This window comes from Pezoporus flaviventris, unplaced genomic scaffold (assembly GCF_033815535.1).
Source record: "Pezoporus flaviventris isolate CSIRO_AGI_PZ_B2104156 unplaced genomic scaffold, CSIRO_AGI_Pfla_v1 ptg000015l, whole genome shotgun sequence".
Lineage (NCBI taxonomy): Eukaryota > Metazoa > Chordata > Aves > Psittaciformes > Psittacidae > Pezoporus > Pezoporus flaviventris.
Window position 1 is genome coordinate 24,868,827 of NW_026892563.1, and position 59,631 is coordinate 24,928,457.

Below are 59,631 nucleotides of genomic sequence, written 5' to 3' on the forward strand. Positions count from 1 at the left end.
ACGGACATCGTTCCTCTCCTTTATTCCCAGTGACACAGCTGCACCTTCACCTCTCCTTCTGGGCAGTAGCCAGGACAGAAAGTAAACTAGAGGAACAGTATTAATGTTGATTTCCTTTTCTACTGGGTTTCTAACAAGGAACCGTTCATTGCAAAATGTTTCTTTCTTAAACTCAGCTAACCCTTTCCAGCCAGGCCCAGAGCACACCATATTGCTGCGAGGAGACATTTTGGGGAGATGAAAAGAGGGCAGATGATGTCTTTGAGGCTATACCTTGTCTTTTAGCACCTATTCATCCTCATCTGTCTTACAGCATGAGGGAATGCAGAGATCTCTGAACAGGCTACCTAGAAAATTCACTGTTGTGCACTGGAAACTGGAGAAAAGAATGCCTGATTCATCACTGTGCTGCTGCTGGGCTGAGGGCAATATAACACCATGGAAATCAGCTGGGATGAAGCTGGGATGAAGCTACAATAGATCAACACAGAGAACAAGCATTCACACCATTGTATTTACACTCGATGCCCTTGTGCATTGAAAGCATTCCTTGCACTGCAAAGCCACAGCATCCCACTTGTAAATACTGATAAAACACACCTCTTTGCACAGCATGACCTGCTTAGAACAAAAAAAATGCATCAATCCAATTTTGTGTAAACAGCCTGGTTTTACTTTCCAGAGCTGCGTGCATGTAACGTGTCGCTGCTGACTGCCTTTATTCAACAAGAATAATGTCAAATGCTCTTCTGGCACTAAAAAATGAAGACTTTGACCACACATTAACCCCATTAGTATGGTGTTAACTTTTGACTTTAATTCTGGCACAGTGTTAGGGGTATTTAAAAGCAGAACAAAGTGAAAGGAAATGTTAAACACATTCCTCTTTCTCTTGAAAACTGGGACGATAATTTAATGCTAATGTCATGAGATGGGTAAAAGGGTTTCATGTCTCTATGTCTTGTACAGAGTGTTACTGGAGGTAAACTGGGCAACTGAAAAAAAGAAACATGTAACAGCTTTCGAAAGGAGTTTCCTGTGTACTTTACCCTTTGAAGTCATTTTAGGCGCATACCTTAGGAGGTTTAAAGTTACTTCAGTAACACTTTCATTATTGGTGAAAATACAGTGGTGATCAAAAGAATATAATAAAAAAAAATCATTAATTATTAACTTTCCTATATTTTAATTTATGCCAGCACTTTACATACAAAGAAATGTTTCTAAATAAACATTTGTTAGGTGAGTAAGCCTCCTAAAGAGGTATAATGTAGGTCCTTGAAAGGCTACATATACTGCCTCCAGAGGTTTAATATTTGGCAGAATGTAATTTGCTGCTTCAGCTGGCCATATCTGGCCATAAATTACTAATTACATGAAGCTTAGAATAACCAAATGATGGTTGCTTCCGAGATTACTATAACAAAAACCAGTACTCTGATTTCCAAAGATTGCAAGGCTGTAGATGGATAAACATAAGGCATAGAAAGAGAGATGTGTTCAGCACTCTCTTAAGGTAAACCTGAATTTTATTTTAAAATGGATGCATATATTTACTGAAGGAGAAATGTGGAGTCAGCTGCAATTGCATGGAGAAAACATTATATCCTATGGCTAGTAAACTCCAAATACACCCCAGGGGACTGATTGGAAGTTACCTACAGTTCTCTCATTATCACAGCACTTTGCGTCTCTGGTGACTTTTGTCACAGTAAGCAGATTGGGAAGGAGTGAGTGCAGGATGAAAAAATAAATGTACAGGAGCATATTTTATGAGAAACCCACGCTTCATCTACATCAACGAAACACAGGAACAATCTTAACTCTTCTGTAGTTCTAGTTATTTGTTCTTCCTGCATTGGCGATACCTAGTTTTGACAGGATTACTCCATTGTGTCTATTTGTAAGTAGTATAAAAATGCAAAAGATGATCCACACACACGATTTTCTTATTTCCTTTTGTAATTGAATGGGCTGAAGGTGAGCTTGAGTTCTTCAAATAATGTCCACATGGCCAACACACACAGTAGAGGGATAGATAAGGCAGTCCAGCTCTCTGAGACCTTTGCTGAGATGTGAGAATGTTTCCATTGACTGCTGAGCTAATCACCTTGGTCATACCTTCTAGTCTGTGCTGAGAGCTGTCCGGAGGGCATCTCCGTGTTGCAGTGTACTGAGACACTGATGGCTTGTCTCTTTGCATGTTGCTGAAGGCTAAGCAAAACTGCTTCTATAGGAAGGGCAAGTGGTCAGCATGGCCACGCTAAGACTGAAGTCTTTTAGGATTGTAGGCCCTCCTTCATGTTAAAGAAGGTCTAGCCACCTTTTTTTCTTTCTTTTTTTTTTTTTTTAATTTTTTATTGTATCAACAGGAGCATTTGTTTGAGCTTTATATGCACTAGGAGCAGATTATGTTATTTGGGTGTTAAAATTAATGCAGTTCTTCTCTTTGCTGTCAGCCAACATAAAATGTATTGCTTGGGATTTCTCTGAAGTTTCACATCACATTTCTTGTAGATTGTTTTAAATAACAATGATGAGAAATGTGCTATAATGCAGCACAAGAATTTTAGCTGAGATAACATAGAAATAATGGATGTTTATAGTCACAATATTTGTTACAGTAGTATAATTTATACTTTAGTAAATGAAATATTAGGCTGTATTCAGAATATCATTGTATTAAGCATTGTAGAGATATACTGTAACTGATTGTCTGTGTCTCAGAGCTATGATCAAAGAGCCTTAACAGAAAAAAAGCAGCAGAAGGGAGAAAAAGATGACAAAAATATCTCAACAACTAAAGAGTGGTTCATAGCCAAGCATTAAAACCAAGTGTCTCACCATTTCTGATGTTGTCCTTTCTTCATGGGCATCAGATCGAGCAATGTGATGAGTTAGAATTCCCTCTGCTTCCCTTCTCTGGCCAGAACTGCACCAGGTGCTCCTAGCCTGACAAAGGCCATGGCCAGACCCCACCTGCAGTACTGTGTCCTCAGTACAGGAAAGACATGGACTTGTTGGAGAGGGTCCGGAGGAGGGCCACAAAAATGATCAGAGGGATGGAGCACCTCTCCTATGAGGAACGGCTGAGACAGTTGGTGTTGTTTAGCCTGGAGAAGACTCCAGGGAGACCTTATTGTGGCCTTTCAGTTCTTAAAAGGGGCCTATACAAAAGATGGGGAGAAACTTTTTAGCAGGGCCTGTTGTGATAGGACAAGAGGTAATAGTTTTGAACTTAAAGAGGGGAGATTCAGGCTGGATTTGAGGAAAAAAATCTTTACAATGAGGGTGGTGCAATACTGGCACAGGCTGCCCAGAGAGGTGGTGGGTGCACCACCCCTGGAGACATTCAGGGCCAGGCTGGATGTGGTTCTGAGCAACCTGATCTAGTTGGAGATGTCCCTGCTCATTGTAGGGGGGTTGGACTAGATGACCTTTGAAGGTCCCTTCCAACCCAGACTATTCTAAGATTCTATGAAACATACCTGGATGAAAGTGAGTGTGCTTACTACATGCAAAATGGCAGACGTTATTATAGAGGGTTTTTTTTCTGTCAATGACTTCTGCTGCAGTTACTTTCAAAGACCAAACAACAAAATCTATCAATATCCAAAACATCACAGAAGAAATTTAGAAACTCAACCAATGTGTATAAATCTTTTCATTGGAAACTAGTCCAGATTCTCAGTTCTTTGAAAATCCCTAGATAACGAATGTTGACTTACAGAAGAAACACTGGGCAAGCAGTTAATCCCTTAACATGGGCAAGAAAGTGGCTGTGATAACTGAAAACAGTAAACATAGTGTAAGTCGCAGCTACATTTCCTTAAGTGATGTGTTTTCTGTTTATTTTTCTTAGCTTTCTGTTACGTCCTTGCATTTAGAAAAGGAACAAGTAAATATTATTTAGGATTTATATAGCAAACCGAAAGCATTGCAGTTAGAACCTCTAGATGAATACGTGTTCTAGAAATAAGCTTCCACATAAAAACAGGCAGTTTATACATATTTTTCTTTTGATTGCTCAACCCTAATATTTTTTCTCTATAAGACTATTATTTTATCTTCCACAAATTCCTAAGGAGCACACCATTAAATAGTGACAAGGGATATCTAATTTCCTACTAGGAAGTCAGAGAAGTCATTGCAGGTCCGTTGAGTTAGCTCCCAAGCACGATTTTCTAATAATACTTGGAAGGATATCTTCATTCTCTCTAGTAGCATGAGTAATTCATGATGAATAGGAATATGGAGCCTCAAAGAAGGCAGTGCAGAGGACTAGGCTTTCTAGCCTGTATCACCCTGAGTGCAAACAGAAATACTGATTAATGCAGTCTCCTTTCTGATTCTTCTCTGCCCTCTTTTCCACAAGTGCTTTTCATCCAAACAGGCTCTGAATCTAGAGCTTCAGTGGCTAGTCACAACCACGAACATTCTGCAGTAAAAAGTTTCTCACATTCAATGTACATCAATCCCCTTGCAATAAATATGTCACAACCTGCTGCTGGTAACCCCATGTACTCTGTCACAGAGCCACTCCTCTCTCAACCCCATGTACCCTGGTCCCAGGAGCATTCGGGGAGCCCCAGGCTGTGGTATGGTACAATGCATTGTCATCATCGTGTTTATGCCTTCACAACAGGATGCTGCTTAGTGGGGATTCTTTAGCTCAATGTGCTCTTAATCACAACACATAGATCCATTCTCCTTCAAAATAACAGTGTAAGAACATAAACTTTAAATAAATGCAATGCAATAAGCAGAAAGCAGCATTTATTTGCTCTTGGTTTTCTTGCTTTCTTATTACTTCTCACCAGCTACTCCCTATTCCATCCCTACTCCCATATTCTTTCATCTCTTTCCTCTACCTTGTCTCTTTCAAAGATACCCATTTTGTATGAAATACTATTGTAAAAAATGTTAGCCCATAAAAAGAACTCAGAGCTTGCTACTAGACTGTGGATCAGTTTCCAGGGAGCTATGTCTCTATATGACAAAAGTGATCAGGAGTCAACCTACCAATACGAAAAAGAGGCAGGCAGCCATCAGAGAAAGTCTAAGAAGCCATTTTAGAGAGCTGAAACAAATAACAAGTTAGTTTCCCGAACAAGAGATTCCACAGACTGGAGGAGAGACATATGCAAGAGGGAGAGAAGAAAAGAATCTGGAAAATCTGGGCCTAAACCTAAATTGTTCTCCAGAAAGTGAGGAAATGGAGGCATGGGAATACGCTGAGGACCTGCATTATTTTATCTAGTTATTGTTACGTAAAGAGGAGTACTTTATTTTTCTCGTAGTAAAAGAAAGAAGAATCAATGTAGAATCCCTTTTGTAAGGCCTTTGTGTTACAAGCTTTAAGTGCTATGTAGCCACAGAAAGACTAGAGCAAACTCAAATTACTCCTGTGGCTGAAGATTTAGGAAAAGGACGCCGTAGGTTTAGAACTACTTCATGAGACTGTACTCATGCAGGATACCTGTACCAAGAAGCTGCACATTGGAGAAGTCAAGGAAAGAGTGGGCTGGACTTCACCCAAATCAAAGACAGCTGTGAAATGCATCAGTCCAACATGTGAAACTACAACACAGACATAGAATCATAGAATCACAGAATCATAGAATCGTTAGGGTTGGAAAGGACCTGAAGATCATCTAGTTCCAACCCCCTGCCTTGGCCAGGGACACCTTACGCTAAATCATATCACCCAAGGCCTCGTCCAACCTGGCCTTGAACACTGCCAGGGATGGAGCATTCACAGCCTCCCTGGGCAACCTATTCCAGTGCCTCACCACCCTAACAGGAAAGAATTTCCTTCTTATATCCAACCTAAACTTCCCCTGTTTAAGTTTTAACCCATTACCCCTTCTCCTGTCACTACAGTCCCCAATGAAGAGTCCCTCTCCAGCATCCCTATAGGCCCCCTTCAGATACTGGAAGGCTGCTATGAGGTCTCCACGCAGCCTTCTCTTCTCCAGCCTGAACAGCCCCAACTTCCTCAGCCTGTCTTCATACGGGAGGTGCTCCAGTCCCCTGATCATCCTCGTGGCTCTCCTCTGGACTTGTTCCAACAGTTCCATGTCCTTTTGACGTTGAGGACACCAGAACTGCACACAACACTCCAAGTGAGGTCTCACAAGAGCAGAGTAGAGGGGCAGGATCAACTCCTTCGACCTGCTGGTCACGCGCCTTTTAATGCAGCCCAGGATACGGTTGGCTTTCTGGGCTGCGAGTGCACACTGCTGGCTCATGTTCATTTTCTCATCAACCAACACCCCCAAGTCCTTTTCCGCAGGGCTGCTCTGAATCTCTTCTCTGCCCAACTTGTAGCTGTGCCTGGGATTGCTCCGACCCAGGTGTAGGACCTTGCACTTGTCATGGTTAAAGCAACATATCTTCTTTCTTGCCTTCTGTAACTGGCCTTGTCCAAACTGAGTGAGAATTATTTGGTTATTCACCATTAATAGCCTTTTCTTTGGGTGGACCTTATATGTCTGGGTTCACAGGCTGCATGTGGACAACACTACCGCTAAGCTGCTTTACCCTCTGCCTACTAATTGGAGTCCATAATGAAACTAAATGGATGATCAGAGTGGCTCAGATACAATCAGATCCACTCACATGCAAGTGGTTGCTGGCCCTAATACACTCAGAAGCAAAAAAAAAAAAAAAGGCCAGGACCTATAGGCCAGTCAGTGTTGTAAAAGTGGTACTCAAAAACTGGAACTTGCTATGGGCCCATTTAGAATTTTGAGTAAGTTTCTAATTAGCAACTTTTTAAACCCTTAAGCTTATTGAAGACATACTGAAAAATAAGCTTGTCCCACATCGTTCTTTCCAGTTCTCTCTGAGAAGATTGCTTTCTGAGAGTCTTCAATCACATGCATCTGTTTTCCTGCTGATATTTTATAGATGTGCATTTCCAACTTTTCAAATCCAGTGCTGACCAAGGGCCATTTGCTTACCAGAGTGAACCAGAGGGTTCACTTTACAAAGCAGCTTCACACAGGCCCAGATGATGCCAGACCACCTCAGATGTGCCTGCGTGCAGGATGGAAAGCCAAACCTCAAGAGTGGTCTTGCAAGAATTAGAGGGTTGTGCTTCTGACCTCTTCATTACTAGTAGGCCTAGTTGATCTAGCTGATCAAAACTGGTAACCTCTTTGCTCAGAATCTTAGTGACTACAGTTATTTACCACTTAATTTTCCTTCTGCCAGATTTTTCTGCGTATGATCACACTTCATGCCAACATGAGATACTTTTTTTGGAATTCTTAATTACTCCAGCAAATATATTCCCAATACAGCCACACTACTTCTATAATTCTTGTCTAGTTAATATCTAGTGTTATGTTTCATGTCATATCTAAGATCTCTCTTGCCATTAATGTTATCTTGATAGTCATTAGTTTATTAACATGCTGTGACCATTGCTTAGCATGATTTTCCTTGAGAGCATGATTTCTCTCTTGCTTCTATACATAATCTGTTGTCATATACTTGCCATAAGCTGTTTACATCGTAGAGTAAAATTTGGCATACTTTTATTTTTTTTGGCATGTAAACCTAGGAGAATCCTTTTTCATACCCACAGAAATATCAAATTTAGTTACAACATCAGCACCAGTTCTATTTTTTAGTTACAAAAAAGTAGCTGAGACCAACTTATATGGTTAATATTAAACTCTCTTGGTGCCTTTTGGAAACTCAAGTGAAGAGGTTCAAATGCTAAGTAACACTTGATATCAGTTATGGAACACTAAAAATTTTTCTCTTTGGACTAACAAGCAGATTTACCCAGCATTGTTGCATATCATCTTTCATAACAAAGCCATCCTTATTACATTGCACTTGGCCAACAATTTCTGAGACATCCTGGTCTTTTTTATTCATTGGTCATCACTTTATTTTCACTCTGACAGTATAGTTTTTCATTGCTGGAACATTGCTCAAAATTTAATACACAAACTAGTTCCCATCTTCAATTCTTAAATATTTGGGTGTCTTAATATTCTGCAAAGTACACAACAAACCTGATTCTCAAGTATGCTAAGGCTTTTTTTTTTTTTTTTCCCAACCACTCTTCTATCTAAAAGGGTCTTAAACTGTATGGAAACAGCCTCTTGAGAATAAATCCTGCATGAAAAGTCCTGGAAGCAGCACAAGAGCTCTAACTCCTTGGCCCTGTTGTGAGGGGGGAGATAAAAAGACAGGAATTTGTTGTGCTGTACAAGTTCTTTGCTTTGCATGACTGTTAGAAGGTCACGGGAATCAAAGCCTTTGGGTGCCTCAAATTCATGGCACAAGTGTATCCAGTTGAGTGCAGAAAGTACAAGTAATTCACACTGAGAAACATGCACATGTTGCTGTCAGGTCCCAAGTTAACAGCTTCAGACATTCCTCATTGTCACTGTTTTTTTGAAAAGCTGTCATTTGTGGGTTCATTTTCATATGCCTGAAACTGTCAACACAGGGGTACCTGTTTTCTCTATTCTGAAAAATCCTTGCCATGCTCCTGAAAGGTTTCTCACATTGACTTGGTGGGTGTAAGCACCCAAGCCATTCAGAACACATTCAGTATACTGTTATTTTCTAATGAGCAATCATAGTCCTTAATGTTTAATGAGAAATGAAAGACAGATTTAAGGTATGCCCAGGTTTGTTTCTGCAACTGCAGCTGGTTTAAGGATATGAATGTGATCTACATTTATTTTCTGTTGATTTCAAATTCTTTTATTTGGAAGCATTTTTTCCAGGCTTTAGAATTTGTATGGCTATCATACATTTTGCCAGCAAGCCTGGCTTAGGAGACCATCACCCTAATAAAAAATCTACAAACGTAACAAATTTAAAAGACACAAATTTGTCTTGGCTGCTCCATCATATTCCCTTTAGTTGTATTTGGATTCCTTTCTAGCTGAGAATAGTACTGTCATAAATCCAAATACCATGATGGTAGATGCGCACAAATCTTTTAAGTGAAAATAACCAATACATGTTGTCAGTGGTAGGAAAATATTGAATAAAGATGATATGCTTTGGCCACTGATCACAGGAAAATTTCTGATGAAGTGGTTTCTAAGATAGGTGGGAAACAGAGCTAGGGGGTTAGAATTTGGGTTTGGGGATGTTAAAATTTTGCCTAAAGGATGGGTATGCAGCTGTCAAGACAGAGTTTACAGTCTGCGGGTAAACAAGTCAATATGGCTGAGATTGGAACCTGTTGGTCCATAACACTGGCATGTTTGAAAGCAATATTATTCTCTCCCCCAGCAGAGTAATTAATATGTGTAAAACAAGCCTAAATTCAAAGCCTACTTCTCTTAATGTGTGATGTTCCCCAACTCCCTGTCCTACAGAGCCAGACTTAAAGATTGTGAGATGATAGAATCACTATTTCCCAAGCAAATTCTATTTTGATCTGTGAGCTACCCGGTGCAGGGGACCCTTCTGTCAGAAGAAAGATCAACAATTTTAAATATTTTTTATCTCAAATAGAACCAGAATGCAAATGCACTTGAGACAAACTATGATTGCACATCCAACCTTGATTGTGTCATTTTCCAATTTTTGAATATCTCACTTTGCAGCTTCAATTTTAATTATAATGAAATTATATAATTTGAATGTGTTATTTCTTAGGAATATTTTAAAGTAAGGTTAAAATTAATTATAATTTGTATATGTGATGTACATGTGCAGGAAAAGAAAATGGGTTAGATTTTTAAATAGTTTTTGCTCAGCTGTAGCAGAGGAGAGTTTTAGAGAAAAAAAAACACAACACTTCTGAATCTTAAGGGTGTTTCTTTTGTGGTATGTCAAAACCTTACAGCAAACAGTGAAGTTGTGAGAGGTTTGTAACGGAAGAATCACAGGACTCTTTTATCATGGAAAGCATTAACTAGCCAACTACTAGGGAGGATACCAGTTTATCTATAATATTAGTGTGAAAGATACTTGTGTTACTTGAAGAAATAGTATCAGCCTAGTCCATATTTTGCAGTAATGGTAAAAAAGACTGAAAGCTTCTAAAAGTCTGGGTGTCAGTTCTGTTCGGAGGAGAAACACCCAGAAGCTCTCACAGCATCACTTACCACCCATGGTTCTATGATATGGGTATCAGTCTTAGCCTGCTGGATCACCAGGAAAAGCAGATATAAGCCAGTTTAGAAATCAGTGTGAGGTATAGCCAAATTAGCAAAAAGCATGCAGTGGTGATTTTCTGCCAGCACGTGTCACTGGTATCCTAGACGGCTCCCTGCTTGTCTGCCCTGTGCATATCAGGGCACTAGCCCTACTGCAAAGCAAGAATATTTTGGAGCAGTTCACTTAGACAGGAACAGCTTTCCATTTCCAAGGTCAACTGGTGACCCAGGAAATAGCTTCATATAAAGTACCATGCCACTGGCAGGCCAAAATGCCCCAGGAATCTTGGCATTACAAGTACCATGTGCTATTTTTGCCTCTCCCTTGAGCAACAGAAATAGCAACAGTGTGTATCCATGCCTGTAGGACCGGGCAAATGATGCGGCTGCATCAAGGGTTGGCATCAGCTTTCTGTTCACCGGGGCCACGTAGAGGAGACAGGAGGCAAGAGGCAGAAAATTGGGAAGCGCGGAATAGCAGCATACCCAGGTGTGTTCCGCAGGAACTTCTCCAAGGCACAGAAGGGAAATGTTAAGCTTTTCCCAGTAAGGCTGATATGTATGGGTGTCCAATACAGCTGGTTTTGGTCTGGGGCTTGGTTTTGGCTAGACTGCAGTGGCATCTGCAGTAATTACTGCATGTAGACATAATGGCCAAGGTCTGATGCGAGTGTCCAAAAAGAAAGAGATGCTGGCTCTGGAAGGTAGGCAAGAACTTTGGGTGAAAACTGTATAAGGATAGAGGAGCAGAAAAGCTTGTAACCTTCTTGTGGCTGTGCTGATAAAGGTAACATGCCAGTGTCTTTTCAGCACACCAAACCTGCGAGGATGAGTTTGTACTAGATAAATCCTTTTTTCTATAGTATTTTTGATACAGTAGCAGAAAACCTAAAAACAGATGAGAACCTTACGGGAACCATAGGTGCCACTGAGCTGCCAATGCTTGCCTTCTTTATGCTGGGCTGTGAGCTGGTGCCAGTGGAGAACTTGTAAATATTTGCTTTTGCATCCTTTGCTATAAGTGGTAAGTTGTTTGCAGTCTGGGGGTACAGCTGGGCTGCTCTTGTCTCAGACCACTGCGGTTAGACCTGATAGAGGTCACTTGTATGACTTCTGATCAAGCAATACAATTTTTTAAGGAATGTCTTATATGGATTTGTTCCCGTAAGTAACAAAACCTAGAAAAAAAGAGAAATAAGAACTGCTTCAAATCAACTGCTCTCACTGAAGAGTAATCAACTCACCAATACTGACAATAGGATCGAAGATACACATGTAGACTACTAAAAGGGGTATAAGTATATTAATATTGATGAAAACAAGCAGAAACTATTTCTCCCAGATTTACAAAGCAGAGCAGCTTAGTTATCAACTTTCTGAAGCCTAAACGCCTGGAAATTCCAAAATAAAAGATGTAAAAGCAGTGTGCAAAAAAATTAGAAGTCTTGTATGAATATTGACATTTGTATGTGTTATTTCTGATCTAAATGATATTTAACCTACTTGTCAACACCAAGTAAGACTAGCAAGAAGGTCATCTTGGGGTCATGATAGATTTTGTCCTTGTAATACTGGCAGTAAGGAGATGATGTGAAACACTAACCTCTGCTTTATATGTTTATATGCCTTGTAGAAAGCCTGAGATGTTATGAAAGAGTTAGTGACCTGACAAAGCTTTCAGGAAAGAGTTAAGAGCTATTTTTGTATGTCACATAGCCAGAAGGGGACTGAAAAAAGGGAGTAATTTTTTCTCAAGTGTTAAGAAAATCAAAGGAGTTAAGAAAATCCCTGGCAAGGTGGATAGGTGAATTTCTTTTTTGTGCTTGTGCTCAGAACTGCTTGCATCATTGATAGGTTTTCGTTGCTTCATGGTCCTTTCCTTTTAAGTATTTGTAGGTCTAAAATTATTCATTTACAGTCAAATTGTACCTTTTTTTTAAAACTCAAGTGAAAATACTGTTTTTTTTTTGCCAAGTTACTCATTATTTATCTTGGTTTTAATGTTCCTCAAGTGGGATCACACACTGAAGTTTTAGCCCACCATGACTGAACCTCCTCCGCAAACACCAGTTGTTCATATCTGGGACCTGACCTGAACAATCTGAGCCCCTCTGTAGCCTGTGCACCTTCTGGAGTTTCTTTCCTATGGGCATCAGGCCATGGGGGCAGAGATGAGAAGCAAACACTTAATGTTTCACACAATACTAGCAATATATGATCCATGCCTGGAGCTGGGAAGTATTTCTGAGTCTCACCAGCCACTCCAAGCCCATTCCTGCACTTAATCTGAGTCCTGAACCCTGCAGACAGGTGGAGCTGATTGATAGCACTATTTCAAAGGCAGACACTACCTGACCTAAACAGGAGAGCTACACTCAATCGTGGCTTCTCCTGCAAAACCAGTCTTGCCTCCCTATGGGACCCATGTCAGGACCACAGGGACTGGGCAGCAGGCCTCAGAGCACTGGCAGGCAGCATGCATGAAGTCGAGCAGGGGAGAGAAGGCGCAGGGGGGAGAGAGGGAGGTCACATCCCCCTCGACTGTCCTGCTAAATCCACACCTGAGTTTCATCACATTATTGCCTTACAGCTGACACCTAATTATGTAAGCTCACAGAAGGCCTGGACTTTTGAACTGAAGAGCAAAGGTCAATTTTTGCTACTAAATCAAGGTAGCAGAAGAAACATATGGTCCATGGCTGATCCCTCCTCCCTGTCCTGTTTTATTAGAAACCAAGAATTGATTTTTGGGAACAACTCTCTTCGCATTTATTGTCTCTGTGTTAGGTATTTGGGATCAGTTAGATCTCTTAAAAATCCAAACCAAAACCAAAAGCAATTACAAAACCCCAAACATTAAAACTTTATATGCAGGATTCTATTTAGGTAGGTGATATTCTGCTCTTTTTTCACTTGAGAAAGCATTTTAAGCCATAGTCTCTGACACTGACACTGCCTTCTGTTGAACTCTGCTACTGTCCTCCCTTGCAGTCCCTCTAGGATTTAGTAAGTTTTCATCCTCTAGCCATATTCCATTGTGACTGCTTTTGGCTCAGATCCTGCACTAATATGGTCAAGAAATGCAAACATGATAGGGCAAAAACCTCCATAGGTGAGCTAAAAGACCTTTTCTGGGTAATTTGTATGCTCTTTCCAGCTAGCTGTAATAGCATCAAAGCTAAGTGATAAGGATACTGCTAAACTTGCTTTAATTAATGTCAGCTTTACAGTCATAAATCATTATTAATTCCCACACGAATTTTAGAAATGGCCTAGATTTTATGGCCATTGCTACAGTTTGTCTGGAAATTCTCCTACTTGTGGACCTTAGCTTGTTTTTGCTTCAGTCCTGATGTTTTCTCCATTAAATTCAGCTTGCATCTGGTTTGCATGACACACAAAGTTACTCTTACTTCTTTAACAATGACCTAACTCCGCTTCTGCCTGTGCCTGTCCTTTTTCTCTTTCCAAAGGTAGATGAGATGTTGAAAGTCATTGCAGCACTGTCTTTCAAGACACATTGATTGTCAATTGTCTTCCCATACTAGTGCATTAATTCAACAATACTACTGATGTCTAAGGAGAAAGGCTGAGCTTAAATTATTAAATTATTACACAGCTTAAATTATTCCTTTTAACTGAAATATAGCCACTAACTTCACTGGGACTTCATGCTTCCAGAAGTATTAATGAAGGTGAATAAAATACTTAAATTACTTAACAACTCATATATTTTACTAGGTGTTAACTTTCCAGTGACTATTTATCAGGCCTTTCTTTGGTACCATTTGGGAGCTTGGACTAGTTTGTCTGTGCTGTTTTATATGTATTGACAAAATTCACTTCTGCTGAAGGGAATTCATTATTTAGGAAAGCTCTGATTCTCTTATGGTTTCAATTTTGATTCCTATTTATGCACTTTCCTTAGTTAACATTATTCAGCTGCCCTGTTTGCTGTGTCATTTGTATGCAGACGATATTCGAATATCCTCTTAGTCCCTGCAGAGCCTACAAAGAAGTTTGATGTTTTTCGTAATTGCCTCTGTGATATTTAATCACGGGTAACTTCAAATTTTGTTAAACTTAACACAGACAAAACTGAGTTGCTATTGATTAGTTCACTGGCGCAGAGGTCTCAGGTGTCATCTGTGGTAGTTTCCATTTGTGGTAGTTCTTTTATCCTTCAGATAATGCTTGTGACCTTGGGGTCATTGTGGATTCAGTGTTTTCTTTTGAAGCCCACATCAATCATGTAATTAAAGTGTCTTACTACTGTCTTTGGAATCTAGCTGGGCTGAGACCTGTGCTCTTTCTAGCCCACTTGCTAAAACTTTAATCCATATTTTGTTTATCTGACTTGACTACTGCAGCTCTTCCATATGTCCTCTGTTGTTTGCATTAGGGACACAATGTAGCTGTTTAGGAATATGCAGTGAATTAACAATGCTCATTGACTTCCATTCAAAGTAGAGGATGTATTTTTAAAATGCGGCTAGACGCTGGGTGTCTTTTAGCTTCTTCTTAGCTGGGAGCTTTTAATGATGTTTCATTTAACAGGATATTCTTTCCAGACAGACCAGTAGAATTTTACATGAATCCTATCAATTCACAGTGTTATTTTTTAACTTTTTTCTGAATGTGGGTGGCCTTAAATCATTAGAATTTCAAGATTGCTGTCACCTCAGATTAATAAACGCTATATACTTGGCAAGTTGCAGGAGCATTGGTTATGTTTCCATTACAATCCTATCTTTACTTACTTGTCATTTTGGGAGTTAATGTTTTCCAGACCAGTGTCTACTAAAGAGTGACTTGCTTCAGTTTCAGCAGAATTTATTTCAAACAATCCTTTTCTCAAATAGACATTTTCACCAATACAATGTCATAGGCCACATTCTGCTCTCACTTATCTCTACAGAGTCCAGTGGGATTGTACAGGATTAACAAAAGCCTAGACCATGATGGGGAATTGTAAGACTTTTAAACAATCCAGATAATAAACCAATACAAGTATGTATGTAAGCAGTTATTTAAGTTTAAAATTTGTTTAACTTTTTTTATTTTGTGCTGATTCCTGGTGGTCTTGAGGCACACTGAAACAAATGAAAATAAAAAATGATGCAAACTATTGGCTTGGTACAAAAATCACACTATATATTTGCATTTTTGAAAGTTTGGTGGGTAAACAGAGCTAAACAGCAGGCTACTGCCACATACACCTAATTATTGTTCATACTACTTTTGAAAAGTGAAGCACTTGAGGTGAAGTATGCTCTGACATATAGCGAGTAGAGGTAAAAGCTGAAAAAAGAAAAGGTAGTCCATGGAGAAATAGAACTACTGTTGTCTGTATCTGAAATGATTCCTCATGAAATCTCTTTAAAGGAAAAGTAACTTGGAATACCAAGTGGATTCTCAACCATGTGCATACCAGAGTGTTGAAGCAATGCATCTCTACTTCTATTACTTGACTAAGAGTCATCCTGAGACTACAGGAGACAGGAAGCAGTTTAGCATTAAAATACAACAAAACAACAATGGTGCAAACTTTTTATTTTTTTGGTTAGGTTCTGTAAATAAGTACTTGAAACTATTCATTACCATTGTTACATGCAGTCTCAGTGTTTATAGGACAGCCAAATGGGTGAATTTCACTGCAGCAAACTGCTACAGGAAAGATGCATTTGCACTGAATTAAGTGTCGTAGTCTTTTGCTATGAGGTTTTTTTGTCTACATACCCAACTGTAACCCAAGGCTGTATAGGGTATACTTAGATGTGAAAATCAGATGTATGAGAAAAACTTAATATTTTATTTATAGCAAGAATATTGATATACAGCACACTATGCACTATGTGCAAGGATCATCTAATGGTGTTCTGGAGCAGCTTGTTCCTAGCTGAAATGTGAACTTTCATCTGTGACAACGAAGTACTGGAACACTACAGCTTTCTCTGAAGTTGGATGCTCTTCCTGAGTCATTACAAAATTGTCTGGCAGTCACTGCAAGTGTCAATTGCTGCAATGAGAAGATAACTTAACCTACCTCTCTAATCAGAGAAAGCACACTGGCCCAAGCAAGAGAAATGTCTGAAGTTTTGCCTAGTCGTCTAAAATGGATCCCAAAAGTGAATAGATTAAATTTTCAGTACCTGAACAGCACTGCCTGCTTTTCTTATGTCCATTTGCAGCTTCTGTCTGGAGACTGCTGAATTTGGAGAAAAGGATAGGTGTCCTTAAACTGCGAGGAATAAAAGAAATCTGAAATTGAGTAAGAAACTTTCCAGACAAGAACTTTCATGTGAAGATTATTCCAAAGTCTCTAGAGAAGTGCAGTTTTTGTATCAAAGACTCGGAGCCTCATTTAAAGATGATAGTGTATGCAACAGAAGTTTTTAAATTCACCCATGAATGCAGCTAATTGATTTTAATTGAACACGCCTTTGCTCAAGCATATATAATAGAAGAGGAAGACTTGTTCCAAAACAGTATGCTAAAGGTATTACTCACTTCAGGAAGTGTTGCAAACTCAGATTCTTGCCTTTCCACCTGGACTCAAAATGTTTGCAGAAGCCATCCCAAAAACAAGATAAGAAGTTGCAGACTTTTCCCCACCACATAACAAAAGGGTCAGATACAAAAATAAAGAGGATATAACATGAAGAAGTATTTGTTCCTTCATTATGATGTGCTGCTTTTCTGGCAGCAGTGGAAGTTCAAAGAGAATTACTTTATCTCTGATATGGACATGAGTAATAGATGGCAGAATGTACTGAGACTTATATAGGCAGATTTATGAGGCATGCCAGAAAAGAGTGGCCCTACGAGTTTATTTAAAGCCATAGATTTCTGAGCAAGTCTGCAGCAAGGACTAAAGCATTCATTGCCCTCCTTGCAGTAAAATTGTCTCAAGCTTACAAAGGTGAGTGTAGCACCACTGCTTTCTATCCAGAAGAAATTGGAGCTATTCAGTAGTCTCGAAGGCTCCAACATCTATATGAAAGCTCTTTAGTCACTAGGCAGCCTTTCGTTTTCAAAGCAAAAGTCTTTCTGTTGTAAGTCTGCTTGACTTGGTTGACAGTAGTGAAACAGAGCTCTATATAACTACAAACTTCATTACAATAGATTTTTAAGATGGTTTGCTCACTTTGGTCAAATTTAGATACTTGCCATTTAGTCTGTAAAGGATATTAACTTTGATGTTTATATCCTCTAGTTAGTTAGTAAAAAAGTTTGTGTGACTCCAGAAAAACATGCCCTAGGAAAATATGAGAAAAATTTTGCATCCCTGAGGAGGAATATAATGTTCAGATGCTGTATAATGAAGAGAGGTGAAACTGGTAGTGGAGTTACTGTGCACTAAATATTCAGAACTCATAATGTTTCATGGGGCCAATGCCCCTGGGAAGAGAAATAAACTCTTTTCTATGGCAGAGCAATAAATATTTATACATCATATTGCCCAAAGACCTCCATCAGAGGGACAGAGAGAGGCAGCTGAGTTTGCAGAAAAGAAGGTGCAATCCTTCTCTTGCACTTACAACCTGAAGATAGAGACAGGCAAAGAAGAAAAACTTGTTCCTATCCCATTTAGAGAAATGAGCACTTTGGAGGATTTGCAAAGAGTCTGGTAACTGGAAGTATTACAGGAATATTGCTTTTTCTCTTTCTTTGTCTTAACACTGTGTAGGAGTAAAGCATATATGATCTTTGAATAAACACAGCTGACAAATTAGCAAATTTTACTATTTGATGGAGGGAAAATTGATTGTAATTCAGTTTTTTCCCTGCAGAATCTGAGTGATCTGAGAAACTACTTAACCCTTAAGGACGGAAGAGAAGGAATCACATCCCTCTTCAGCACAGAACATTAACTTTCCCAGCTTTCCCAAATGCCCGTTGACACAGTCCTATCTTAGAACATAACTGGCTGAGAAAAAGAAGAGAATCAAAGACTACAAGGAAATCATTCACACCCACACAGACTGTGTTAAAGGTATTTTTCAAAGTACAAGCCTTGTATACTTAAATGCAACACCCATAGCACCTATTCATAAGACACCACATGAAAGAAATAAGTTTCAACTTGATTTTCTACTCTGGGGATTTTAAGATATCTCCCAAAGACATCAGAACAGCCCAACTACAGTCTTAAGTCAGACCAGTGAGGTTTGGAGATTCACAGAGCATCACAAAAAATGCATCTCCTATCCCAGACATTAGAAGAGACAGTCTTTGTAGATCTAGTGACTCTCAAGTGCTCCTCAGATATTAATGAGATTGAGAGATGCAATGTTCATCTAAGAAAATTTACTCACAATTTACATATAGGTAAATTGAGGCATTATTATCATGAGCAAGTTTTCAAAAATTCATCTCTGATTTTGCAGTCATTGGTAGTTGTTTTCCATCCTGAGCCAGGAAATGTATAAAGATATCTGTGAGTCTCAAAACAAAATTGGGTTTGGTTTCTTTTTCTGTTAAGCATGTGAAACTGTCAATAGCAGAATGTTTTGTAGAAATATGTGAATTTAGATGAACCTCTGCTAAAAAAGGTGGACACTGGAAACCACTTTGTTTTCTGCCTAAGTAATCCAGTTTTCTAGGCTCAAGATTTCTTGGGTGGTCCCTCTGTACCACAGACTTATCAGGTCACAACATTTTAAGGTTCCTGCAGCATGGCTGGGAGCACAGAAACTCAGGCTGTAGCAGAAGTCTTTCAATATTTCAATTCTCCACTTTTCCACAAGCTTGAAGAGGTATACCTAATATCTAGACGAATAAAAAGACTCAGCTTAAACTTGAAAGGCTTTTGGTCTTTTAGGAGCAGCTCAGTAAGATGCAATGAAAACAGGTGTTAGGAAATAATTGGTTATCCAGTTAGGAAACATGCAGTTTATTTTTTCTTAATTACATGCAGGGGATGGAAATACATTTTCTGCAGGGGAGTTCAGTATGTGTGGGGATTTTTACCAGGCATGGACAAAGAATATTGAAATATCAGAATTGCTTTGCAGAACAGAAATGTTCCATTTCAGTATTCTATTCCCTGTTGCTACTCAGCTTTTGTGGAGATCTTGGCTCCCTGCTTTCTTTCTCTATGCAGTGACAGACTTTTGAAAATAAAGGACAGTGAAAATTCTGGACACAAAAAATAGCAAGTGAAATCACTAAGAGGTCCTATTTCACCTCTCAGAGATGGGCACTGGAATGAAAGACAAGGCTGGGATGTCAGAGAGAACCCAGGGTTGCACTGGGACTACAAGTGCTGAGACTGGGAGAATTGAAGAGAACAGCAGCGAAGCCCTGTTAACCTCCCCAGCAGCCATCAGCCTTCCCAGTTTCTAGAAGAGAGACTCATGGAGTAATCCTCAGATTTAGGCAGGAAAAAATGGGGACATGCTGAAACCAAGGACTCTTTTTGAAAATGCTCGAAGTTTACAAGTGCCAAAAGAAACAGCCAGATAGATGCTGGTTCCAGGGTGGTGAGGGTTGCAGGGCCTGGTAGGACTATAGAAGGAGGGGCTGACCATCACCTTGGGTGGCCTGGGGTTGCTTCAGGCACTACAAAAGAGAGGCCATCTCTGGCATTTGGAGCTTTATTATAATATATGTGAGTATTTATTACCCTGAGCAAAACATCCACATTTCTTCCTGGCAAGATGCTATCCTTTTCTGAGATGTGAGAGCCTTTCAGCTGGGTGGGGTTAATGTTAAGCAAGTGCAATTCAAAGGAGAATTCTAAATTAAAGTCTACTCCAAAACACTTCTTAAAACCCTGAGTCATTAGAGGCTGAATCACATTATTCCTATCAGCAAGATCTCTTCTCTAACATCATCCTCTATTTACTGTACATTACCTCATGATCCTGGTCAAACTGCATCTTTTTCACGAACATGAAGAATCCTAGTCATTAGGATGAGTTTAATATGTTGTGAGCTTTATTTTCTGACGCTAGTTAGGAAACAACAATCCAAATTCATGTATTTACTTGTCTGCACACAAAAGGAGCTTTTCCTAACAAGCAGGTCAAATAATAAGCCTCGTTTTCTGATTTTCACATTTCACTTGCTTGCTGAAGCTCAAGGCTGGCTGTTACAAGGGCAATTCTAAAAGTCAAAAGGTTACAGAATAAAGCATCACCCTTAAAAATTCATCATTTATCTGTGGAACAGTGACCTCTTGGTGACTCTCTCTTAGCTACAAAGCCACTGATTGCATGGCCCTTCATCCTCCTTCTGTGAATCCCATAAACAAGTCCCTGTGAAATGCCAGAAGAACATTTAACATGCAACTTTCATCACATATTAAAATAATGATGTAATATTAGATTAGTTATTAGACTAATTACCACATAATTAGCTCTTTCCAACAGTTCATCATATAAGATTCGGGGACAAATTATTGGGAAAATACATTATTCGATTAAGTTTCAAATGTTTGAAAATTTGTCTATATAATGTATACTTATCTAAGTATATATAACTTTATGCTTATTAATATGACAGGTAGTTTGTTAAGGAGATAAGCTCCTCCAGTCCAGATAAGTCTATGAATTGTATTTCCTTCAGGCATAGAGCAATGTTGGAATAGCTCTATGTCGTAGAAAGTTTAAGCAAATTGAAAGATAAGGATCAAAATTAAAGTGCAAATCACTTCAATTTGTTTGTTTCAGTGATTAGAGAGACCATACTATTAAAATAGTCAATAGTTTAGTGCTTCTTATGACAAAACTGCTCAAAGGGCAGAATTAATGATGAAAAGTTTAGGAATTAGAACTGAACTTTCTGGTCAGAGAAAATACTCAAATTTTCAACCAAAAAATTCTACTTACAATCTGGATGATGAAAACTCCACTGACAAGTTATATCTCTGCTGCAGTACTCCTAAGGGACCTGAAAGTCAAGCTAGGCTCTTAGACATCACCTTCTGCAGAGGAAGTTCTTGAATCAAAACAGATATCTACATTACAGAGGTGTGGCCTAATTATCATTACTGCATCCCCTCTTTTTAACACCTGTTAATTCTGGGGATGATGAATAAGAGGAAGTTTGGGACTGAATTCCAAACTCGAATATAAATTCATAAGGTATTTGCTAATAATAGCCCACAGTTCATAGCATCACTGAGACAAACCCTACATCCCAAGCTAGTTTACAACCACATTGCACAGAGACCCTTGATCTAGCCAGCCTCTTAACTGAGAAAGTTATTATTAGAATTGAACTTTTCCCTGATCACAGTTAAAGCACTCCTGGGGCATGCGGGAGATAAAACTGCAAAGAGTAGTCTTGCTGGATCTTTAGTGTGGAAATTACAGTGTTGGAGCTACTCTATCAATTCAGACAGCACCTGGCCTCCGGCAATACTTTTTTCCTTCGGATTAATTAATGTTTCTCCTCAGCCTCCTGGTTACAGGTACAATCGTAAAATCTGTGCATGTTAGCAGAAGTTGCATCAGATACTGTTCACCCAGCCAGCTGTGTAGGAATGATTTTCTACCTCTGCACAATCTTTTCTGATGTCTCTGAGAGGCAGGAGACTTTGGTGCTGAACATGAGAATGGTCAGATCTCAAATGACTGAGCTGAAAGCCTGTCAAATCTTTCCATTCACATAAGAATTTATCCCTTCTGGGCATTATGGTTTCATAAGAAGCAAAGCTGTTATTCTGTAGAGTCAAGTTTTCATTTTCAGAAGTCAGAAACAATCTCCTATCAACACCACCAGGTGAGGATTTCACACATTGCTTCAGGGAAAGCTCACCTTCTGTTTCTTCATCTCATTGACAATATGCATTTCAGCTTCTTAGGCTGATAGAATATTTCCTTTAAGAAATCTCCTTGCTTCAGTAAGGCCTTGTTGGGCTATGGTCTCACTATTCTTCAAGATTACCTTTTTTTTTATAAAAAAAACCCAACTTTTATTCCTATATTACTGAAAAATACTCTTTCAACAAAGTGTCATATCATGAGGCAAATGTATAAGCTAGGGTGAAATTTTGTGCATACCTTTTAACTATCAGCTTGATATTACTGAATAGTTCCAACAGTAATCCTCATGGATGTGAAAAAAATGGCTGTGACTAAGATTTGTAAATAACAAAACCGCTTCAAAAAACAGTCTTACCTTCCAAATTTCTTTGGAATTGCTTCCTTTTTTCACTCTCAACACAACTTTAACTTGCTCTTATACAACACTAAATCCTAAAAATATATATTCAAATAACAGAGATTGTTCACCATTTGAATTTTAAACCACTGTGCTGATTGAAGCTGATGAGAACCTTGAAAATATAGACTACTTCTAGCAAAGATGGGACCAGACCTTGGACATAATCGTTACATGCATTGCCTCAATTGTATGATGATGTTCAGTATTCTCCTAGCATTACACAACTGCCAATGCTTTATTCTTTAGATCAAGGTAACATCCTTCCTTTTCTATTACTTTCCTGGGACTTCTGGATGCATTACTCTGGCTCCTGAAGCAAAAATAGCAACTGAAATTAGTAGAGATAACTGCAGAAGAGAACTTAATGGTGTAAAATTTGGGGACACAGCTATTGTAGCTAGCCTACAGAGATATCTACACCAGTTCTTAGAAAATCTCTTGGACATCCTTGATAAATAACAACTGAAGGGTTTGTTGGGGAAAAAGTCATTAAATAAAGCCTGTCCCTTATATATTAATGAAATGTATGCACTACCTGGCTGAATGAAAAAGAACCCCAAACAATCCAAAATAACCAAACAAAAAAATCCCAGACCACTGAGGGGAACATAAACCCTACATTCATTAATAGGTCAATATCAAAGATCATCAGTAGATCAAAATCTGGAAAATGCAAAATGTTCGGATTAGTATGCAAAATAAAACATCAATGTAGAGAGTGGATTTATATGATTACACTATGAATAATTCATTAGCAGAAGAAATACAATTAGCTTTTAAAAATGATCTAACTACTAAGCTCATGTTTAGCAAATCTAACATATAGTAGCATCAGGAGGTAAAAGTCCATAATGCAAAAGAAATTAAAACAATGCCTTTAGGAGACCAGCTGCCTTATTACTAAGGGGGAAAGGGCAGTGGATTAGGCAGGTTAGATCATGCCCAGAGAGGTTAACTTGTCTGTAGTCAATACCCTTGCATTTGCAGGTGTGCCCTCAATTGACCTTTTTAATATGTGCAACCCTTGCTGGAAAACCTTATTTCTAAAACACTAAGCTCCGGTTGTTTGAAGTGGCTCTGACTATGGCAAAGCATTCCTTAAGCTCATAGGGAGTTTATTTGGTGGGAGGATGCACAAGAGCTGAAATATTTTTCATGAGAGAGGCTTTTCTGTGCTTCCAGTAGATAGAAATCAGAGGGCTATATCAGACAGAAGATAATCGATGCTATAGCTGGCATACTAAATCAATAAATGACTGGCAACTGTAGCTAGTTTTAGCTGAACCTTTGCTTTCCAGAGCAATCACTCCAAGTCCTGACTTAGTCATTTTCAGGATGAAATTGCATCAGGTTCTTAATCTGTATTGTACCAGTTTGATGTTCGCCAGACTGATACTGATAGTGATTTCCTAGGAGGCTGACATCTGTGGACTGATACTACTCAAGAAGGGAGCAGAGCAAGTGCAAATATACAAAAGCTTGCTGTGGAGAAGCCTTCTAGTTGGTGTTTTTCTTCTTCCCTATATCCTATTTCTGCAGATGGTTTATGTAAGGGAACACAGACAGTGCTTACCTACCATTTGGTATTTTAAAAGTACTGTGTATTCGTAATAGTTCTTTTAAGAACGAAGAGTGCCACCGCTAAGTGACATTATGAGCAAGAAGCCAAAAGCTGATACAACAATTCAAAAGCATAGAAATTAAAGTCGATTGTCAAATGGATTTTCCATTCCATTAAAAATGTCAGGATTGAAAAATTTTGACACACAAAAGATCATATTAAATATTCACATTAAATTAAGTGGGAGCAAACTCAAAAAATAATCCAAACATTGTACAAAATTAAATTCTGGAAAAATTAGCTTGCCAAAAATGTTTAAATCCAAATATGTTGTGGACATTTGAATCCTTCCTTGGATCCTTTTATTTTCTATTTCAAAGAGCAGCTGTTATTTTAAATAAAGCAAAACTTTTTATGAATAATATGTCAAACACAAAGCATTGTTTTGCTATGGTGTTCTTTTTCTTTTCAATTTTAATTGTTACCGTTATATAATTTTTATTTATTCAGATAACAATGTATTTTTATTATCTATTCAAATAATTTGTCATAATTAAATTTGCCACTGTAAAATAGCTTCAATGAAAACTTTTAACCTAATCTAACATCCCTTTAAATTCTCCATTGCAGTTCTACTGTCTGGATTAGTAACAGACATAAGTATTACAACATTTTTGCTCTCTGGTGGCTCTAACCCCAGATGTACTCATTTAACACAGGTCTTCTCACTGAATAGCAGTGGACTTCTGAGTTTGGCCTTTGAACAGTTTGGATGCTTCTGCACACCCAAGTAAAGGAGAGCCAGCGGACAGTACCTGGCACAAAGGGCTGTGTCGCACCAACTAGCTCACTTCTAAGCTCATTAGGGCTATTGGCATGCCAGAGCAGACTTGCTGCTCCAACATTACACAGTACTTGGTCTTCTGTCTCCTGCCCTGTGGGGCACCTCTCATACCTATTTCTATTTGGGGCTGAGGACACTAGTTCAAAACATATTAAATGGTGCTGCAGACTACCAGGGTACTGTATTTAGCTTGGAGCTAGGAGGGTGCTTTGCATGCCACATGGTTATCTTGCAAGAGAAGTGTGTAAAGGTGCAGAATGGAAGAAGTCAGACCCAGTGCAGTGTGGTCTGTTAGCTGAGATCTCTGGTGTGAACTATCTCCCATAGAAAATCCAAACTGTTCCTGGGCAGAGCTCGTTGGAGAGGTCCCAAACCAACAGTTTAGCAGTATCACCAGTCTGGAGGCTTGTGCTTAGCTGCTCTCTGGCCCTCCTTCACACCACAATATAAATCCTGTTAGCCGGGCAAGACACAGGTGTTGGGAAGTGTGATAATTTAATTAGTGGGAATGAGTGTGAATTTCTTCCTTTTCTCTTAAAGAATAGAGACGAGGGCAGCTGTATAACTACATGCACATCACACTGTGCCTTTATTCCCCAAATTTACTTCACCTGTATTAGAAAGCTCTGTCAACAGAAAGGCAGCCAGCACAGTCTTAGTGGCAATATTTGTTTGGCACACAATGTTCACTGTTGCATATTTGTGTTGATGTTTTTGTTCTCACTCAGCTGTGGGAAGATGTCTCCATGTTTGCTGCATTTCTTCTGTCCCATACTAAGATATTTTCATATTCAGTGCTGTAAACAGCTCATTCTTCACCCTTTTCTCAAAGTACAGTGGCATTTCTGAGCCACGTTTGCAGTAGCTCGATCTTTTTCACCCCTGCAGCTATTCCTTTTCACACTATTTCCAGACTCTTTTGCAAGCATAGATATAGCACTATTCAGCAATTGCTCATCTGTCCAATTTAAATAATGTTGCATACCAAATGTACCTGATTAAAAAATCAAGTTAAACTCCACTGGTAGAATGCTTTTTCTAATTCTTTGTCCACTTAAAATATGCGTGACTCATAGCTCTATGCTACAGCTGTGACCTTGCCTTCTGCAGGCACATCTTAACAACTGCAATTTGCAGGAGTTGTAGGTGCCTGTGAACTCACCTGAAACTATTTTGTTTTAGGATGAATAAGGCATTATTCATAAGAAGTTTTCACTACAGCTGCTGAAGTAGCAGCTTTGGAAAAGCAGCTGAAGACATGGGATGGATTTCTCCTTAAACACTGCATGGTAGCTTGAAGACTGGAAAAAGGACACAACGTGCTATGATCCAAATTTTGAATTACAAGTACCCCAGACATAAAGACAGCTAAGTAACATGGATGTAATGAAGAGAAAGCACAGCAAGTAGAATTAAGGAAACTTGATCATAGCTCATAATAACTGACATGAGGAAATAATTTCTGATAGCAGAAACTTTTATCTAGTAGGAAAAAATCATCAAGACATGCAGTCACTGGAAACTGAAGCTATGTAAACAAGGGCTGTAAATAAGAGGCATTTTATTTATTTTATTGTATTGTAACAGATCATTAATCACTAGCAGAGTTTACACAGAGACATTGTGGATTGTTTGGTGAGTGTGTCTTAACAGTGACTTATACTGTGGTCCTTTCCTCTCGACACAATTTTTCACATCTAGGCTCCTGCCTTCAGTGCACTCTGATATGTAAACAATAACTCAACATTTATCCAGTAACTCTGCTGCACATTTATGAATTTTAATCAGCCATTGACACACTTACATGAAGTGAAACAAATGAGCAGCTTTGACAAATAAGATTTTTGCTTAGAAAGGATTTTAGATTCATATTAATATTCAGTTCCTCTCTAGGACTCCTGAGATCAACTGTGTTTTGGCACTTGTATGGCTGTCTTGAGTCTAGATGATTATTTTCTATTGCCCAAACGGGGAGCCCATTGTGCTAAGCATATAATAAAGAGACAGCTGCTGTTTCTGAAAGCTCACAATCTAAGGCAGAGAGAACAAATGGCTGGTAGATGAGGAAGTAAGTCTGAACTTCATTCAGCAAGGTAAGAAGCACTGTTGATATATTAGTTAACTAGCTGTTGAAGCCACATAATTGGACTCTGTTCCAAAGATGCAGAAGATTTCTGCATATAACATGGTCCTCACTTTTGGGGTCAGATTTTTTTACAATCTGTACCTGGTTTGTCAGCTAATGCAGTTTTCCCTCTTTTCCCTCTGCCACCCTGAATCACTCCCTGACCAAGCACCCCTCAGGTAAAAGTCTTTGTGCCTTTGATTATTTTATGGCATTTGCTGCATCCCAGTTTTCATCAGAGGTCTTTCCCAGCAGACTAGCAGTCCCATGAATGGAATCAGCAGGGAGGCTCTTCATTATCGCAATTCTGGCAGTGAAGTCTCTGTACTTTTATCACTGTACCGGTATCAATTATTTGGAGCCACATTAAATAAATGAAGTCACTAACATGAATATGTCATGCCCAATTCATACAGAGGCTCATGAACTCTCCATAAAAAAGCACCTCTCTTTTATGCCTACTGCTTCCCTTATGAATTCTTTGTAAGCTCTGACCTTAGACATTTCTCAATCATTGCAAGAATGCTTAGCTCAAGATTGAGTACACATCCATTTTAAATGGGTTGAGGGGAGCAAAAATCATGAGAAAAGCAGATGGCATCAGAAAAAAAAGACTTTTCAAAGAGGGTTCAATGACCTCCATATAGATAAGACATGTTAAAGTCACTTTTTAACTCAGCACTTGCATATATATATTTAGTATTATATAATGTGCTTGTAAGGGCAAAGCCTCTTCAGCATTTGACCTACAATATTTATTGTAGAGTTCTGACTCACCTTACTTGGGTGTAGCCCAGAGTCACCATAGTATCAGTAATGACAATGAGATGGGACTGAATTGGCCAGTGCCCTTTGGTTGTTCAATGGGTCACAGCAGCATACTGATTGCAGTTTTCTGCAACTTAAAGACAATCTTATTTATTTATTGATTCTGCTGAATCAGAATTAGGCTTGGCAAAGATTATTCTTGAGAAAGAAAAAAGAAAGAAAAAAAATCAACAACAGTCTTGGATTTAGAGAGTATTTTTCTAAAACATTTCTAACCAAAACTACCATATTTTGGTCTTAAGTAATAAAAAAATGCGAATCTCTGATACTATTAACTTCAGAAACCCTAAAGTTAATTCATTTTGCTTGTAATTCTGACCTGTTTGAAAGGAGTAGGAAAAACATAGAACTGTAATGGAAAGGAGATTTCTTGGACATAGCTTTGCACATACTCAGAATAAAAAATCCCTAGAACCTTTGAGTTTACTGAGAGTAGAATTACACATAGATAGAATGAGCAATGGGAAATGCTTTGTGGGAGCGTCTGCAAACTCCAATTCAGCCACAGTTGAGCAGGTTTCAGCCTCTCTTCCACTAACATTAATCAGAGCGGCTTTTATTTAAAGGCATGTTGGAGAAAGAGTATTCTAAACTCAAATACAAACAGATTTCACTCAAACCTGCCTGAAAACTGTTCTCTGCTTGTAATTCAGACAGTCAACCTGGCAGCCAAAAGAATGGCATGTTTCTTAGGTGGACAATTACACACCCAAAATAAGGAAGAGTATACAGGTATAAGACATAATTAAACTAAATAGAGCTTGTAAATAATCCCTGTCAGAATACAATCTAATGGAATGATTATTCAGCCTGTGTCCCATGTTCCGATTTGCATGGATGCTTAGTTCTTCTGCACTCTACTTCTGCTGAAATTTACAGGGAAAAATCCTGTCTTGTTACAGACAAAGACAAAAGCACTGACCTCAAGATTTTGGAGGGAGTGCAATGAGTTAGATCTGTGACTTCACTAGGACTACTGGGGATATGCAAATCTGAGCAGTGCCAGTTAAAAAGAAAAATGTTTGCATCTTTGCAAAGCTAAAGCCAACCTCAAGAAAAGCAGTAAAACCCCACAGCTGTTCAAAATTTATCAGGAAAAAAAGGGGTGTGGGGTGGAATTCAGATTAGAAGTATGTAGCCAATGATGAATAAAAAGAAGAAACTTAGTTCTTTCTTGGAACTCTTGAGTTCGGTTGCTTTCTTGTTTTATTTAAAAAAAAATAATCTTAAATACAAAATGACCTGAGAAACCAATTATTCAGGTGTTTTGAAAAAAACCTTGACTGCTCCATCAGCAACAGGAGTAATTTTAAAGTTAGCGCATCCCCTGAGAATTTCTAACCAGATCATACCAGATATCAGGGTTCTTTGATCCAGAAGCAGAGCCAAAGCACAGAGAGGGTCTTTATTTCAGTCTTATGTCATATGCTAATCAACTGCAAAAGCTTAAAACAAAAGGCAACAATCCTGTATTTCCAGTTTACCATTTTGTTATCTCTGGATCGTGTTCTTTCTGTTTAATGTAATGTAATGTAAAGTAATGTAAATATATAATACTTGGACAATGGGCATTTCATCATGAGTTAAGCCATTTTTGATAGCATTAATCCTGCAAAGTTGCCCAACCACAATGGACATATCACTGCAAAGATTTTTTGAGGTTTTTTTGGTTTTGACAGTCTCTTTGCATGTGTTGTCCAGTATGATAGGTATGGGAGATATAGCAGTCCTTCATCTAATATGCATTCCTGGTATGATCATGTTATTTCATGATGGTAAGACTGTCAGGTTTACACTCACAATGACAAGAGAAAATAGTATTGTGCTGCTGCTCAGGGGAAAAAGCAAAAGACAGATGAGTCAAGTACACAGCTCACTCATCAGAAATTGTGGGCGTCTCTCATTTTGGATATGTTTCCACATATTCCTAAACTATTCATTATCGTTTTACTGTATCATTGCCCCTCAAATGCTTGTCATCACTTCAGGGGCAACCCTGAAATCAACCTTTCTGAAACCCATGAATTAAAACAATCAGATAAATGCAATGCGATGTATTAAATATGGAATGACACATCTGACTGTTGGTAAAGGCAAAAAGTTTTCAAAAGATCTTACTGCAATGCAGACTGCCACCTCCATTTGTTTCTGATTGCTGTCACACTGTCCAGATGCAAGGATTGAGAATGAAACTTGAATTTGGTGCTAGAAGCCCACTGTAACATCAATCACTTGAAATAATAATGTCTTGCTTATGATTCTTTGGAAAATGCAGCACTTAACTTCCAAACTGTTGCTTTCAGAAAAGGCTAATTCAGGGTTGGGTACGTTAATGTCAATGTCCTATAAAAGTGCCAGTTAAAAAAAAAATTGTCAGCAAAGACATTTTTTAAGCCTGTGTCAGCACAAAAGGGTGCCTCAGTTGTTTCATCTCACAACAGCTGCATGCTTTCATTGACATTTGTTGCCCTTTCTTTGTGCACTCATCCTAACCTCATAGGTTATTTCCTGGCCTCCCTTCTGTGACCTATGACCGATGATGACCTTTAGCTGGAGAATGTGACATTTTGTTCTCCTCTGGCTGACATGTGATGCCCTCATTATTCAAAGGTATGTGAAAATAATGACCTGTACTGACCTCTCAGTTTCCTTTCATTTATTGGTCTACACTTGGTGCTTGTTCAGCAGATTGCTATGACTAGGTGGTGGGGTGTACAATTTCTTTTGAAGAAGGAAGCTCATGAATTGCATCAACATTTTAGCTCTTTGTGTCTGTTGCTCCATTTGAGGAGCAGGAGATGAGGTGGTTCAGCTGGGGGAAGATGGTTCAGGGTTAGCGGTTCGGTTCAGTTCAGTTTAGGCGTTGGGAGTGTCTTCACAAGGCTGGCTGGTGCAGCCAAAGGCTTGTGACTGTATGGAGCATTAGTTGAGTCCCAGGCTGGATATCTACCTTAGGGCATCTTAAATGGTACAGGATGCCTGTGCATGAGCTACTGATTCAAGTCCTCAGTTCTCAGTCATATGAAAGAATGGATGACTAAACAACCTTAGAATTCAAAACACGAGAGACTATAGTTTACCCGTCATCAAGATTTCTACATCTTCCCTGTTGTGACCACAATGGAAACAGTCACAGTTACAAGAAATACAGTATTAGTCTAACATGCTAACAGTGCTTTCTCAGGTAAGTTCATTTTTGCATTTCAAATGGTGGAAGTTTCAGTGTTCTTCAGAAATGCAAGCCTGAACACATGAAATTTTTTTCAAGTAGATTTTCTGTCCTGTGAGGTGAAACGTGCCCTCATTGACTATAGTAAATATTTCAAATGCTGAAAGTCTAAAGAAGGAACTAACCACTTTTGTGTGGGAGATTGTGATACCAATTAAGAGTTTATTGAAGACCTAGCCAACATGAATATTTTAAACCCCCTTTCCTTGAAGAAAAGATGGTTACTTCAGGTCAGGGATGAGGGTATGTATGGAGTAGCATAAGGAACAGATGGCTGCTAAAGACAATTTCTGACTATAAATAGTTCCTATTAAGAAAATAGAAATAATCAATTAGGGACTTAGCTCTGCTTCCTGATGCACAGGAGTGGAACAACAGAAGAAAATGTTAACACATATGTCAGTGTATGCTTCTGGCTGAGAAAGAGATAACAGGCTCTTTCCCACTGAAGGGTGGGAAGCTGCACCTCTTTCCCACTGAAAGGTGGGTCTGAAGGTTAAGATGGAAGATTATCAGCAGCTCTTTGGAAAAGGTTCTAGGTATTCAGTATGCAGCCCAGGAAATGTATTGAAAATCAGGAGCAAGATTTTGACTTTGCCTCATCACTCTGTGCAAACTAATAGAGAAACTAGGGGAAAAGTCATAGTAGCAGCCAACTTTACTGATAAAATAGATTATTCCCCCCCCTCCCCACCTGCAGGTGCTAAAGAACTTCAGGTCAAAACATGTCCACTAAAGGTGCAAAAAGTACTAATAACTGATACCCAGACCTCAACTTGCAAACTTGTAGGTTTGACCTGGACCTTCAGGTCAAACATGCATCCTGAAATGTAATCCAGTTAAATAACCCATTAAACATTCAGGCTGACACTTAAAGTACTGCAGTGTAGTGGAAACAAGACTCTAGGTTCAAATTTGAGATAGTGTGGTTTTGGGTTGAAATGGAAGAGTTAGTATTATCCAATGAAGAAAAGTATTTTATCTATCTTGGTAGAAAATGCTGTCTATAAATACTTCTACATAAGCAGCCTAACTATGGTAATGGCTTGCCAGTCATAGGTATATGTCTTCATCTGAAGACAGCGTAACTGAAAAATTTTGAGAGTATTGTTCTCTATCTACCAATATCATTTTTGTCCTGCTTGGACTCAGCTTTGCTGCATCAGTCCCAGCAGCAGATCTGGGCAGAAGGCTGAGACCCAAGAGTGAAAGAAAGAAATGGCATCTATGATATGTCACATCTATTCTATTGCTCATTTCACAAATGCCCCTGGTATTTCATTTCTGAGGGCTAGCTACTGATGGATTAATTGAAGGAAAAATAAGAGCATATAAATGGATCCTTGCTGGTGCCAGGCAGTCCTCCTATCACTGACCTGACAGTGCCCCAAACCCTGTCGCTGAGCAGGGCTTTTACAAGAATCTTGTTGTTCCCTTTTGGCTGACAGTAATCTTCATATAATTTGTCCATGGAATGCTTTTAAAAGGATTCAGATGAAGAATACACATGCTTTTACATGTGACCTAAGCCCAGATCAGATGTCAGATTGCTTATGACCAATCAAATAAATATAAACCCACCATGGCAACATAATTCTGGAAGGTCTTGCAGAAACCTTGTAGAAATATTTTTATCAAGTGCCCAAAAGATTGTGATGCATGAAATCATAAGCTGCTTTTGACAGCTTTGGCCAAGAAAGGCAACTTTTTTGTATGGCAAAAACATGAGTTTAAGAGGAGGATAGCACTAAGGTAAATTTTTAAACCAAGAGCATGTTTAGACTTTATTATCTTTGTTTCTTCCTCAGAAGCACAGTCTCAGAAATACTCTGTTTTTCTTCCCCTCCATCTCATTTGCCTCTCATTGTTCAGGAGCTCATAGGGTTTCACTCCTCCCAAGATCCATAAATCAGATGATTAACTTTCAGTTCAAGACTGTTTTATATGAGCAGAAGAAATCTAATTGGAATACAATCACCCTCCCACTGCTTTTCACAGCTTTCTTTGCATCTCAATGTGATCTGAATTTCAGATGTCTCTTTCTGTGAGATATTTATTTTTCCCCATCATGCACTGAACCCAATTGTGCTGCTATCTTTTTCTGCCCTTTTAAGCTCTGGCTGTAAATTAACCATTATTCAACTGAAATAAGTTCCTTTAGAGTTCATAAAAAGTATTGCAGCATGATAGCTTCCAGAATAGTTGTACAGGAACAAACTGGCTAATCCTCTGTATATGAGGGGTTAATATCAGTTTCATCTTCCCCTCTCTCAACACGGGTGCTTAGGGGAGAAGCTGTTTTGTAAGGCGGGGTACTGGATTGACTGAAGGAACAGGAAGGTTGGAAATGCAGAACACCATTTGCAGGTGCTGGATGAACTCCAGATACAGGAATCTTCACATTATACTTACGGTTACTTGCTTTGATTTATGCTGATAGAGATTTAGTACAGCTGAAAAATCCTGCTGATTACAGACTGACTGTGGCCCTCTGATCTGCTGGCTTATATTATCTTCAAAAAAAGAAAGTCAAACCCTTTTCTTATTAACTGAGCATTTAAGGAAAATGGCAGCCTGAATGCTGAATACTAAGATGCTTCCTTTAACCATGCAACCCACAAGCAGCACAAACTTTTCTTTAATTTCTCACCTCCTGCACTCTAAGCCTTCTCCAGACCAAACAGGGCATGCCTGTGAGAGAAGTTAATACCCACTACACATTAAATACTTGCATCTCTTCTCAGACACTGTTGTTGCAGTGGTTTGTGTATGTATGTGCTACAGATACTAACCTACGTGAGAAAAAAAAACACTTTAAATCTAACCACTTTTACATATCCAGATATTAAATGAAAACAACTTAATCATTACCACATGACCATGAACAGATGCTGAACACAACAGGCATGATTCCTATGACCATATGAGATCTGCAATGTGGTGCACCTTTCTGTCCGCATCCCAAGTCATTTACACTGAGGACTTGTCAGAAAGTATGACAGCTTCCAACTTCTCTCCTCTTCCATGATACCAGGGTGCCATTCAGACTGACACAGAAAGGTACATGCCTGGTTTTCATTCTGATGTGAAGCCCAGACACGGCAAGATTCCAGCTCCATGTCCTACAATTTAGGCATAGCTTTTCAATCCACTAAACAACTGACTGTCATTTAACTAACTACATGCCAAGCCCTACTTTGCTTCTCATATTTTCAGCAGTCCTACCTGCCTCAACAGAGCTACTTGTACAGACTTCTTAGGGAATCTGACCTGACTAGTGTTAGAACAAAACCTTGCAACCAGTTACTTCTGAGTTTGAAGTGTAACATAGACATCGAATTGTAGTTCTAATCTAATGTAAAATTAATTATTAAAATGATTATTCCATTAAACACATATGTCTCAATTCACAGCTGGTTGTGAATCAGGAAGGCCAGTTAATCAAAAAGTAATAGACAACTCAATTTCTGGGCCTTCACCTGCATCCTTTTACATTGGTGGAACTTTTCTCACTTATGTTTTCAGCAGTCTGAGGGAAAGGAGGATTTGACTTAATGTAGCAATTCTCTTGACATGATATGACACTTTTTTGTGTTTTCATACAGAACAGCTTTTGTGTCTCTGAATTTTTGAGTAGTTATTTTCCAGTGTAGTGAAGTATCAACAGTGGGGACTAAGATGGTATTTATCTCATCTTACTTTAGGTATCTCTAGTTTAAATGTTCAAACCTGAATGAATCACTAAAGGCTCCCATTAGACTTATTTAATGGGAAATTAATCTGGACAAATGAAGACTCATGTTTTTCCCACTACTAAACGAAACCAAGGTTGCTTAACTCATAAGTAGAGATATACATTTAATAAGACTAACCCCATCCATTGGTCTCTTTTCAAATCTTTCTTCCCTGCTGACTGTAGTAGTCTTATGTGACAATGTCTGCACTGGTGCTCCACTAGCCACACTGGAAGAGACTTTTTGTTCAATATTCTCTTGGCTCTTGGTAATCCATTAAATGGGGTTGTCATGGGGATACAGTCTCAGGGCAGCCTCACTTTCTCTCATCCACTCATACATAGTGTGGACGAGTGGAACTTATGCAAATAAGTTCCAAGCAGAGTTGCTTGTCATTAGCAGAGGCAACTCTAGAGGTAAAGACAAACAGAATTTATCAGTGAGAACTCTATCATTAAGAAATTTTGTTTGTATCCCTGCAGTGATTCATAGTGCACTTGACTGTTTTCTGGCTACCTCTTCATGTCTTTTTTTGTTCACAAAATTAAAAAAAACTATCATTTTGGGTACCTTTTCTCCAGTTACTGGTTTTATTGATATCATGTGAGAAAGCTGGTTTCAGATCCTGTCAAACTGGTAGCACAAGAGAAGGATTTCATGGATGTCATATTCTTCCAAACACCGATAAAGCACACAAAGCAGGGGAGACAAAAGCATTGCTGGGAGGGAAAGAACGAGTCAAGAAACTGCAGCCTGATTGCAATGAAGTAAAACCGGATGACTGTCAGCACTTATGCTTTGTTTTTACAGGGGAAATATATACACATACATATAACCTGAATTTGCTGAGCGTGTCCTACTTCAACCTGAGGATAAGTTTATACGACACAGTACGTAGACATACCTGTATTACTGGAGACATCTCATGCGTCTTAGCTGAGTGTTATCCCAGAAATATCAGGAGAGCATGCTGATGTACTTGTAATTCCCTGATAAATGAGCTAGCCTGGATAACTCTGTATTAAACTGCTGCATACCACTACACACTCTGCAACTGTCTCTCAGTTCCTGCTGTCTTTGTCTGAGGTCTCCTTTATAATTCATTAGTTCAAGCACTGACCATCCAGACCACATCAACTTAAGCAAAGCCGCCATTAAAGGTCTCACAGGTCCAGGCCTGCCCTATTTGCTGCCAGAAATGGCCAAACTTTTAAACTGTGAGCAGCACAGAGTCTTTGGTTTCTTTCAACTGCTGAAGGAGAGAAAATGACCTATCATCCATGAAAAATTCAAGCACAGCTTTAAAAACATTAGCCACACAGAAATACTTGTGTTATATAAAGTGTTCATCATGAAACAGTGGGAGATCTGTCTGAAATTAGCAAGAATTACAAAACCTCCCACTCTGAAGGTGAAAGGAGAAGCAAGGTTATAATTATATAAATGACTATGGGTGAAACTGTTGCTCTGTATAGAGTGTGGGATCCAACTAGTCTCGAGTACTTCTTGGAGACAGGTTTCCTGAAGCCAAGGATTTGGAGGTTTTTGGGGTTTGTTGGTTGGGGGTTTTTTTTTGTGTTTTTTTTTTGTGTGTGTGTGTGTGTTTCTTAAAGTTCCAGTCCCTTCTCTGGGAAGATTTCCACCCCACATGTATTCTCAGAGCAAGGGATTCAGATATTCTCTAGCCTTAACCTGATTCACCCTCTCTGTACATCCTCACTCTCTTTATCCCTCACTTCATTGGTGTGATTCTTAGTATGAACCCATAATACCTGCAGAAGAACAGAACTAAAGGGTTTCTATATTTTTAGGCTCCACAACCCTATTTACCCAGAGTAAACTAGGATTATAGTTCATTCTTCTGGGACATGTGGCAACAGAAACAAACAAAAATATGACCTTTGAAGGGTTCTAAACTCCAATTGTATCTTACATCAGCTTGCCTTAATTGACTCAAGAACCATACAAACACATAAAATATGGCACTTGCACACATTATTGATTAAATTTCCTAACATCTCTGAAGTAATACCTGAATCTGAATTGACAGCAAATTAAGGTCTCTCTCTTACCCATGGCTTCCCCTAGAAGTCAATCAGTGTCTGTTCCCTGGGCTTTCTCTTCTAGCCTCCCTGCATTTACAACTTCCTTCCATTTTCTCAGCAGTCTCCCAAAAGAGCATCTCTGTTACAAATGCATTTCCCACTTCTGTCTCCTCTTGCCATCTGCACACATCTCTTTCCCTAATCAGTTTGCATTCAAATCAGCTGACCAAACTAATTTTGTGGACAAAGTGTTCCTAGAGCCACGTGAGGACATGGGGCCTAGGCTGAGGCAAGACAACTCTTCCTCTTTCTGCATGGCTGGCTGCAGCTTAAATTGAACAGAAAATCACACTGAGGCTGTATAAGACTCTTCTTCCCGATATATGTCTGAGCATCTTTGCTATAGACTTTTCCACAGTGGCAATTGCAGTTGCTATTGGGGGTGGGGAGAAGAAAAATCATGCTTTTTTTCTGCTTTTCCATCTTCATTTTTGTACATTTGAAAGTTCAACAGCATGATGTTAGCAAACATCAAATTGGCACAGCTGTGACTGCTGCTCTTCTGAAAGAACTGTTGGATGCCTCAACAAACATTTCAAAGGATATAGCAGAAGTCAACATTTGCTAACAATCATCATGTGTAATATATGGTATCCTTACTTTAAGGAAAAACAAGTACAAGTCCCTAATACTGATGTGATAAGTGTTGACAAGTGCTGACATTTAAACAACAGCCAAAACAAGACCTGACCCTGAGGTGTCCCCACAAGTATTGTTATTTACCTACTCAAACCCACTAAAATCAAATGAGATTGCTCTCTCATGACTGCAGATTTCAAGATCTAATCCTTAGTGGGAAAGAATCTCTCTTGAAGTAAGCTCCTGCTCCACTCACGCTAATGGACATATTCAATTGTAGCATGACAGAGCTTATAGTATAAACATTAAGCCTGTAATGTTAAGGCACTAAACTATTATTAAGCCAAATATCTAAGGTGTTTCAATTTAAAACTTCAAAGAATACCTACTTGGGCAGTAGGCATTCTTGCCGTTAATTAAAATACAGTTGATTGAACCAAGCACAGACCACGAAACCATACAACTGAGAAGCCAGCAGTTGTGACCCAGCATTCCAGTGAAGTGGAGTTAGAGGAAACGAAAAAACCTATAGAGCCACATATTTCAATCTGACATATTTTTAAAGGTAAATCTGTGTCATACTCTGCCCCACTTGCCATTCAAAAACTTGTCATTAGAGGTGACTTGTCAGCAACTTAGCGATGTTTGGTGGCATTAATTTCTTTGGGTTTTAAGGGATTTAAGTAATGGAAAAGTCCATCATAGAAGTACACAAGACTACAAGTAGAGGACCTTAACAGTTTAAAGGAGCTATTAAGCTTTCGATGTAACTATACATTACCTGATCTTTCCTATAATGTGGATTACATAAATTTTAATTAAGTGATTTTTAAGAACATTGATTATTGATTTGATAAACTATAACGGCAAGCCATCAGGAGCTATTGTGTAAATAACCATTTAAAAAATTTGTTACACCATAAAAATTCTTATGAAAAGTACTTATGGTACTTTACATGCTGAGTAACCACTTTTCAACATTAAGTACCTCAGCCAAAGATACATTTTTAAATTAAGAAGCTTTTAATTTATATATGATTTAAAAAGAAATCTGTTAAATCACGCAGCATATACTTTTTTGAACTTGTGTAATTTTAAAATGGTCAAGCCAATAGTTTTTTAATCCCTGAGAATGAAGATAATAGTAAAATAGCTGATCAAGTGCCTGTACCAGGCTTATCAATGGCTCTTTGTGACCATACAGCTGTTGTGACAATCCATACTGAGAAACCTACATAAGTCCAAAGAAGAGCCTTTCAGCTCAAATCTCATTAACAACTTCCTTTGAGAATTTGTTTGTGTCAGTTGATTTCCAGCAAAGATGGAGATACCAGCTATCTATATTCAAATCTAGAAAGGTCTTGTTGAACAGGTTTTGTACCACATAGTAATGGAAGGAGAGGAGTTCTCTCCTAACACAAGTGATCTGTCATGTCCTACTAAGAGGGAAAAAAAAAAAAAAGCCAAAAAAAAGGCAAACAAAGCAACAACCAAGAAGGTGGTGCCTGGGATAAAAAACACCAACACAGAAGAGTCTGCATGTACTGGAGCTGTTAAAGGCAAGAGGCAAGCTGAATGGGAAGCAAGTGAGAGTACACATAAATGACGCTAAAATAAATAGTCTACATTCAAGCAAGCAGACATGCAATGAGGAAGAATGATGCCTACAACTGGAATGCCATGGATTAGGAGTGGAGACCACAGAGGAGAAAATAGAGGTTAAAGGGTGATGCAGATATCACCCCCACAAATTTCTCCTGCTGGTGCATTCACTGAAACAGCAATACACTGCAAGAAGGACAGCAGTTCCCTGTCACATAACCATTTTCTTATAGTGACTCATCCAAACAGCCTAACTGAAATGCCAGAAGTTTTTAAAATACCAGCAATGTAAAATCCAACATCAGAGAATGAGATAGGGAAATGATTTTAGGAAAGATACTGACAAGGAACAAAATCCAAACAAACTCACTGAGAAATGAATGCAGGGGATGTTTTGTCTAGGTTCTCTGGATGCTGTTGCTCTAACTGGGGCCTCACAGCTTCACAGACTCATGTGGCTTCCTCAGCGCCACTGCTTGTGAGGGTGAGTCCAGATGGTAACCTAGGGCTACCTCATGTTGCAGTGGGGACCTCTGTCCTTCAGCGGTAGGACATTCCTACACTTGCATATTTGCGCAGTTATAAAGTACTTACTCCTCCTGGCAATGGCATGCCGTTATGTTTTCTTACAATGAGTCTCTGTGCCACCTTTTTGCTCTGGGGGTGACTCCACAGCTCCTCTCTGTGATGCCACCCATTACTGGGCAGGACATTTTCTGCATAAAGCCAGAAGACATATATTTGCAAAGAAGATATACTTCAAGGAAGCCTAATACTGCCTCTCTCACGCATCACTCGCCACACCTTATTTTTTAATCTCTGTCATACTGTGGACACGTGCCAAACAGCATGTGTACCTTTCACAGATGACCTAGAGTCAAGGTATCTAACAGAGAGTCACCAGCAAAAGCAACATGAACTTTGGCCTCACATGGCCTCTTCCAGTTTGCCCACGCTAAGGCCTCATGTTCCCACAGCAGATGTTGGCGCCTTGAATTTGCTGGCTACACCGATACTCCGAGGGAGTACTTAAGTATGCAGTTACATACATATTTGCTTTTGCTCAGCTGCTTTTAAAATCTTTTTTATATTTTTTATGAAGTGATGGAAATCCCACTTGTAATTTTGGTTGGAGTTTAAAGTTCTGGGAATATCTCCCAGTGTGCAACACCATGCTGTTTCAAACTCTCTGAGTGATAAAATATTGAGAACACAACTGATTAAACAGAGGTGAACACGTCAGAAACTGCTCTGTAGATATTTGGGAAAAAAGATAAATGTTCCATCTGTCTTGACTACATCTGTGCTCTTTCTGCATTTAATTGCCCTGAATGTTGTAGGAAACAAGTTCTCTAACAGCTTAGCAAGACCTAGAATTGCTACTGTTAATGTTTTTGCAAAAAATCAGAAAGTATGAAGGAACAGTGTACTGAACCTACTTTTACGTATTGAGCTAGATTCAAAAGTAATACATACGCACTTGGGAAGCAAAACACAGACCCCTGGCCCTTCTGTCCAGCAGGTTTAAATGCCACATACCCATGACAGATGTCTTGAGAACAATCTAACAACCAGTACATATTTGCAGCAAATGAACGCATGATTTCAAGCGAGGAATGCATTTTTTGAATAGTGCTTAGATCACCAAAATAAAAGCTCCTGTTTGTCCAATAAATTATTCCCTATGAATTATTCGGTCATTTGTCATAACAGCATAACTTTTTTTTTTGTGCATTCTAATAGTTGGTCAGGAATATTATTCAATATTGTTTATGAATGTCTGGTGGATAAAGGATCCTGTACAGTAAAAGGCAGGCTTAATGTCAGCAGGAGTTCATGAGCAAACTAGGGAAAGGTCATCTTGGTGTCAAAAGCTGCAAAAAATGCAACATGCTTTCTCTTCATTGATGCAGGCTAGGAGAGAATCCTCAGGGAGGACCCGAGATCAGAAGGAGGAAACAGACACTGTTGTACCAATTATGACTGCTTATTTGAGCGTCTCCCTCTTTGTGATTACCCCAATTTAACCAAACATGTAATTTCTAGGCTGCATCAGTTTATCATAAGTGAATCCACTTGGATGAGTGTTCGTGCCATATTTAAATATAGATAGACTCATCCTTGCCAGGTGCTGAGTTTGCTTAACTCCTACTGAAATTAGCAGGGGCTCAGCATTTTGCAAGAATCACTTAGCAGTGCCCAGGATTGGGTTCTTTCTGTGTCTTATACATCAAACCAAGATCTGTGCTCCTCTAATGTCCATTTGCACAGCAACCCATATTTCTTTTCATTCATTTATTAACAAACAGACATCCACTTGGTGTTTTTCCTAAACAAATGTTAGTGGCTGTCACTACTAGATACTTAGGCAAATTGAATGTATTCCTATTCCCTTCTGCACCATATCAATATTATGCAGTGTACTTTAGCTTTCAGCTTTTCCTTATGTACAGGATATTTATTGTCCATTTTGGAGTTGTCATCCAAGCACTTGGGGTCATTTTCTTATTAAAGAGTACAATATTAAAGCAACGGGGCACGGCAGGTGGTGTGTTTCAGGCTATTTTGTCATGCCTCAGGCTGAGTTGCCATCTTCCACCCAAAATAATGTCATGTTGAATATTAGTACAAGAAAAAAAAAACATATCCAGTATCAGACAATTTAAAAAATAAAGAATGCTTCATTGTAAGTTCCAGCCTTACATGGGGGATTTTTTCATGTGGGTGCTCTTCAGAGAGATACAGTGATTGATTTTTATAAAAGTTGGCATGCATGCCCAAGGGCAGATGGTGCATAAATTCGGGCCCTAGTCTTACATTCTGCTCCGTGTAGGTGGACCCCTGAACTGCTGTGACAGAAAAAGGGATACAACCGTGCAGATGCAAGACTCCTGAGTACTATGATCAGGCTGTAAGACTAGAACCCAAACTTGCATTGCAATAATAATTTTAAAGCCAGCTTTTGGAATACACTCAAGCATATGAGCTAGAATTTATAGGCTGGTATTTAGATGCTGCTCACACTGTCATTTCATGTCTGAAGATACTGAAAATACAGCATGCTCCCAGAATATATGCCACCAAACTAATGAATCAAGTGAGCCAAATGTACACAGTTTCTTTATCATTTTGTTGCACATTTACATACTTAAAGCATAGGCTGTCTTCATAGGGTAACAAATCTATAAGGCTTCAGTTTGTTTAGCATTTTCCAAATTGCAAAATGCCTGACATTCATATCTTTTTCTCTGTGGACCTCCAGGAAGGTATGCAAGGGTGAAAAAAGGGCACAACATGGCCACAGAAAAGGGACAAATAGATGGGCAATGCTCAAAGGCAAAATCCAATGTCCTTAGAGAGAGAAAATCAAGGAATGTCAAAGAATGAATTTAGCAATGAGGAACAGACATCATTCATATGCTACAGATTGGGGCTCTCATCATTTGTAAGTTTTTTCTAACATCTGCAGTAACCAATCTACTATTCCAAACTGCAACAGCAAATATATTTCTTTGCTAATTACCTGGGGATTACCACAGTGCCTCTCTCACAGACTTCATTCCCCATTAAGAATGGGAGATAGCAGAAGCACATGAAATTAGACAGTGATGTACTACATCCATTTTTAAAGCACTGCCTATACCTTGCAATTTCTTCAATTCACTGTGCCATAGGCAGACTCACAAAGCAGCCCCAATATGTATTTCAGTCTCACAGGATCCTTCAGCACTTCCAGAACTGCTGAGAACCTGCACCATGCCCACCAGCTGGAACAGTAGAGGAAAAAATCCTCATCATTTAGCTCAAAACTGAATGTGCCTGACTGCTGATCCTACAGCAGCTGGACAAGGTAAATGTTCAGAGCAAAGGAAACACATGGTGTAGACTCCATATATTTCTAGTTGCTTCTTTCTTTTACCTGCTTATGAATATTTACATGAACAGATTTTGGCTCACACTGGGAGATTCTCTCTTGTACAAATATCTATGGTAACATAGCAACAAGGACCTTGTGCACAAAACTGGTTTTCTAACTGATTTCTCTCGATTTCTAAGATGATCAGCTTTGGTAGAAAACAAAAGAAAAAAAGTGGTTAGTTCATCTTTGAAACCTAAGCTCATTTTTCTTGAACATTTTCAGTAGTGGTTCTGCTCAATAATTATTAAGGCTTCCTTCTTTAGTTACAGATGCCTTGACAGCATTTTACATTTAGCTTTATATTGAAACAATTGCTAAGATGTTCTTCATGTGGTCATTCTACATGATATCTTTTCCTAGAATTTGTATGTTAAAATTTATCATGGAACCCTTCCATCATATATTAAAGAGGTGAGATAAAGTGTAAAAACAAGGGCTGTACCTGACACTTGAAAGTTGCTATTCCTGACAGCACTTCATCTTTTTCATACCCATATTGGCTTTTATCCCAGCCCATCTATTCCTTAATGTAAGTGTTATAAATTGTTGTAAAGTGCCATAAAATATAATAAACATGAATCAATATTTCTTGGTTAAAAAACTTAGAAATGCTGATGAAGCTCAGGTTTATTATAGATGTCCTGAACCCACAATGTGCCTTTATTTTTTTTACCTTCATCATTTTTTCAGGTCTTGAGTTCATGTGTGCATACACATTCATTCTTCACAAATCAAAGAGGCAGGGAAAATGGAAATTACTAATGCAGAGCAAGTGAAGCATCTAACATTTTAATCAGTTGTTTTAGGTAGGATATCCTGTATGTAAAGGGTTATTATAGTTGGTATGTATGACCCAATTCAAGCAAATTCCTTATGGGTCTAGTGAATATTAAGCACGTGCATGGCACCAGAAAGTTTGGGGATTACTCAAATGCTTAAAGTTAAGCATATGCTTAAATGCTTTGCTGAATCAGGGTTTTAATTAAGCATGGCACAGTAGTGCTATTTGCCATAAAAAATTCATCATTGCCATGGATCTCTTCTCATTAAAGAAGATGCTATGATTTGTGTTTAAAATATGGAAGAAATATGATATCTGCATGATGCATTAAATACCCAAGCATACACATGCATTTAAATTCTTGCTGCCTTTTTAAGGATATTGTTGTGAATTATGTTCTTGTATATGCAAGAACATCCTTCATAGTGAAGTGACAGTTTGTTTCCACATCCAGCTGATGCTCTTTACATATTATTAGTATTATTTATTCTCAGTCTGAAGCTAATGATAGATTCCTTTGTCATACATTGGTTTTGCGGCTTCTCCAGAAGAGCCACCATGAACCATGATGTTTCCAGGGGCATTTGAAGGGGCAAACCCAGCCCCTTTCCTGCCTGTGAGGGCAGGTGCACCGACTGACCCAGGCACAGCAGACACCCCATTCCTGCCAGTGGGCTGCTTTGGAGGTGCCCAAACCCACCCTGCTCTCAGCAGGTTGCTGCTGCCCAGCAGGGACACGGCTACCACCCCAACCAGGGGAGCTGGTGGGGGCCATGTTGGTGAAAGCTACCATGAGCTACCCCCGCTATGAAACTCACCTTAATGAAGGGAAACATCCCTGCTCTGTCCTGCTGATTGTCACCTAGGCACTTAAGACCCTCTTTGGAACTGGTCTGGCAGCTGAAAGGAGAAATCCTGCAACAGTGCCAGGGCATTGCCTTTCTAAGGGACACTCCACAGTGCCCTGGGAAGCAGTTCTGCAGGGGTGGGTGCGGCTGTGAGGGAGTAGCTGGCAAGAGGCCTCCTCAGGGCTGCTGCCAGCCCTGGGGCCCTGTCCCTGGGGCTCTGCTGACAGGCCCTGGGTCCTGTCACTGCTGCAGCTTTTCCTCAGGCCAGGGGATGGCCAGACTGCTGCTAGCCCTGGTCATGATCCCTGCTCATGGTCTCTCATCATGGTCCCTGGCCCAGCCCAGCTCACTTCACTGGGGGCTGAGGGCAGGGGAGGGAGGGGGCTGCACCACTCTGCAGCCCCACAACCCACTCCACACTGGGCCTTTGCTGTTACAAAATGGAAAGAAATCCTGACAGAACTCTATTGTAAAAGATCTACATCCTGGCAAAACAATACAGCTGGTTTATAATATGACAATAAATTTAACTGCATTCATTTTCCTTGGACAGAGAGGGAGGCTGGCAGGGACTGAAGCAATGACTTCAGCCTCATGCCACATGCTACAACATACCTGTGCTGCCTGGCCATTCAGACGGAACATCCGTGGCTGGAAATGAGGCCACTGAAGTGGGAAAAAAAAAAAAAGGAATATCATGCCTCTAGACTATGTGTTGCCATGTGTTGGTTTGTTTTTTTTTTAATTCAGCTATTTATAAATGTGATGGTCCTCTGTTTCTCCTGCCTCTTTCAGCACCCCAGTGAAGAATGTGTGAAAAGCTCTAATTTCCCTTGAGGGAAACAGTTGATATCTTGTGATTTCAGTGGAAAGCTGTGTTCACACTGTGGTCAATAAATTCCTATAGACAACTTTCCCCCCTTGGAATTCTCTTATCTTGTTATTCTGTTAATGCTTGGGATGAATATTCCAGCTCAGCAAAGACATGGTGGAAAGCCATCCCATTTCTTGCAGGTCAGCTCCAGAAGAAGTTTGCCAGAGCTTTAGCAGACTCTCCTGGCATTAGGTTTCCCTTTTCTTTCTTAAAAACATAAATACTTTTGGTTTCCTTCTGACTTGGAGCAAGATCAAATTTCAAAATATCCAAATCCTCCATGAAACAGCATTACGTCTTTCTCTAGAGCCCCAGTTATTACTTCCTCCACTGATAAATCCCACCAGTATCATAAAAAGAGATTTTTCGTTGAGAAAAAAAATTGAAATGTCTCCCTAGACGAAATCTGAAATAACTTCCTTTTTTGTAGGCAGAAATACAATTTGAAATATCTGAGCTGAAAAGTTCTCGCCTCGGTAGCTAAACTGCTTCTGCATTCACACCCCAGGTCCCCATGAATTCCCTGATGAAAGGAGACAGACTTTGAGGATGGCTGTAAAGGAATGTGCAGCTCCAAATCAAGTATCCCCTGAACCTGTGTGTGAAACTGCTATGTGGTAATTTCAAAGCCATGGGAACATCCTGCACCCTCTAAGTCCAGGGATCACTCTGATCTTAGCCTCATCAATAAATTCTACTTCAGGTCTGTGTGTGATACTATTGTTTTCCCTGTTTTGAAGATCATTTTATATATATGGCTTTTTTTTTTCCAATAGTTAGTTTGTTTTTCTGTGCTTGTCTGCACTGTATTCACAGCACCTCAGTACAGAACACCACAGCAGTGCTGCTAATACGACTGAAAGCACACAATGAGATGGAAAGAAAAGCAGAAGAAAAGTGGTTTAGCCTGATGAGAAGCTGCACTCAGGTCTTAACTGAAAATTCAGAGCAGGAACTACAGCCATGGTGATTAACAAGGAGTTTCCAGAAGTTAATATACCGGGCAAAAGGGTTGCTGCTTTGGAGGCTGAGCACTGGAGAGTGGAAGTTAAAATGACTTGTGCACCACTGAGCTGGAACATGCTGCTCCTGGGTCATTGATCTGCTCTGCTCTGGCAGGGCACCACTTTGGTACTGTTTATTTTCAATGACATAGAGACTTGTATTAGTACAGGAAGTAGAATGGAAAGGCCAGAGACTAAAGGAAAGACAAAAGATAGGCCAGTGGTAAATATGGAGGGTTCCAAGACTATGATGCAAAACCAGAAACAAATACAGCCCCTGAACAATAAGAAATTCATTACTTCATGGATCAAATGGTCCAGGCCAGATCCTTGTCTGCAAGAGATTAGAAGTGTTTCTTTCATATCAGGGAAACTAGGCTCACATGAACTGGAAGAGTAGGTGATCCATAGTTTACACAGGCAGTGAAGCTGTATATAAGAATGACATTTTTTCCCCTAAAAGGTGAATGCACAGAGAATTGTACAATGCATTTTTTTTATAAATATTAAACATCTAAAGCACACTGCCACTGCAATCCCTTTTTATGACCCCTACTATAATGATAAGTATGAAAAGGTGCATAAACCTCAAAGAGCTATTAATTTATCAGGAAGAGAGATGCTCATTCTAAAAACTAGGGGTAATAATTTATTGCTTGGATCTTCTGTAATAAACTTGAAATAATGCCCCTAAATTTCAGAATTTTACTGTCAGTGAGACAGTCATTAGTTCTTATGACTGAATTTCCACACTGTAACATACATCAGCATCTCCAAACAGTACTTTTCCCCAGGTTTTATAATGCAGTGGGTACACTGCCCTGGGGTCTCAGTGACATAAGCACACTCAAAACTGCAGTGTCTTTTTAGCAACAAAGACACTGTAAGTGTAGATATTTTCCTCTTTTCCTTTGACGTAAGTGAAGGTTCTACCATGCCTCCACCTCAGCCAGTTGGGAAAGCAGACATCACTTTTATCAGTGTTACACATAAAGTGGCTGATTTGTGTATGGGGGAAACAAGTTCTACTGAAATGTCCATCACATCGTGTCTGACAGCTTTGATGTACACAGAGAAATGGACAGCTAGGAAAGCAATTAGACTAGTAAAGGGAGCTTTTGCCTACATATTTTCTGCAGTTGCCTATTTGCAAAGCAGAGAAGACCTCTTGCTTCAACATAGCAAATGGAGAAAATAGTCTGGCACACTGCAGGGGGCTGTCTCTGCACCTCCTCTGGGCACTGAGTCAGTCGCTGGTCTTAATATAAAGTAGCAATTAAGAGAATTAACATTTATTTAAAATATCAACAGCCTTTGAATAGCTAGGGAGGATGAAGAGGAGTTGAATGGCAGCATGATAACAACAGGCAAACTGGAAGGAAGCAACAACTGTTGACTGAATAAACTCGATGGATATAGTGGTGTGTCAGATTGCATCAGTTTCTTAAGATGAGAAGCAAAACTTAGTGTTTAAAAGGATACAGCACTTAGTGTTTAAATACTAATCTCAAATTCTATTCAGGAGGAGAATCTAATTCAAAATCTGGACTTCATTTTTTTTTTTCTCTCTCTTATTCTCATTCAGCCCTTCTTAATTTAATGCAAAAAATATTTAAACATTGAGGCATTGCTCCTTTTTTTTGCTTGTTTGTTTAAATTGTTTAGTATCTTACACAGTATCAAGAACTGTTTAAATCGTTAACATCAGCTCAATTCAACAATAATCTAGCAATGCAGACTATCTCTGAATTCTAATAATTGCAAATATTGGAGTCTTCAAGACCACCTGTAAGACGTCTCAGGTCTTAGATATTGTCCTGTCCTAGGCTTGAGAGTGATCTTTCACTTGCTCTGCAATGAATGAGGGCTCAGTGGTGCATAATGACAAGATAAAGAGATTTTAGATTAGGAGACTACAGCTTTTCTGTGTAGATTTATATGTAAAGCATACGCACTTGCTGAAATACAGCCAGTTTTCAGTTTTACTGGGATGTCCTTTTATTAATTTTTTTTATTTTTATCTTTTTTATTGCCAGAGCAGAAAAGGCACAGAATTTCAATGCATGAAAATCACAAAGCATGACCAGTTTGGTTTGTATCTACTAAGAAGTTATACCAGTACTGTTGTGAATTAAAAATGCTTGATTTTTTTTAAACACCCAGGCAAAGACCCCCCATACACAATTTGATTCAGTTATTCTCTTTGGCTCTATCTAGATCAATAATTTAAGTAGCGCCTGGCCACTGAAACTCAATAGCCTATGAAGTTAAATAGTTTAAATGTGGCTTGATTTTGTTCTGTGCCATATTATACCCTCTCAGACTATTCCCAGGCAGATTCTGAGGGCTAGTGTGGGACAGTATTACAGATTGGCATATCTCAGTGATAGTGTATTTGCAGCTATTCTACTTTGAAGATTATGAGATTATAATAATACGGACAGGCCATTTTGTGCTAGTTAGCCTCAGTGCCAGGACGATATAAGTAATCTTTCTGGCCATGTGACTCCTGAAATTGTGAGGACTCATCAGACAGCTGTTGTAGGGTTTGGTATTCACTGTCTGGGTGTGATTGATATTTTATGCCTAAGGAACTCTCCTATTCTTTCTCATGTTCCATTGTACCTCCATATATCTGAAAGCCTACATTTTGGCTATATTGGAATATGAGTCTTGTGAGTACATTCTCCAGAAGGTAGAAGAAAGAGGCAAATCCTCATTAATTCTCATAATAACACTTATCTGGTTTTCTAGCTACTTCTGTTCTTTGTCACAAGCATACCTGAAGTTCTTCAAGACCAGACTTGGCATATTAAAACCCCCATATTCTTAGGCAGTGAATTAGGATAAGAAATTAATAGCAGCTTTACAAAAAAAACTATTGCAGTATTTTCTTTAGAGTCAAGAAAGCAAAATCAATCACTTCAAATCCTTGGTCTTTCCCAAATGCGTAGAGTCAAAGACAAGATTAATGACAAATGGTGGTCTCAGAACAAAATTGGAATTCATTGCTGTCTAGCATTTCCTGGGGTTGCCTGCTGTCATCCTTCTTGACTTCCAGCTACCACTCCAGAAAGATGCAAGTCTCCTTAGGTCTTCTCTAATATCTGCTACTCCTGCAAGGAAGTTTTGGATATCTTTGGATATCTCAAGAGATGCTATAAGTTTAAATTTAATCCTCAGTGTTCAGGCAACAAGAACCTGGATGGTGTTTTGATCACAGATGAAGCTTGTAAATACTACAGTGAGACTAATTTTGAAAAACACATTAGAAACAAGTAGTAATATTCTTCAACAAAACTGTCAATGTCCAGGCCATACTCATTTTGGGATAGGTTTTTGAACTCTCACATCAAATGCTTCTCACTCATATCAGTAGTCTCCCTGAATATGTGTTCATCTGCATGAAGGGTAATGATAAAATAAGACATTTCATATTGCAGCAGATTTGTTGCTTGGATACTTGAAAATGGCAGATACTTGGTAAAAGACACCTGCTGTCATGTGTGGTTCTAAAGATCATTGCTTGTGACTATACTAAAAAGCCCTCCACAGGTTTAGGTTTTTCAAGTACCAACAGAATGCTGTAAGATTCCTGGGCTCTTAGTAAATACTATGAATCAATTTGCACCATACATCTAATATCAGAATAATTTCCCTGAGATAGACTCATATCTGATCTACTAAAGTGCTTGTTTGTGTGGCTGCTGCAGAGGTATCTCTGTATCTTTAGAAATCTGGACTCTATTATTTCAATTCCTCAATAAGCTGAACAATCTACTAGCCCTGTGAGAAAGCAAGGATGGGTGATCAGATATGTAGGTGTTCAACTACTCTATCAAAATTAGAAAGAAAGGAGACCTACGGGTGCCTTGGGTATATGCTACACTTTTTCAGTGAAATGTGTAATCTCAACAGCAGTTAGTGGAGGGGGCCAGGGATTTAGCTCCTAAACAGATAATTTTCCAGGTCTTCAAGGACATTTCAATCATCCAGCCATCTGAGTCCAAAATCTTTGAGGTACAGACTATTTTACTATACCCTTATCAACAGCACAGAAAAGATTGTCAGTGCTTAATCAACAATGAGGAATTCCTCAAATGCTGAATTTAGAGCAGGTATTACTCATGGTGGTTGACATCTCCATAAAGTGCAGCTTTCCATCTCATCAGTATCAAAAGTAGTCAGCCCCCGGACGTAAAGATAGAAATTTTATCTGTGTGGCTGGTGCCAGGAATCCACTGCCAAATTAAGTGTGTTCATCTCTATTCTGGGCCCCTTTGGGAACAAAAAATTGGGTTTCATGGTAAAACAGTCCTACTGATTTACACTAGTTGAGATTGCAGTCAAGTTATATGCTAAGATTGCATGTGGCAGTTATAAATATGAAAGTTCAAAAAATCAGCAAGAACTGGAAATTGATCACAGTTCAAAAGACTGCTCATAACATAAAAAAAAAAAAGAAGAAGAAAAAGAAAGAAAAAAGGTTGAATAGCAACAATATAATCAAATGGTAACATCTACATAGTTTGGAAGTCAAGATTACTCAAACAATTTCCTTGCATTTATATCTCATCTTCCTTCTACTGAAGACAGTTTTTTGTTTGTGGGTTTGTTGTTGGTTTTTTTTTTTCTCTTACCTACAACTTCAGCTGAGAAGAATCTTAGATATATTAACTAGCAATTCATAACTACATTTGTATTTTTATTGTTTTGCTATCCAGGGATAAGGTCTACTGAGACATATTCATTTCTTTTTTTGAATTTTCAAGCACATAAAAGAGTAGAAGATTCTGATAAGGACCTATTGTAGGTATCATGTGATATAAGTACAGCAAGGTCATGTCGACCTGCTCTTGTTAGAATACATCATCTACTTAGGAGAAAAGAAAACAAATTGTGTCACATTTTTTTCCATCAATGGCTGTAAATGAAAGGGATATTTTGAGAAACTGAATTAATAGTACATTAAAATAACTAGAAAGAAGGGCTGATAATTAAACATGCTCTGTAATTCAATCTCAGCCTGAACAATGAATCTGCTCTTTTGGTAATGTTTCTTTTTAATTATAGAAGTGACAATTCTGAATGACTCAAACCTTCTCTGTCATCATGCACACAGACAAAGCCAATTAAGGTGAGACCAAAGAAAAAATATAGTTCATTCATTTTGCACTCAGTTTACCCAATCACTTCACTTCTCTTTGAAGAATGCAGAAGGGGAGCAAGACCCAGATGTGATATACTTGTGATGTCTTTGTTTGTCTGTTTCTTTTCAGCTGTTTATTTAAAAGCTCTTAACAATTCACTCCACAGACACAGGGATGTTAAGTAGCATGGCTTTCCACATTTGATTCAGAGTCAGCAGCAAACTCTCTCAAATCACTTCAGGTATTCTTGGAATGATACACTGCTCTACACAAGAAAAGCAGGCAAAATAAGGTGTAATGATAATTACAGTAACTTATCAGAAGCAATTCAAACTTTTACTATCCAGGTTAATTTAACATGGAAATACTGTGAGACATGGAAGCATTGTATCCCAGAGGATAAAAGAACGATTTTTGTTGCAGGTTTCCAACAAATTTTTCTTCAAAAGACCAAGACAATCCATCTTTTGTCCTTATAAACTATTGAAAAAAAACATAAGTCTCAGCACCTCAGTAGAGATACATTTACACTGATGATACTGTATGAAATTTTACTGCCAGCAAATGTGGCTGCAATAATGTCAAGGAGAGAAAAACAAAATGGAAAAGTATTTTTACTGCTCTCTAGTTGGTGTTTACTAATAGCTATTTGCACCCTTGTGCATGATCATATTTGGATAATCACTCTGCTTTTGAATGCATGCATGTATTAATGTTGATAGATTCAAACCAGGATTTGGCAGCAAATCCCAAATTCTTAAAATCCTTTCAAAAGGACTGTGCTTCCTGATTGCTATTTTACTGTCTGGCCAAAGAGCATTGCTTCTTGCTGAGGGCTTTGCATTAGAAGGGTGGAACCAAGGTTTACAGGTGGGGAGGGGACAGAGAAGCTGAGAAGCTGTACCGAAGACCATGATGCATCTTTCTCACTTGCATTTGTTCAGGCATGGGGACTCTGAATAAAGCTTTGCTGTGGAATGTGCCTAAACTTGACCATCACCATTAGACTTAAAGAGATGAATAAAATCCATCAAACTGACTGTCTTGGATAATCTGCATAATTATCATATCACATGATTTTATTCTGTAAAGGCTGGCATACTCCCTGGGAAAGCAGTAGTAATTGCTTCTTCTTTAATGTGTCTTGTACACAATGCTGAGGCACTCTTCACAGAGCTTGGTGACGGCTGTTTCTTGTGTGGATTGCAGAAATAAATAGCAGGCTGCAGATGAAAGCCTTCTCTTCCTACAGTACTCAGGAAAAGTGTCACTTCCATCTTGTGAGTAATGAAGTGACTCGCCTGAAAGATATTTTTCAGCATCATTGTACAAATAATCTTGGGTTGGTGAATGAAAAAACACTCACATACTCTTTCTTTTTTTCTTTCAAAGGGAAGAGAAAATTTTGAATATAATATTCCCTCCTATGTATTTTGAGTCTGATCTTACTGTATTGGTCAGGGACAGATCCTGTGTTCTCAAGTGAACTGCACTAAGAAGTTGCAGGATATTTACTGGTTGTTCTTTTTTTTTACACTGGGGACGTCATAAATGAACATAGAGCAAAAAAGATTCCACATTTTCTCTAGGTGGATTTACAACAATAATTATGATTATGATGATGATAATAATAATAATCTTTTAAATCCAAAAAGTTTGTTTCAGTTTTAGTAAAGGTCAGTGCCACTGTCATAAACAGCTATATGACGCAGGCCAGGCAAAATGGACATCTTATTGCTAGGGAGCAGAAGGGCACTCACACCTTAGGAATAAATACAGTATGTTGTACTCTGAAGCTGTGCTGAGCCATGTCCTTCCAGGAACTCCTCATGACCTACTAATTGATCCCAAACCAAAGTTTTGAAACTGTGGTTTGGGAGCTAGATGGTAGCAATAGCCATTTCTTACTATACACACATTCCTGATGATGCTGATATAAAGAAAAATCAATCAAGCTTCTAAGAAAGGTCAGAAATAATCCATTTCAGCAATGGTTTGGGGACACAATTCAAGTCCAACAAAGAGGAAAACCACCTCTTTCTATCAACATCATGGACTTCTGCCTGAAACACTCCATACTCACTACTGTGCATTTGTCATTTAAAGGACTGATGTTACTGCATCCTGCAAAACACCGGTTTTACTGAGATGATGTAAAGGTAATTAAACTACTGAAAGGCATACAAGTATCCTTTCTGGATTCACTGAAACACATGGAGCTGGTCCCATCATGTTCAGGGAGTGAAGAAGTGCCATGATCACCCAAATGTTTTGTTTAAGGCTTCCACAGAAATCCAAAAAGGAGCTTTACCGAAGGCAATTTCTTTAAGGACAGACAAATGCCTCATAATGTCCATTGCATTTGAAGGAGAGTCATTGATCTAAAGGAGATCATTAGGATGTAGTTCAGTTTTTTAGTAAGATTCGATGGGTGATGATACAGTTTCCTATAATGATCATCAGTGAATCTAAACATTTTAATTCAACAAGTTCAAGGTTTGTATGTAATACATCCTGAACTTCTGTTGACTTTCTGTATGAATATAGACCATATTTTGTGTAGTTGAGAGGCAGGTGGCACAGTCTTATCTCTGACAGTAGAGCTATACAATATGACCTGTATGTTCAGGGATGTGCTACATTATCTTGAACATGTACTCTTTCCAGTTCAGAAAAAGTACATGGGCTCCTAGCCAGCAACTGAAATCTAAGAAAATGTGATTCACATGAAGAACTCAGCTTTTTATGTAGGTTTGTTTTTCTTTCAATTCCTGGTGAAAACGCAACACTATATTCAATCCTTTCCTGCAGCTAAGGAGAACATGATCAAATATATCAATTATCATTTTTGCTACTAGGATTTCTTGTACTACTTAACTTAAAAACTCTGAAAAATAAAGTGGGAAAGCCAAAAGGGCAAAGTGCAGAAAGAATCAAATTAGCTAGATCCTAATAGGCAAGATAAATAAATGCTGTTATTTAGGTTAACAGAAAGATGACTTATATGGGATGAATTTTGTATTTGCAGTAATACAAAAAGCAGCAAAGAACATCAGGAAAGATAAAAGCTTTCTACTGTTCGATCACACAATGAGACATAAATAATGAAACATAGACTCATAGAGTGGTTTGGGTTGGAAGAGCCCGTAAAGATCATCTAGCTCCAATTGCCCTGCCATGGGCATTGATATCTTCCACTAGACAGGTTGCACAAAGCCCCATCCAACCTGGCCTTAAATAATGGATACAACATAGGTAAGAACTTGTGCTACCTTGCTACCTTTAGGCTAATTACTAGAATGCATTGTTACATTGAGTATTAGCTACAGAAAGAATGATAAGCAAGAGAAAATACTTGTTTGGTTGATCACTGAAGATAGAAAAATCACGAGGAATTGTATTACCTTACATCCCAAACTGAAAAATCTAAAATGCTTTATGAGGGACATTAAATGGCCAAGTACAGCATTTAGCAAAGGAGTAAAAGTGCCAGAAGAAGAGGAGACTTTAAAACATGAGAGAAGTAACCCCACAGATGGAGCTACAGACCAATCAAGAGGAGACTCTTCATTGCCTAGAGAAGGCCTTCTGAATCCCCACCTAAACTTCTTTAATAACTTATCCACTGAAGAATTATTTCCTGAGAGACAGAAACTGTATATATTAAACTAAGCAAAAGACTTATCCCCTTACATATAAGACCAACATGTTCAGGGTGGGATTTTTACGGTCCCAACCATTGCTTTCCCTAGGGTGATCAGCATTCTCAGCATGAGAATTGCCCTAGATACACCGTAAATACTGTTAAAAAGATGCTTTCAGATTTCAATACCATACCTAAAACACTGCACTAATGGATTTGACTATAAAAACGTGCTCCCCTTTCCTTCCTACCCTGATTCATCTGTCCCATCCTTTGACTACACTGGACTTTGTGACTGGAAATTGTGACAAGGTCAAGATCCCTCCTCTAGGGTTAGTGACTGTGCTGTAGCCTCATCCTGCTATGCAGGCAGCTACAAAGGGGCATTATCCCCTGCAGGCAGCAACACCACCTCTCCTGAATGCTTTTACCGCTGCAGTTGGAGAGAAATGAGCTACTGGGCTGCTTAGCTCTGCAGCCTGCAAGCAGTGCCAACCTGTGAACAACTGCACAAATACTGCGGCCAAACTGGGCTGGGTGGACACTTCCCCACTGCCTATGACTTTGTTCCCCACTCTCAGGTCTTCTGTTGCTCTTCCAACTTACAGAGAGCAAAAAGTAAAGATGATCTGATTCTTTGTGCAGTTAAAAATGACTACATGTAGTGTAATGTAACAGAAAGGAAAAGAAATATGATCAGTCACAAAGAACATTCACAGATGATTAATCTTCATTGTATTAACATTGGATGAAACCCCTTGGATAGGTTTTCATATTAAATATCTATATGTATTTCTATTTGTTGCTATTCCACTTTGTACTTTACATCTACGGCTCATGCCGTCTTGAAGTTAGATTTCCTTGTTCCAGGTTTGTGAGTGTTTTTTGCCAATAGGCACATAGTAAAAACAGGTGACAGTACTTGACCCCAGGAGCTTCCACTGAACACACATGCCAATCTTGTAGCTAGAAATCTTCAGAAGCCATGTCAGAAGTATAGCTGCATGTAAAATAATTACTCTTCCTGAAAATGTTTAAAATTATGAATCTATATACGTGTGTGTGTGTGTTTAAGTCTTTGTATTCTAATGATGTTCCACAGAATAATGACAGAAATACCTCAAAACTGCCAGTAGCTTGGAGGTCATCTTTTAAAATATAGGAAACCTTAGATCTGAACCCTTGGAGTGCTATTGCCTCACTTTCTGGTGTTCTTTTGGTTACTTTTAGCTCAGTTCCTACTCTGGAGAAGATATTCTTGCCACAAAATATGGAGAAATTTTTCCTGAAGAAACTCATTGAAAAAGATGCTTCTTGGCACAAATTTCTATGACTAGGCACTTTCTAATGAAAAAGGTCAGTAAAAAATTCTCAGCAAGTTTCACACAAATCACCGAAATTAGACAAAAAGTAAATGGACTTGGCATGTTAAATCAGCATTGTTTCCAAGCACAAAGCATAGAAAACAGAGCTCCTAGAGTCGTTTTAAAGTGAAAGTGTAATTGAATAACATGTATCTTAATCCAAACAGTATTTTTCTTGCTTTTATTCCACTGGAGATGGCAATTTATATGGGCAAGCAATTCTGCCCAAGTAGCCAACCTCAAAACACCTTTGTATTCAAATAGTGTGACATCTGACATTTGTATGTCCATTTGTTATCAGACCACTGTTTACTCTCTGGAAAGTGCCAGCATAAGGGAAGAATAAGGGAAAGTGTGAATTTGCCTGCTGGTTTGGGGAGAGCTGGAACTCTGATTTACTGTAAAAGTTCAGGATGCCCCAATTAAATCAGGACTCTTGAGAGATATGAAGACTTAAATGTCCCCCCAAAGCTTTGGTGTAATGTGATTAAGCTGGCTGGTTTTACTAATCATAGACGTATTCTAAATTGCAGAAAAATGATAAGTAGATATAATGGGTTATTACTGTTGTATACTTATAAGAATATGCCCCCAAAAGGTTTCTATTCTCTGCTTCCATTTTCTGTTGAATGTCAATCGTTTATATCTTTTGGCAGCTATAATATAATCTTCCTTGAGATACATGATGCCCTTAGCTTTCAGGAACATCATGATCTTTTATTTTTACCCCTAGACTCCTCTGCTACCTTTTTTTTCAAACTCTGCTTGTTGCTTTTTAGATTGCTATGCATTTGTGAAATGCCTGTGACTTCCTCATGTGGAAAGCCACTGTTTATACAGTGAGTACTAACTGAAGACAAGATGTGAAGAAAATGTACCACATGATACAGTATAATACTGTACGAGTGTGCAGTGCAGCTGGAGCTTTGAATAAGTGAAAAAACATTATGTCCTAAATATCTGAATAGCACTGAGTTGAGACAGCTTAAGACTTGCTCTCAGCTGCGTTCCTGAGAATTACATTTAGAGAGGAATGTTGGATCCAGGGTTTTGTAGTTTTTTTTCTTCAAATTGGTTTTAAAAGCAAATTCATGCTGTGAAAATAATTCTGGCTTTACAGGTGAGAGAAATATTCCACTACAGTTATGCAGCACAGATCCTGACTGTAGGTAAAGAGAGGAGAGGGATCTAACTAATTGGAGTTTTGCCAGAAGGAAGTAGTAGGGTGCTTACAACTTATCTACACCCACTATGACTAGAAGGAAACCTTTTTGGCTACCCTCTTTCTCAGTTTATACAATCTAAGTTGTCTTTAAATACAACCACATACCACATCAGAGAGTGAGCTCCTTCATACAAATGTTTTCAACAACATGTATACCTACATTTCATTAATAACCTGGGATGGAACAAGCAGGACACAGTTACTATCAAATGTTATTGCCTGCCCTGCAGCAGTCATTACTTAAATCTTAAACATTTTTAATCTCTTCTTTTTCCTTCCTCTTTTATTTGTTGGAGGGATGGATCTAGGTGCACTACATATTAAAATTAGAATAGCTAATTCTATAAAATAGAATAACTGTGAAATATTGTCATTCTGGAACCAATAGGCCAGACCTTTGGCTGCTGTAAGCTGTAAAGCTTCATTTGCATAAATGGAGCAATGAAAAATCTACATTTACTGAGGATGTGGTCCATTGTTTGCTGATGAAAAAGATCTCAAAAATGCCTGTGACTTTTAAATTGAGTACGTGGAGGTTGCTCTGAAAGTTTCAGAGACTATGGGAGAAAGGAATAGTTATTATCAGTGACAAATCTAATGCTTGGAGGACTCTGACATTGCTCATTCTTCAACTGTCTAAATGAGTTTTTTTACTTTTTTGAGATTTTTTCCAGTAATATTGTTATGTACAGAGAAAATAAAATTAACACTTCATTGCTATTCATCATATGGCACTAGATGCAAATGAGAAAATATACATTATTTACCATCAGTAAAGTAACATTATTTGAAATGAATTAAAAACAAGAAAAACAATAAAATAAAAACAATAAAAGAAAATATATCAATAAGATGATAGTCACTAAGTATTCCTCCAATACACGGGTCTAGCAAAGTAGCTGAATGAAACAGAATGGTACATTCATTAAGTAAATCTAAACCCACCACAATTAAAATGAAATCAGGAATAAAAATAGAGGAATAAGGACAGAAAATTTCTTTTACACTAAGATGTCTCAAAACCTTTTACTTCCCCACAGTGGGAACAGATCTAAGAAATATGAACACAACTGGAGTATTTAGAATCAGAAAGATTAATGATCATTGATGAAATTTGCATGACAAAGATATATTTTTGTAAACATACTTGCTTTTTTTTGGCTATGCACAAATTCTGAGATGCATTTTCAGACAACTACAGAACAGTGCTAGCCAACTGTCTGTCAAACCAAGCTTTTATGTGCCTCCGGAGCTATGGTGGAAAGATAACACATATAGGCAGAGAACACCATCTCAGTGTCAAAACTGTTAAAAATCTTTGCTGAAAGAATTATACCATATACATATCACCATGAAATATTGAACAGAATTTGCAAGTTCATGTTTCTCAGTTGTCAGGCAGATATATATGTCTTTATTTAGATTTTACATAGATACACAATGACCCCCCTACTTTTTTAAACTGATGTCAAAACTTCAGATATCAGTGAGGATTAGAACCTGGTTTGTAGCCACTTGTGCTTATCATCTAAGCAAGTGGAAGGTCATCAGTTCTGCCACTACACCAACAATAAAAACAGACAAAAAAGAAGCAATGCAAAGGCTTACAAGAGGCAACATATTTGTAGTATAACAATAGAATCACTGAAGGTGCAGATGACTTATTAAGCAGTTGTAATGACATGCTAACATGGGCTTTGTAAGCATAATTATTGGTTCAAGGAGAGATTACTGAGAAAATGGTAAGAATAGACAATTTTAGATTCCTTTGCAATAAGTCTTCACAATACTAATATTAATCATATGTGCTAGATATGCGTATTTTGTACAAAGACAATTAACCTCTTTATTTGAAAACAAGAGCTTCATTACTGTTGAATATAGAGCTAATCGTTTG

General features: G+C 38.7%; 1 long non-coding RNA gene across 1 annotated transcript; it reads left to right on the forward strand.

Annotated features, from left to right (window-relative positions):
- The first annotated feature begins 316 nt into the window (after positions 1 to 316).
- On the forward strand, positions 317 to 42,746 carry LOC133269164 (uncharacterized). Its single transcript, XR_009743344.1, has 4 exons — positions 317 to 579; positions 30,178 to 30,287; positions 35,451 to 35,615; positions 42,636 to 42,746. It is a non-coding gene; the product is annotated as an uncharacterized LOC133269164 (long non-coding RNA).
- The last annotated feature ends 16,885 nt before the right edge of the window (positions 42,747 to 59,631 follow it).